A 70,286-nucleotide genomic window follows, 5' to 3' on the forward strand; every position below is an offset into this window, starting at 1 on the left:
GAATGCTAAATAATTTGATGGACAGCAGGCAAACTGACATTGTTAGAAAATTAAATGAGGAAATGTATCGCGGTAGATTCGAGGACTTAGTAGATGAGGGTTGATTTTTTAGGTATAATTAATACTTTACTTTTTGGAAGTCTCATGTTTACACGGTGTGTACTGAGCGTACCCAGCCACCATGACTTCCCTCAGCTCTTCCTAGGGACCATCCCCCTCCCAGGTTCACAGTCCCTTTTAAAGTTGCTGTTACAACACCCCAGCTTTAGGATTCCCAAAGGAGGGGGCCTCTTCTCCGTTAGCAGCTGCTCCTCTCCGTTAGCAGCCGTGCCCGCCTTTTCCTCCCTGTGGCCTGGGACTCATGACTGTCAGCGTCCACTGCTGCTCTTTGCTTGAGACATGAGCCTCAGCCATTCCATGCCCCTTGACCCACCCAGCCCTGAGTGCAAAGCAGGCCCTGCCTTTTGTTAATTAGGTGACATTTATTCAAAACTTGTTGATTTCCAGTGGAAATGGATGTGGTCATGAGCTGGGACAGTGATGTATGGAGAGAACACCACCAGGTTCTCTGGAATCAGTATAATCAGAGGATTTGCATAAAAAAGCTACCCATGAACACTCTCATGTCATAGGCCTACTGAATAACAAACTCTAGAGGAGGCCTTAGAAGTCTGTCTTTCTTAAAGTCATTTATCACTATTACTACTGCCGTGTGTGTGTGTGTGTGTCTGTGTGTGTGTGAGTGAGTGTGTGACTGTGGTGTGTGTGTGTCTGTGTGTCTGTGTGTGTGGTGTGTGTGAGTGTGTGTGTATCTATGTGTGTGTCTGTGAGTGTGTGAGTGTGAGTGAGTGTGTCTGTGTGTGTGAGTGAGTGTGTGTCTGTGTGTGTGGTGTGTGTGAGTGTGTGTGTCTATGTGTGTGTCTGTGAGTGTGTGAGTGAGTGTGTGAGTGTGAGTGAGTGAGTGTGTGTGAGTGAGTGTGTCTGTGTGTGTGAGTGAGTGAGTGTGTGTGCCACAGCATGGGTATGGAGGTCAGAGGATAACTTTGTGAAGTTTATTCTCCCCTATCACCTTCTAGTGGGATCCAGGGAATGAACTTGGGTTGCAAGGTTTTTGTAGCAAGCACCTTTACCCACTGAGCCATCTTACTAGTCCCAGACAACTAGTTTAACAAGTCCTTCGGGTAGTGTTAATGGACGCTAGACTTGGCAATGGCTGCTGGTCTCTAGAAGGTAATGGTTCTCAGCCAGGTAAAGCAGAGCCTCTCAAGTAGAGCCTAGGCCCCAGCATTGCCTTGTGAAGGTCCCAGACATAATGGCCTTAGATGTTCCCCTGTGCCATCGTGACTGAGACTCCTTGCCACAGGGCACTTAGCTTGTCACATAGACTTTGACACAATCATGTCACCTGGTTTTTAAGGAACATGGGTCAAACTGTTTTGTGTTTATTTGTTATACACCCTTGACCTGGTAGAAAAGTCTTGCTCTTTGATTCACATGGTAAATGTTACCTGTTATCTCCAAACTCTAAAGAGCCCATGAAGCTGTGTACCTCTTTTCTAGTATTTAAAGCCCCAGAATGCATGAATTTATCCTTGACTTCGAAGTTTCTACCTTAGATATCTGCCCAATGGAGGCCAGGCCGCTGCACTAAAAGAACTTACAGAGTTAGGGAGAGCCTGTGTTCCATCTTCTCTTTCGTCTTCTGCTACTCACTGTGCTATCGAGTTCCTAAGAACGTTTGCTACTCTCCCTTCTCCTAGTCTTATTGGAATGTTATTATTTACAAGACAAACCAGTGTCCTGTGTGGTAGAAAGTCTGTTAACTCCAGATACTAAGGGGTTAGCTCAGATCCGTGAAGAGTGGCCATGGTGAGTGACGTGCTTGTCATCCTGCGATGCTGCAGGTGTGAGAGACACCAGCACTGGTTGGATCCATCAGTCTGTTCAGATGTTTACTGCCCAGCACACAGCTCTTTGCGCTGAGCTTTGCCTCGGCCTCTGCTTCCCAGGAGTAAACAGAGGTGGTGGCTGCAGGAGCACTAGACTGATCTGAGGAGTGTCTGTCCCACCCTGCATTGTGGTCAGGCAACCTAGCCTGGCTTGGCTTAGAGCTACAGGGCTTTCCACCTCTTCATCAAAGAGAGGATGACTCCTAGGGAAGTCTGCTCTTGCACTGCAAATGGCACCCTGGGATCAGAAATTCCCAGAAGGCACTCTGCAGCAATAATGGTCCTCTGGTCCTTCGCAGTCCCCTCCCACAGCCTTCTGCTCTCTTGCTGTGGTGAAGGAGGTAAATGCTACCGCTGCTAATGTGGTCTGTGCTTACCCCCATCCCAATCCACCCCCGCCTACGCTGAAGCCCTTCTCGCTGGCTGGGAACCCTGTGTGACACATGCCTACAGTGTGGTGTGTTCTGGGAAGGAAACCTTTCCTTTAGTCCCTGTCTCCACTCTCCAGCAGTTAGAGAGGATGCCTGCAAAGAGAAAGCACAAAGGCACTCACCCCGGGCTTTGCCACTTTCTAGAACTGTCTTTCAGCAAAGGAAAATTCACTTATTTCCCCTGAGCCAAAATTACAGTACAAGAGCTTCGTGTGGGGCTGGAGAGATGACTCACTGGTTAAGAGCATTTGTTGTTCTTGAGAGGACTCCGTTTTGGTGCCCAGCACCCACATGGAGCCCTACAACCATCTACACCTCTGGTTCCAAATGATCTGATACTTTAAAATTTTGTAATGACTTACTTTTTGTTTTTATTTCACAGGTACTGGTATTTTCTCTGCACTCAAACCTGTATGAGGGTGTCATTTCCCCTGGGGTAACAGTCAGCTATAAACCAGTGTTGCTGGGAATTGAACCCGGGTCCTCTGAGAGAGCAGGCAGTGCTCTCAGTCTCAGCCCCTGAGCCATCGTGGGCACCGGGCATACACATGGTGCATGCATGCATGCATGCCCTCATATCCATAGAAAAGATTCTGTACGTGTGAACGGGACAGGCAAGGGAGATAAGCCAGTGGATGAGAAAGAATGACTTCCATGCACCTGTATCCTGTAGGTCAGGGTCAAGACCGTGGACACAATGCTGTGGCTTCGCTTCAGTGGCTTAAGGGCCACATCGCCTCATCACCTCCCACGTGCTCATCTGGCTCTTTTTTTCATAATTAATAAACTTTATGTTTTGAGGAGTTCATAATAGTTTAACAGAAAGTAAGGTCTAGACATCAAATTCCACGCGTGACAGACACCCCCGTCCTCAACAACCCTTACCAGGATGGCGCCTTAGTTACACTTACGCTGACACAATTGCCCAAGGCTACAGTTCATATTAGGTGTAGTCTACATAAGTTTAGACACCTCATCATGCACAACAGTTTTCCTGCCCGCAAGCCCCTGTAACCCACCTATCCATCCTTCCCTAACCATAGACTTTGAGCTCTTTGCTTCAAAGTTTTGCCTTTTCTAGAATATCCTACTGTTATGAGTAGGTTTTTCCTTACCAGCTAGCTCAGTCTGTAGAGCATGGGACTCTTAATCCCAGGGTCCTGGGTTCAAGCCCCACATTGGGCGCCATAGGTTTTTCCTGCTGGCCTGGACCCACCGGTCCCACAGCCACACCAGCCCCAATTAACACACAGAGACTCTGTATTAGATATAATTTTGTTGGCCAGGTACTAGTTTCTTATTGGCTAGCTCTGTCTTAATTATAACCCATTTCTGTTAATCTAAGTATTTCCACATGGTCTTCTCTTAGCGGAGAGTAGGGCTGGCATCTGCTCTCTCCCATCTCTCCATGCTGACTCCTCCCTACTCCTTCCTCGAATCCTCCCTGTCTCCTAGTCCCGCCCACCTTCCTTTCCTATTGGCCAACAGTGGCTTTATTCATTAACCAGTATGAGAAACATATTTACATAATTGCATCTCCCATCAGAGCTGTGCCAGCCCTAATTAACACACAGAGACTCTGTATTTGATATTATGCTGTTGGCCAGTTACTTGTTTCTTATCGGCTAGCTCTGTCTTAAGTATTAACCCATTTCTATGTATTTCCATGTGGTCTTACCGAGCGCGGAGGAATGGCGATTCTGTTCTCTCTCCACTCTCCATCTTGACTCCTCCTTCCTACTTCCTCTTTCCTCCTTGTCTCCTAGTCCCGCCCATCTTCCTTTCCTATTGGCCAACAGTGCTTTATTCATTAACCAGTATGAGAAACATATATACATAATGGCATCTCCCATCAGAGCTTACTCCATGTCTCGCGGATTGGTAGTTCATTGCATTTTCTTATTGAATACTATCATTGTGTGGATATGCCACTGTCTGTGTGTTCATATTACTGAAGGATATCCTGGCTGCTTCTGAGTTTGGGAAACTGTAAATGAATGTAAATGCTACAAACATCCATATGTAGCATTTTGTGCAGAAGAAAGCTTATAGCTTATTTGTCTAAATAACAAGGAGTTAAATTGCTGGGGTACATGAAAAAGGTATGGTTATCCTTGTTAAAACAAAATCTACCCAACAATCTTCCCTGCATGACTTTTTTCCAATGGTCTGACCACATATTTGTTTATACAAATGGTCATACCGGCTGGAGAGATGGCTCAGCCATTAAAGACTAGGCTCACGACCAAAATACAAATAGTCATACAAGCTTATTTGCAAATTCCTTTCCCTGTCGAACTTGGCGTGGTTGTGATCCTAGCAGAGCAAGGTCAGGATTACATAAGCACACAGGAGCCAAATCCCTTGCCTTTCTTCAGAACATATTCCACGGATTTATTGAGTAATCTTCCAGGGAACCTGCTCCACCCTCTGGCTCTCTGCTTCTTTCTTTGGGCACTGTGAGATGCTGGTCATAGGGCACCTGAGCTGGAGCTGACACACAGGTTTAGGACAGGGCATACAATTTGACCTAGTAAATGTTGGCCGCTGTTATTATTATGCATAAACAAGCTTGTAACATTAAAAAATCGTGGCTGGATCTGTGCCTGTAAAAGTAATGTTCATGCCTTGAGACTTCTCTAGGATTTATTTAAAAATGTTCAGCTTCGTCTGCCAGTACACTGAATTATTTATTGTGATCAACCATGATGCTAGCTAACGATTTTGGTATATTTAAGCTGCTATTTCCAGATATTTTGAGATAATTGCACTACAATATTTATTTTGTTGGAATGCAGCCAGATATGGATTTAAAAGTTTTTCCTCCCAATGTTTCTTTATTACATATCTCTGCTTTAAATAGAAACCCAAAAGTAGTTGCCAGGAATTGGCTCCAGGGACAGGTGGGAAGGAAACGGTATGGGCTGCCGGCCCGCGGTCTGGACGGGTGGTAAGGAGGGGAGAGATGCAGCTTGTTGCCTGCCGTGGTCGGGGGGGGGGGTCCCCCACTCCGCCTAACCGCTGACCCTCTTGCTGATCCTCACTGCCGCAGAGGCTCCGGGGTGATGCCTTGCAGTGGCCCTCGCTAACCCTCAGCGAGTGGTCCCTGCTATGGGGAGAAGTGACTGGGAGAGGTGCAGCAGTGCACGGCTGGCTGAGAAGGCGGGTTACACGGAATGAGGGATGAGTGGGGGGGGGGGAGGAAGCCCATTTAGGGTTAGGAGAAAGTGAGAAGGGCTAGGATCTTCACATAGACTTTGAAGCGCATAGCAGGTACTTGTGATACAGAAGGAACTTGGCCCCCAGGTAGCCATATGTCCCTTCTGTAAATGGAAGGGGGGAGGGGAACCAACTTCCAAGTTCCTGAGGGAGGAACACTGACTGGCTTTAGCTAACTACCAGAAATCTTCCTGCAGTCCAGGTTGAACTCATTTCTGGATATTTGTACTGTTTTTTTTTTTGTTTGTTTGTTTTGTTTTTTTGAGTTTGGGGAGTTGGAGTTTCCTTTGGACTTAATAGTATGTTTGTACATAATTACTCGGAGTCTTCTGCTCCACATCTAGCCCTGTAAACCTCAGAAAGCATCTTTCTTTGTAGGTACCAATATTTCATGCCTGAATAATCCATTCACTCATTTGTTCATCCATCCATCCATCCATCCATCCATCCATCCATCCATCCATCATCCAACAAATGTTCATAACCTGCTGGGTACCAGGCGATGTTCGTAGAATCCAGCACACAATGGTGATATGGACAATTCTAACTCTCTTGGAGCTTATGATCTCACTGTGAAGAGTGGCACATGAAGACACCAAAGCAGAGTCAGGTTTGAGAACGAGAGGGTCTGCTGTCTGTAGGATGCCTTTTTGGACGTCGTCTTCAATTGAGCCACACAGGCATGGGAGTGAGCATCTTTATGGAGAGACAAGTATAAATGGCTAGCGGTAGGAGCATGTGCTAGAGATGAGGCTAGAGGCTGGGGGTGGGGTGAGGGTAGTCAGGAGTGTGGCTCACACCAGGGCCTCATCTGGGTCCACAGAACACACTGAGTGTTTGGAATGGATGCTGTTGACTGAGTGGGGTGGAGGGGGTGGTGGCGAACTTGGGAGATGCGGGGCCTCAGAAGCACTTGGAAGTAGCAGGCAGCCTGGAATCAGGAGTGGGTGCTGTGTGCCTTGCCGAGTCACTGGATGTCTCTGGCTGGGCACTTCATATGTGTGCCACATTTACCAAGCTGACACCATTTCAGTGACTTATCAAAAACCCAAATTAGCGCCACACAGTCTTAGGGAGCTCATACTTGAATGATGAAGGGTATGAAGCTAGAGTGAGAGGAAAGAGACATCGGTCTGGAGGAGACTGCCGGGTGGGCCTGATGAGAGACCTGTGTAAGGGTGGATAGACCATACTTCTGGCGTGTGTGGGTATGCATGGGAAAGCCTGGCTCCAGACAAGGATACTCAGGAAAGCTCTAGAGTGAAGGCTTTGCGAAGATTTCAGGGTCCATCTTTGTGGACGTCAAGGGTTACTGCATTTTTTCCCCCACCTGAGAAAACTCTTAAATGCAAGTGCCCTCGCCTGGCTCTTGGGGCGACATCATCTGGACTAATCTTACAAATAACTCGTGACCCTATTGCAATGGTTCTGAACCTTTGGGTCATGACCCCTTTGGGGGGTCAAATGACCCTTTCACAGGGATTGCCTGAGACCACCAGCAAACACTACGATTCACAGTACCCAAATCACAGTTATGAAGTAGCAATGAAACTATTTTATGGTTGGGAGTCACCACACATGAAGAATTTAAGGGTTTTTAAAGGGCTGCAGTATTAAGAAGGTTGAGAACCACTGCCCTATTGTAGTCAAAGTTTACCTCATTTCTTAAACATGATTACTATCTTTCTCACTTTTTAAAAAAAGCATTGTGCAGACCCAGTGAATATGGTTGCTAGAAGGAGCAACTGGGATAATAACGATACAAATGAAAACAAGGCCAGAATCATAAGGAAGAGCTAAGTTAATGTGTCACATGAATTATCATTTAAAACAAGACACTGGGGGAGGGGGGCTGAAGAGATGGCTCAGAGCCCTGGCCACTCTCCCAGAGGCCACAGCACCTACCTGAGGTGGTTCAAGCCATCTGTAAATGCAGTCCCAGGGTCCCTGCCATCCCCTTCTTGCCTCTGTGGGAACCCGGCATGTACAGAGTACACAGGCATGTAAGCAAAACATGCAGACACGTTTTTAAAAGCACACCATGGTTTTGATCAGGAGATTTAAGTAACATGAGTTATAATAAACTGTGTTTCATGTTTCTATACCAAACTCCCCATGTCGTTAGCCATTCCTCTTATGCTGACCATTGCGGCTGGGACTAAGGTGGAGTGTAGAGTCCCATAGATGGAGAGACAGGCAGACAGACAGACGGAACCATAGCTTTACCACACTACAGCAAGTCCTAAGACGCCACTGCGACGTCTGGAGTGTCCCCATGCTGCTGGCTTTAGGCCCCTAAAGAAATGTGTGGTGGTGCACAGTTTTAATCCTAGCACTCTAGAGGCAGATGGATCTCTGTGAGTTCAAAGCCAGGCTGGTGTACACAATGGTTCTAGGCCATGTAAGACTACACGGTGAAATGTCTCAAAAAAACAAACCCGGAGGAATAGCACACAGGAATTATTTGTATTGTTGTTGCAATTCTTTTTAAGTTTAAATATTCCAGAATAAAATTTAAAACAAAAGAAAAATATTTGGAAGGGAGGAAGTGAGGAAGTGAGGGAGGAAGGAGAAGAGAAAGGGAGGAAGTGAGGGAGGAAATCATCTGCTAATTGCTTTCACCAAGATCTGGACCATGCTAGTACCCTGATGGGGGACTTCCTAGCCTCCAGAACCAAAACGTCGGTCTTTATGGTTTTGGCTGTCAAGATAGTAATCCGTTGTGACTGAGGCTTCAGCCGACACACCCAGCAAAGTGCTCATGTAAAGTTATACAGGGCGCTCGTGGCGAAGGTAAGACTGACGAGCGGACACGGGTCTACACGATGAGTGTCTGCAGTACCAAGGACCTTGGCTGTGGCTTTGTGTTCATTGCTCATTCCCTCTTCCACGAGCTCGGTCTGAATGTCAGTACAGCAATGCCAGCGGAGACCTCAGCTCCGGAGAGACGGGCACTGTGCCCCCGAGCATGCACGTGCTATTTCAGCGTCTTCTCTGCGCTTATGGCCGGGACTGTGCGTGCCGTCTTCCTCTTCTGTAAACTGGGAATGAGCTGCATCATTCGTGGCAACGAGGGCCCTGTGGAGGTTAAGGAAGTTAATACAAGTGTCTTGTAGCGGTGCAGACACAGAATGCTTGGTAGCAGAGTTCAGAGGTGCAGAGGCGTTTGGAATGGGAGCTCTCCAGCGCCACAGATGGCTGAATCCATTCACGAGGTCACAGCTTAGCGGGCTACTGGCCCCGGGCCTACGTGGCTTTGAAGGGTGCATCTGGGCTCCAGTCCCCTCTAGTCCAGGCCTCCTTATGCCCTCACCCACCTCCTGCTGTGACAACCGTTCCAGAGGGGATGTGGACAAATCTGTTCTTCCACCCAGGCCCAGCCTCAGCCAACGGGGTTATGGAGCTTACTCACAGGAGGGTGGGTGACTCTCAAAGAGTTCTGTCACCCAAGAGGTCCACCTCAGGATAGATGATGAACACATGGGAGCTCTCTCATGGTGGCCCCTTTCCAGTTAGCACACTATTATTATTACGATGATGATTATTGTTGTTATTGAGGCAGGGTCTCACTATGTAGCTCCTGTAGACCTGTAACTCTCAGAGATCCACTTACCTCTGCCTCCAACTGGTAGGATTAAAGGTGTGCTCCATCATGCCCCATGGTTTATTTTTACTGGTAATTCCTATTCTCCCTATTTATTTGTGTGTGTGTGTGTGTGTGTGTGTGTGTGTGTGTGTGTAAGAGAGAGAGAGAGATGAGGACATCAGACAATAGCTATGGAGAGTCTGTTCTCTTCTTCCACTAAGGGTTCTACCAACTGAACTCTGGTAGGCTTTGATGGCCATTGATTTTACCCTCTGGACCATCTTGCCAGCCCTGACAGTGCCATTTTGTTATTTGAAGACATAGAGGATGCAGGAAAACTTAATACATCACTTCCTACTGACAAACTTGGCAAGACAACGGCAAGATGGAGGCTGAAGGTTCGTCACTTAAAGTCTGGGCAGGGATCCTGATGACCTCCCTTTCAATGGGCTGATTCCTCGCTGTGCCAAGGGCCAAGCTTGGTGCCTTGAGCACACAGATGCTCTGGAACTGCACCTTCTCCCTAAGTCCCTCCAAGCTTTGTGTAAATGCAGCCGTTCGTGGTCTTGTGCGTCTCTGAGTCAGGGGCAAGGTCCAGTTCGAGAGTTCCTGCCCTAGTGAGTGCTGGATCTGCCATTAAGGGTGGAGGCTCCATCCTGGTTCCATTGACATTGCCTTTCAACCTCGCTGGTGTCTCTGGTTTGTTGCTTCAACCGCAAATATTTTAATTGGCTGGAGTACAGAACTTTAAAACCTCCCTGAGTGCCACTAACTTGTAAATTCCTGGTCAAGGCTAAGATCCTCTCTCTGAGGAGTGGGGTACATGGGAGTTCCGTTTCTTCTTTGAGAGTCTAGTTTGGTTTGCTGGTTGTGAAGCTCCCAAAATGAAGGAATGCAAGAGAGTCCAGAGGGCCCACTCTTGTCCCCACCCACACCGGTCCAGCCCACAGGTCACGTGACAAGGGGCTTGGGCTTCTTGGCTCCCTCTTGTTGCTGTTTATAGCATTGCCCTCTCGCGCTCTCTCTCTAACTCTCTCTTGCTCTCTCTCCTCTCTCTCTCTAGCTCTGTCTGTCTCTCTTGACTCCTCTCTCATTCAGTGTGTTGTTGAACTTGGTTGTGCGTTAACGGAAGTCGGTACTTCCTCATCTAAGGGTCTTCCCTTACTTCTGTCCCTGTCCCCTGTCAGAGCCTGCAGAGGGGCCATCAGACAGGTGTTATGAGGGAATAATGGTCATGCAGTTGCCATTTTCCGAATTTTAGGAGAAGCTAGACACATGGAAGTTTATGGAAAAATATCTGGGTTTTTTCGATGTTGGAGACTAATTAAAAACATCTTAAATGCTTTCAGAGGCTAGAGTTAGCCCATTGACCTCTGAGATGTGCTGGGTGTTTTATACATAGTCCCTTCCAATTGGAAAATCCCCCAAGAGCCCCAGCAACTAAGCTAAGTGATTTTGCTCTGCTTGGAATGGCAGAAACGGCAAGATTCCTGGATCTTTCTGAGCTGTGTGGCCGAAAGCTTTTTTGGTCACTTATTTTGGCCTGCGGTTGCTAGCTTGGTAGATCCTTGACCAAAACACACCTTGGCAAGCCAAGCTCCAAGCATGTGTGTCTGACTCTGTACCCCATGAGCAGTCAGTCCCCTGAGTGCCTCTCTCCCTGGCATGTAGCCAGACTTTGCAGCTGTATAGAATGTATCCGTTTCCCTGGAGTCACAAAGCAGAGTGAAGTTACACTGTTCTGTCTTCTGCCTTCCTTCCCTCCCTGACGTGTCACCTAGGGTCCTGGCACTGGACAAAGCTGCTTGTTTTCGGCTCCCATGTATTTGCAAGTGACCAAATGTTTCTCTCTCAATACTCTCTTTGTACACAGTGATGTGGCTGGCATTTCTGGCTAATAATAGATCGGTAACAGATACCCTCGTTGTTGGGTACCGGGTACATGCAGCACAAACTAAAAACCCAAGACAAAGGGTTCAAATGCCTGGCAACTTTAACAACAGCTCGTACTGCTGGGAACAGACCTCATGCTGTACCGGGCAAGTGAGGGGACAGATTCCTGTAAGACTGTGGAACTGAGCTCATAGTGTGGATGTCATGAGGTGGAGCTCATGGGAGAAGGGACCAGGAATATACATAACCAGTCATCTAGAAGTTCATATGAGCACAAGCTATAGTGCACAGGTCTGTGGTGGAAATGTCAATATCCAGTCATCCCTGGACCCAGGAGAATCAGGTAGCAAGGCTAGATTCTTCTCTGGGCTCACCTGGCGGCCCTCCCTCCTCATAGTTTTCGTTTTCCTCAACAAGACCTTCTGGAATGTGTTAGTGGAGTTTGCAGGCTATGAGCCTGTAGGTTCTAAGCATGCACACCTAGGACTTGCTTTTCTCCTGCCTTACCCTCACTATGCCTCTATTTCCCTCTGCGAGGCAATTTTAAGTGCTTCTTAACATCCAACATTCCTCTCTGGAAACTGTACTTGTGTAGTGTAGGAGTGATCACTGAGGAGGAGAATGTCTGCCTGCATCTGTGACCTCCCACATAGAGCCGCTTGCAGATGGCGCTCTTGTGAACACTCCTGCCCACGGGACCCAGGTACCAGCACAGTGCGGCCCAATATGTGGATTTTGGCTCTTTGCTCTGGGGATTGTATTGAAAAGGGTCTATACTTCCCTACTAAAGTTGGCCTCCAGCCCTTATTGCTCTTGGCTGACTTTCCTGAGTGCTGGAATCATAAGTGCACCCCACACCCAGTTCAACGATTCTATCTTTACAATTCATTTGTTTATGTGTGCAGGTGTTTAGACTGCATATCTGTCCACGCTCCATGAGTTTGCAGCATGGTATGCTTGGAGACCAGAAAAGAGTATCAGAATCCCGAGGACCAGAGTTACAGATGGTTGGGATTGGCCATGTGGGTCCTGGGATTTGAACCCAGGTCCTCTGAAAGAACAGCCAGTGCCCTTAACTGTTGAATCATCTCTCCAGCCCCATCAATGGTTCTGTCTTGATTTGGGATTGAGTAGTCAGTATAAATCCTCCAGTTAGACACCTTATAAGCTGAGTTTAGTGTTTCTAAAATTAAATGAAAGCCCCAGACAACCACCTTAGAGACTCCATGCTTTATTTATGTGTCCACAATGATTAGCACCTGGCCTGGCCTGGAATGAATGAATTTTTCCTATGTTTCCACCAGTGTTTGCAGGGGAAAATCTCTATTTCATTTGCCCGGAGTGGGGTGGGAGGGTGCTCAGGAAGAAAACCAGCCTCTTTCTCCTCTGAGCAGAACCATGACTGGATGATCCTAAAGGCCTTCAGGTAGAAGAATGAAATGAAGATGTATCCCAATCTGGTAACAGGCCTGTGGGTCTTTCTGCTGCATTACTCAAAGCTTCTGTTGTGTACTGTATTAGGAGCAGCAGGCAAGGTCATTGGAGCCATTCCTGGCAGCAGGAGACATCTCTACTGAGGGTTTTCCTACAGGGTTTACTTGCTCAATTCATTGCATGCTCCAAACTTCAGGGGCACGAAATGTTATTTGATTTTTACACATGTGAGTGCATGTGCATATATTTGAAGGTCTCATGGAGCCTGAAACAACCTGAAGTGCACTCCGGGGATATAATCTACTTTGAGATCCACGCTCTCCCTGGCCAGGTGTCCCTGGTTAAGTTAGACTGACTGACCAGTAAGTCCCCAGATCCTCTTGTCTTGTCCTCCTGTGACACTGTGATGGATTCTGGAATTGAACTCGTCCTCCATCTTGTTTGGACCTTGCCTGGGTCTTCCTGTTTGTGAGGCAGGCAATTTTCTGCTCCCCAGCAATAATACTATTTTCTTTTAAAAGCTGTCAGTTCAACATCCCTGAAGTGCTCAGCCATTGACTGAGAAACATTGGTTTCTTTTATGGTAGCCTCATGGGGGAGGTGGTCAGAAAGGGGGCAGCTGTGGGCACGTGCATGCACCCCTCTGATAAGATCTAAAGCTGTCTAATACTATTAGTTTTCTACTTTTTTCGTGTGATAAAATATAGCCTTTTATTGTGGTTAAATAAGGATTAGGATAAACAAATAGGCCGAATAGATGTTTATTCAGGGAGAAATAACTTACAACCTAGACAGATGAACACCAGGAAATTTTACCCGATGCTCTCCTGTCCGAGTCCCGCCAAGAAGAGGGCTTTTCCTGGCTCTTCCTCCAACCTCCTTCCACAGGTCACTTCCGCCCATGGCTCCACCCCCCAATGGGTGTGGTCAGTGCCACAGAAGGACTATCTCACTATACACACTATGGCCTATGGGCTGAAGATGAAAGATTACAAAAAAACTTCAGGTGACTGACAAAGGCAAGATGTCTCTATCATTTCTAGAGTTTATATACTATCCTTCTGTGGTCTTTGAAGGAGTTAAAGACAAATAGTTATGGTTATAGTTTTCCTTAGTTAGGATTAATGATAAGTTACTTAGACTTTAGACACACAAAGATAGGATAAATGATAAAATAGTTTCTTAAATCTTGCTAAATGTTAATGGACTAAATATGTTAACTGTGATTCTTATTTGATAACTGTTGTGTGATATAATTTGCTATGTTAAGGTTAAAACCCTTCCTTTTATTTAGACAGAAAAGAGGAGGTGATGGGAGATGTCATTCTGTATATGTTTCTCATACTGGTTAATGAATAAAGCACTGTTGGCCAATAGGAAAGGAAGATAGGAGGGACGAGGAGACAAGGAGGAAATAGGAAGTAGGAAGTAAGGAGTCAAGATGGAGAGTCTGGAGAAAATAGAATGCCCGCCGGCTCCCCGGTAAGAGAAATACATAGATCAACAAAAATGGGTTAATAATTAAGACAGAGCTAGCCGATAAGAAACTAGTAACTGGCCAACAGAATTATATAAAATACAGAGTCTCTGTGTGTTAATTGGGGCTGATGCGGAGGCGGGACAAGACCAGGCGGCGGGCGGAAAAACCATACTCGTTACAGCCTTTACTATACAAGAGGGAGGTATTCGTTTGTGTGAAACAGATATCAATAACTTTTTCATCTCTGTACTCATCGAATACTGCCCGGTACTACTTTCAAACATTACTCAAAGTTGAACTTTATCAGCTCAGCCTACAGATGGGCAGTGTTCTGTTCCCGTCCTGTTGGTTAAGCATTACAGTGTTCAGCTAGCTCTGACTCCCACCTGTGGGGCGATCCCACAAGCTTCTAGATTTGTCATTATGAAGAAGAGAAGGAATGGTTCCTAACCCCAAAGAGAACTCCTCCTTGGCTCCTGAGCAGCTTCCAACCCAAATTAGCTTAACTTCCTCATTGTGTGTTAGTTCTCTCTAGTGCTAGAGACTCTTCAGAGAGGAGAGCCAAAGGCACAGCCGCAGGGGCCTAGAGATGACAGACTTTCTAATGGCAGCCGTGTTCTGACATGTCTCGATTACACTGGCTTCCACCGTTGCTACTGTCTGCCTAAACTGTCAGCTGTCTCACTATGATGACAGAATTTCTTTCCTGCCTGGTCCCATGACCATTTCATCCCCCATAAACACGCAAAGGCTTGTATTAATTATAAAGTGCTTGGCCTATGGCTCAGGCTTCTTATTGGCTAGCTCCCTCTTAATTATTAACCCATATCCACTCACCTATGTATTTCCCCATGGTCTGGGGCTCACTGGTGATGCCTGGTCCCTTTTCTTCCTCAGCAGCTACATGGCGTCTCTTTGGCGACCCTCATGGGATCTTCTCTGCCTTCCTTTACCTAGTCTGGTAGCCACACCCATACTTCCTGCCTGGCTACTGGCCAATCAGCATTTTATTAAACCAGTAAGAGAAACAGGTATTCACAGCATACAGAAAGAAGGACATTCCCCATCGCATACCTTGCCCTTCCTGCCTCAGGCAGAAGCATCTGCAGCATTGCTGACTTCTGCTTTCTCTTCTGGGAGCCCGCCTGGCTGCAAACGGTGCTAGAGTTTAGCAGGGAGCTTGGGAACAAAATGAGGTTCCACTTCCTCTGAATACCCAGCAGCTAGTGCAGCCACTGGCCCATGGTGGGCATTTAAGACACTTCGCTGGCTGCTTTTTCCATGGGAAACAACAATGTAGTGGGTGACCCTGTGCAGCAGGAGAAAGGTGTCCTAGGACGGGGGTGGGAGGGGCAGCCACTGCCTTAGGGGCCGTGGTGTCGGTCAAGGCCATGGGGCTCCTGGAGGTAAAACAAGGAGTGGATCTTTGTCACCAAGCTGGGCTGCCTGGTCAAGGTCATGAAAATCAAGTCCCTGGAGACCTGCTTGTTCCCCTACCCACTAAGGAATCTGAGATTGTGGCTTTTTCCTGGGCACATCCCAAGAGGATGAGATTCTAAAGATCGTGTCCATGCAGAAGCAGCAGACCAGGTTCAAAGCTTTTGACACATTGGCAACTACAATGGTTATGTTGATCTTCGTGTTAAGTGGTCCAAGTAGCCTCTGCCATCATCTTGGCCAAGCTTTCCATTGTGCCTGTGTGGGTAGGGTACTGGGGGAACAAGATTGGCAAGCCCCACACTGTTCCATGCAAAGTGGCAGGCCACTGTGGCTCTGTGTTGGTGGCCTCATCTCTGCCCCCAGAGGCACTGGAGTCATCGCTACCACGATGCCCAAGGAGATACTGATGATGGCCAAGGAGATACTGATGATGGCCTGCATTGATGACTGCTACACATCAGCCAGGGGCTGCACTGCCGCCCTGGGCAACTCTGCCAAAGCCTCCTTTGACGCCATCCTACAGCTACCTGACCCCTGACCTCTTATCAGGAATTCTCTGACCATCTTATGAAAACCCTCAGGGAGCCTCTGTTCAGAGGACCCAGGCTCTAGCTGCAGCCACCACGTGAAGGTTTTTATAAAAGAAAAATAAAGTGAATTAAGTCTGTTGAGAGAGAGAGAGATTTTCTGAGGCTGGGGTCCCAGATGCATCTCCCAGCATCCCACGGGCTCACAATTGTCTATGACTCTAGTTCCAGGGGATCCAGCAGCCTCTGGTGGCCTCCGCTGGCCCTAGGCACACGTGGTTCCAGACCACAGGCAGAGAAACACTCACACACATAAAATAAGTCAGAAAGGGGGCATTCTGAGAGGAAACGAGCTGGAGCGATAAAGCGAAATGAAGTGTCTTAGAGAAAAGCCCCCCCCCCCCTTCCTTTCTTCCCTGCATTGGAATTTGACTTTGAAACACCCCGTCTAAGGGTGAGGGCGGTTATGACACAGGCGGAGGAGGGAATGCTGGCCTTCACAGGGACAATCGGAAGGGCTTTAACCTCAAGTTGGGTGTGTGTGGGTGGGGTAGGTCTGAGACTGCTGGGAAGCTGAGCGGCTTGGGGGTGTGAGGTAGGTAGGGCAGAGGGTAGAGGAAAAGCAAGCGAAGGGGAGAGAGCAGCACTTCCTGATGCAGAGGCTCAAGGTTGAGTGGAGCTGGAGAAACTGAACAGCTCTGAGGGCGTGGCGCAAGGAGGGCGTGGTGGGAGAGGAGGGAGAGGAGGCCTAGGAAAGAGGGCCCTGTGATGGATCAGCAGTGAGCGTGGTTAATCGCAAGGCGCAGGAAGAGTGATTGGAGCAGAGTGATGGGAGTCCTAGTTTGGTGGGAAGTCACCCCATCTGCAGTGGAATAGAAGGAGCTGGAGCGATGAGGGTCTGGTGCATTTAGTGTGGTGCTGGGTGCGACCGTCACTGTGTCGGGACAACGTGGGGTAGAACCCGAACCGCAGAAACATACAGCGATGCCATTGTATTTTACCTCACCGCTGTCTCTTGCTCAGGCCGCAGCTGGACAGGTGCTGTGTGGCAGGGGGGAGAGGAACTCAGGCCCAAGCTGCACCCTCTGTGAACAGCATCAGCAGGAAGAAAGAGACTCGGGGGTGACCAAGGCGCAGACAGACGGACGGATGAGCGTTCCTGGATGCTGCTAAGACTGGCGTCACCTGGAATAATCACGCAGCAAATATCTGAATCAGCTCTAGGCCTCCCTACCCTGGAATTTTTTTTTTTTTTCAGGATCTCAGAGCAGGGACATTTGTAATTTTCAAAAGCAAATTCAAAACTATAATTTTTATTGTTGAAAGGTGAACATGTAAAAAAAAATCACAAAGTAAAACAAAACAAGAATCCAAAGCAGTGTCTCATACTGTGAGCAAACAGCAAGAGAGTGGATGAGATTACCTGTGGGGCGTGCAGATGTCGTTTATATCTGACAGCCACTCATAGGAGACTGAGATGAAACTCAAAGTTACAGTGAGGGTAAGGGGTGTGTGTGTGTGTGTGTGTGTGTGTGTGTGTGTGCGCTCGCGCGCGCACTTCAAACTCTCTTTGGCCTGAACTCACCAACTAGGCAAGCCTAACCTTCCAGCCCAAAGGACCCGCCTTCCTCTGCCTCCCAGCATGGAATTACAGTCGGTGTCTCTGTGCCCTGCTTTCTGACTCAGGTTCTGTGCATCAAACTCAAACAGCCTCTCATGTTCGTATCTGACCCCAACCCTCCTTTGCATGGCAATCACCGTGACCACTAAAGGCTCTCCCTAGCCTGCTCCTGCTTACATTCTTTCTGACCACTCCGGTACACCGGTCTCTGCTCTGAAATATGATCGAAGGACCCCAGTTTTCAGCCATTTTTTTCGTTTGATTTTTCTTTTTTGAGATTGGTCTTGCTTTGTAGCCCAGGCTGGTCTCAAATTCTTAATTCTCCTGGCCCCGGGATTATAAACCCGAGTCACCTTGTTTGGCTCATTAACCTAATTTATCATATTCTTTCCAAACGGCGGGTTATAATATATTCCATTAGTGGCTCTGAGAAAACCTTTAAGTTGGCTACCACTTGTCGCTTTGTATAAAGTTTAATTAATTTTGAGACAGGGTCTCAAGCCGACGCTGCCTTTGGACTCCTGGTACCCCTCTCCTCTCCGTGCACACACAGCTCGTTTATACAGTGCTGGCGAGGCTCTCGGGGCTTCTCACATGCTAGGGAGTACTCCTCTCACGAACCTGGGCTGCTCTGCACACCGGCAGCCTTCTCAAGGTCTCCCACAAGCCTTTCCCTTCTGGGGAAAGTCGCCCAGCTTGGGTTGCTTCCTCCTGCTCCCAGGTCAGATGCCATCTTCTCAGGCTCTTGTTTCTTATCACTATACCAGGTCCAGGTGGGGGTGTGCAGGGACTTACAAGCAGGAGGAGGGATAAAGCGTGCTGGCGGCCCCTTTCCCTTCTGAGTTTCAGTTCGATGTCTAACCCAAGCACCTAGGAAACCACAGCAGCGCTATGCGGTCAGCCTAGGAGCCTCCTTTAACGGGGTTTGTTTATTTATTTATTTATTTATTTATTTATTTATTTGATGTAGGGTCTTACGGAGCCCTGTTGAACTTTGAATTACAGGTCCTCCCTGCCTCTACCACCATGACTGCCATTAAGCCGGGGTGTTTTTTGTTTTTTGTTTTTTGTTTTTGTTTGCTTGTTTTGTTTTCTGGACAGGGCTTCTTTGTGTAACAGCACTGGCTGTCCTGGAACTCGCTCTGTAGACCAGGCTGGCGTCGAACTCACAGAGATCCTCCTGCCTCTGCCACTGGAGTGCTGGGATTAGATGCGTTTCCACCACCTCCCAGGGACTGACGCGGAAGGGCAGGCACAGGCTCCGGAGAGCTTTGCTGTGCGGGCATCTCCCGCCTCTGTGCATCCCCGAGGGCCCTGGTGCCAGCAAGCCTGGCACAGCCCTGGGGACCGTCCCTTGGACTAGGGCAGAAGCGCGGGGGGTGGGGCGGCCCTCGGCCGCAAGGCGGTGGCAGGTGAGCAGTCTCCACTCCGCAGAAAGCCGGCCCGAGCCCCGCAGCCATCTTCGGGGCGGAGGCGGAGAAGGGGCGCGGCCTTGGCCGGGAGCCGCCCCGCCCGAGCGGCGCAGCGCGGACTTCCCTGCTCCTGCGGCGCCCGGCCGCGCAGAGGCCGCCATGGGCTGTGCGCGCTGGCTCGCGCTGGGCGGCCTCCTGGCCCTGGCGGGGCTGCTGCAGGCCCGGCTGCTGCCCCCGCACCAAGCGGGCTTCGGTGAGTGCGACCGCTTCTTCTACGCGGGGACCCCGCCCGCCGGGCTGGCGACCGAGGCGCACGTGAGGATCTGTCAGCGCTTCGCGGGCGCCGAGCGCTTTGCCACCCTGTACAGCCCGGGCCACCGCATCCCCGTGTTCTCCGCGTTTCGCGCCTCTCGCCCGGCGCTCGTTAGTGCGGAGCAGCGCGGGCTTCTGGAGCCGCAGGTAGGCAGGGTTCGGCCAGGGCCGGTGGGCGAATGGGTGTGGGAGACGGGACGGGACGGGAGGGGACGGAGGGACCCGAGGTTCAGATCCACTCCCCATCCCCCAGTTGCAGCCTGCCTTGCCCTGGGTGGGAGTCGCCACTTAAGCCGCTGCAAGGGCGGGAGGTCCCCTGGGGAGCTGGCCCTCCCTCCTTGCGGGCGCAGACGTCTGCAGCGTCTGGTTGGTTTCCTGGGTAGTAGGGACCTGGACTGGGAGACTGAGATCCACAGGAAGCACAAGCTTTCCAGGCCGATGCTTGTCCCATCTGCAGGCATTCATTGGGGGCGATGGGCAGGTTCATCCCACTTTACAGGATCAGGAGCTTGCAGACCCCCCCCCCCCCCAAGCTGGTGAGATGAGCTGGTCTTGAGGCTAGAACTGAGAATGTGGGCAGACTTGGAGAAGCTCAGTGGGGTAGTCCCCACGCAGGAAGGACAAACCAGTTCTTCCTGACTCCATATCTATAGATTATCAGACCCTTGGCAATCACGTCACCTTTCACAGTGCTGGGTCTGTCTGGTGGCAGGACTCACTCAGGCTTCTATGGGCCCTGCAGAACCTGCTGACTGGCTCTCCTGTGCCAGATCTCCTGCGACACCGACACCGTGCCCTGCCTCTCTTTGACCTCTCCCCAGCCTCCCAGCGCTGCGTGTCCACCCACGGCCTTTGGTTCCTGCTGGCCACCGTCACAAAAGTTCAGGGTCTCAGGTGGTTCCACCTGAGTGTGTGGGCTGTAACCTCTATCATATTTCAGGCTATCAGATCTTGGCCAGGCAGGTTCCCAGGCAGTCTGCGCCAATATTACCTCTTACATCCTTCCTTCCAGCAGCTTGTTAATCCGCAGGACCTGTGAAGCCAGGCCAGTGAGAAGTTACTGTCTTTGTGAATGTAGGGAAGACAGATGCCGATCTGAAATTACTTTCCCCCAGTGTGCCTCTAGAACCTAAGTTCTTTATGTGCCCTGGGTCTGGGAAGAGAGCAGCAACCTAGTCCATTCTTACCAAGGAGCCCATTAGCATCTGGAGGGACAAACCTACACAGGGTGACGTCATGAGAATTCTTAATACACCCTGATCGCACCCGCTGCCTGTCTGTGTGCATTGAAATCCTGCTTCCTCTAGACTAACTGTTGGCCCGTGAGGACTACAGGGTGGTAATAACATAGGATGCTTGGGGGTTAAGTGACTTCTGTGTGTTCAGTTCTCCGGAGGCACAGGGCAGTAAGTACTAGCTTCTCTTGTGCTGTTCACAGAACACATAATTTAACCAAGGTCAGCAGAGGCCTCTTAGACTTAATCCGTTGGTAAGGTGATACGGGAAGCTTTAGGGTCTGGCTGGCATTTGTGCTGAGCCTGGAAGGGTTAGGTGGGGTTCAGGAAGGAGAGGAAGAGGGAGGAAGAAGAGATTGCAGCTTGTCTTTGTATAGGGTGGGCGTGGCAGATTCTTGAACCCATCCTTGGGAATGATTGGGGCAGGTAAGCCAATACTGTATTATAAACTGTGGAACCCAAGGGCTCAGAATAAAGGGAGCCGTGGGAGGGAGGAGCAGGGGAAGGGGCCACCAGGGGAGACAGAGAGAGCCACGAACCTGCTATTAAGGGAGTCAGAGAGGACAGGGTTTGACGGGGAGGCTGTAGAGACCCTGAGTGGATTGATGTGGTGAGGCTATGGAGAAATAGAGGGGTAGAGCCGAGGGAATAGAATGGAAGCTGGAGCTGAGATGTCCTAGCTTCTGGAAGGTGCTGGAGTACTGGATTATGGCTCAGTGTTTGCCTGGCATGCACGTGGCTGTATGTTTTATCCCCAACACTGCATAAAATGGGGCTCATGCATCCAGTTCCAGTTCTAGCATTCAGATCAGAAGTTCAAGGGCATCCTCAGGCTGTATAGTGAGTTCCAGGCCAGCCTGGGCCACATGAGAATGTCTTAGATCAAGCAGCAAGCAAGCAAGCAAAGCCATTCATTCCTCTCCCCCAATGCTGTTGGAGAGTCGCCAAGGCTGAGAACTGAGGCCACTTTTCCCTGCAGTACCCTGCCTTGAAGTCAGCAAGGGGACCAAAGAACCCTGAAGGGAAGGAAAGGGGAGGGAGGGGACAGACGTGCAGGTGCCTTTGGAAACAACAGCAGGCTGTCCGCCTCTGTCCAAGACCTGCAGCTCAGCCAACGTCCGCCCGTCCGCCGCAAGTCCCGCTCTGGCCTCAGTGTGTACTTCTAGCTGCTTCCAAGAAGTTTCTGTGGCCAAGTCCTTTTGTACCCATAGCACCTTATGAGGTCAGCATGACCAAGATGTCCAGGAGGCAGGAGGCAGGCAATTCAGCACTGCCTATGACAATGAGTCAGGCAGGGTGGCACCAGCCCAGCTGGGCAGCCGGGCAGCTCTCTCACAGCCTGGCCCCTGAAAGAGGCCTCTGAATGGAAGATGCAGAAATGTCGTCGTTGGTGCCTAAAACCTTGGAGGCGGTGTACGTGTACTCAACACCCCGCGAACAAAGTTCAAGCAGCAGGCTGGGCACCTCCTTTCACAAGAGCCTTTGGGGGTTGGATCTTAGTTCCTGGCTAAGTTGTATCCCTTCTGTCACCACACCCCGCAGGAATGGAATGTTGCCCGGCCTGCATTACCTGTGGTCCCCTGGAATGCCTTCCTCACAGCTCCCACCGACCGACCTTGACCTTTCGCCTTCCCCCACTCTACCCTTACACCTTTGCCTGAGTATCTTTTTCCAGAGAACTCCGTACGGGACAGCCCTCCTCCTGAGTAAGGACCACACTCTTAGGCTCTCCTGTACTAGGCTCTCTCCTCATTCTCCACAGGGTCTTGCTGTGTAGCTCAGGCTGCCCTCATGCTCACTAGCCCCTGCCTGCACCTCTGTCCTATGGGGATTGCAGGCTTTGCTCACCGTGGCTGATTATTCTTTTCCTCCTCCCCCTCCTTCTGAGACAGGGTTTCCTTGTGTAGTCTTGGCTGTCCTGGAACTCACTCTGTAACCAGGCTGGCCTCTAACTCAGGGAAACCTCCTGCCTCTGCCTCCTGAGTACTGGAGTAAAGGCATGCACCGTCATGCCAGCTTTGATTTCTTCATTTTTGCACTTACTGCCGTGTTTTGTAATCGTCTAACCCTATTGTCTGTCTGTCTCCCCTGCTTGAGCCCTCGGATTCTGGCTGAGGATGTAGGACATAGGTTACTCACTTTTGCAGATGCAGAGTTTAGCACACAGAAAGGAGTTAACTAATAATGGATCAAATAACTGTGAGCCAGAGGATGGCGTGAGTGTGGCGTGGCGTGAGTGACTCTGTGTGGGTGCTTTTGGTGGGGTGTTTCCCTGGTCAGAAACTTGTCCTTATTGCTGGCAAGCAGCCCCTGCTGTCAACACATGTACAGGTAGAGCTCAGAGTCTTTCTCTGTGGCCTCCCATCCAGCACGAGCTCTCCTACTAGCTCAGAGCCTTGGGGCCTTGGTTTCCATCTGTGCCCACAGGCCCCAGAATCCCCAGCCCTACATCCTGGTGATAGAAAGCTTTGAGATACAGAAAGAGCAATGTAGAGAAAGGCCTGCCGGAGAAAGACTCACCTTTCAACCTAACGTGGACGGATGGTGAGAGACGGGGACATGACTTCCCATGACTACCCTGTCTGGGGACATTCCACCCGAGACTCCAGAACCTGAGAGCAGTGTTGGATTCAAGGAACAGGGTTGTCCAAATCTTCAGTGGCAAACGGAATAATTTTATATATGATACCAATGATTTCCAAAGTATACTCATGCCCAAATCATGCATGAAAGGCCTTATTTTATAAAGATGAACATTAAAGGGAATGGCCTTTCAGCCAGTGATGGCACTGGATATCCACTGAGCTTAGAAGATACGTTAAGATAGATTCATCGCCATCTCCTCATTGTTGACACTAGGAAATTGGTTCAGAGAGGTTAACTGGTGTCTGAGGTCACACAGCTTGGATCTCAACACAGGACGCATTGCTTCTAGTCTAGAGTTCTTTCCATGTGCTTGGGGATTGTCGTGTCTCCTTCGTGTGAGAATCTGCATTTCTCCTCTTTCCCACTGCCACAGGCGAGTGGAAACACGCACATGCAGAAATACTGTCGAGCTTCAGTGGCTCTGCAGTGCTGGGGCTGTTCCCAGATGACCTGGCGACGTTATATTTCATATTTCAGTGAATGCACACGAAGTTTCCCCCTTAGAACACCGACTCCTCAGTCTCTAGTTTCTGATGGTTGCTTCCTCCCTACACACCCAGGAGCAGTTGGCCACATATTTTACTGTCACCTCAGCCCCCTCTTCACTGCACCAGAGAACAGGTGTGTAGAAGCCACCACACTGAAGGCTCTATGTACAGCTTAGTTTAGATTCCAGGCCTGCTGTGTGACCTGGTGTCTGAAGCAATAGTGGCGTCCATTGTAAAGTGGGATTGTGAAAATAAACAAACCAGTATAGTAGGCATGCAGTGTAGTTGGGACTATAGAAAAATGTAGCTAGGATTAATGTGTATACTTTGTCACTATTTAAAGGGTGCCCAGTAATCACAAATGCACACGCTATGTAGGTGCCTTTTGCACAACCACATAGATCCCTCAACGTGAATGTTCTCAAATACTCTACATCCCACATTCATATCTATTGATGTTTAGTAAGGATCAGGAGAGACTAATAGGCCGAATAGATGTTTATTCAGGGAGAAAAAACTTACAACATAGTCAGATGAACACCAGCAGGTTCCTGGTCCCCAGGATGCTTCCGGATGTCCTCCTGTCCCGTGCTGCAAGCAAGAGAGCTCTCTGAGCCCCCTCCTCAGCCTTAGTCCCCCCCCCCATCACATCCCACCCTGTCTCCACCCCCAGTGGGCGTGGTCTATGCCACAGGTGCAGACAAGGTGAATATCACTACACATGTCAGTACTCAGCATGTGTGTAGGGAGAGTCTGAAGGAGTGAAAAATCAGATGGATATATGCATGTGTGTATGGATGGGTGCATGGTGCTTGGATGTGCACACAGATAGCTGCGTGCATGAGGATGGATATGTACATGGTAGATAGATGGGTACATGATGGATGCTTGGCGGATGGGTGCATTGATATAAGGGTGCATGATGGACAGATGAATGCATGGATAGACGATGGATGCACCGTGGATGGATGTGTGCATGCGTGAATGGAATAGACTGATAGAAAACCAGCAACAACAGACAGGTATCAGAGACACCTCCACCCTTTCCGGTGCCGAGCAACCAAGAAGTGTTGTGTCACAAACAGTGAGGGAGGCCACATGAGGACCTGGGTGAGGCTGAAGTGCAGGACTAGGGGGAGGCTGCCTTGCCAATCACTTACAGCTTCCTCAGAGTGCAGGAGCCTTTTCCTTCCCTGGGCCTTCCATCATCTGTGGATCCAGCATTCCCATTAAGCTTCAGGTCATCATGCTAAGGGCTTGCCCTCCACCAGGAGCACATCTACCTAGTGCTAAGTCTTCGTACTAGATCTGGCAAAGGTCTTCACTATTGAAGTTTTTTTAATCATGTAATGACTCTAGACCAGGTGACCCGTGCTTTATAGTTTAGAAAGCTCATGATCAAAGCTGCTAATTAACTTATCCGAGGACACTCAGGTGGCAGATTGCGGTGCCCAGGCTGCTGTACCCTCTTTGGTGCTGAGAACCCAACTTTCTCGCTCCAATCTTCTCTGAGGGAGGGCCTGAGCTTGACCCGTGGTCCTCACATGGTGGGAGGAGAAAACGGTCCCAAAGACTTGCCCTCTGACCCCCTCCACACATGCCCCTGGCACACACACGCCCACCCCATGGATATTTGTTTTCTTTTTAAGAGAGAGAGAAATCCTGGAGTTGAGTGTCTGGGAAGATGAGAAAGGTCTGGGAGGAGCTTGGGAAGGGGAAAAGTGTGAACAGCATGTATTGTATCAAAGTGTTTCAATGAAAACGTTGAACGTTTCTCCAGAGTCCAGCCATCTGAGTAGATCCGCTGTCTCACTGGACAGAACCATGGCTTTGTCACAAACACGTGGCTCTCAAAATCACGGCTTCATGTTGCTGGCGGCTCAGCTTTTGGCTCCTGGTGATCAGATGGAGCATTCCTTAAGACATGAGCATGTTAATCCCTGGGCTTCTAGCTCCTCACTGCAGGCATCTGGCCTGCGGACCTGAAAAGGCATCCACACCCCTGCCAGCACTAACAGTAAAGCGGGGGCAGTAGGCTCTTGTAGGGCTCGCTCTGTGAGAAGTGCCACTCAAGGGGAACCAGGATTTCCCATACTTGAGGTGCAATGCCTATCTGTGTGCCATCACCTTCCTTTTAATTCCACAAAGCCCAGCATGGGTGAGGGCAGTAATTGATTCTGTGTCTATCTGCTCACAGAAGAACCGTGTGTGGGAGGCCCATTCACCCATCCTGTTGTGTTTTCATTCACTCTACCAGACAGAAGTGTAGCTCACCCCAAAGGAAAGCATTATTTAAAAATATAAATCAAACATTATGTTTTAGTTAACTTATACTTTCATTTCAGATTCTCCTGAGCTGTGATTGCCCTTCTGTTAGCAGAGACACACAACACTTTCCCCAAACCCAATGATCTTTACTCCAGAATTCACTGAGCCAATGGGTATTCATTGAGCCTGTTATTGCTGAGATCCCATCGGCGAACCATATAGACAATATTACCTTCTGTCTTAGGGCCTGGTATCTGACAGAGGAAACAGATGACAAGCAAAATGGTACATGAAAAAAAATGTTGCACGGCAGTAATTTTAAGTGTTGAGGAGAAAAATAAATTAATATACGATATCAAGAAAAGTGGGGTTGGAAAGATTTTCCTTGCAATGATGTCACTGAGAAAGTCACTTTTGAGTACAATCCTGATGGAAGGGAAGAAGCCATTGACCAGTTATCTAGGGCAAGAACATTCCAGGCAAAAGGAATTGTAAGGGCAAAGGCCCCTGGTATGCGCAGGCTTTGTTCGAGAAGGAAACAAGAGGTCAGCATGGCTGTGTGGAGCATAGCTGAAAATGAGTTTAGAAGAGGGGAGGGGTGTGGCCCACGCAGGCAGGTGCTGCTGGGCTTTGGGGAAGAATGGACTTCCCACAGTGGGAAATGGGAAGTCCCCCGCAGGGCTCTGAGCAGAGGCTGACAGCACGGTGCACTGCACATGCAATAGAATGGTTTTGGTGCTGTCGTGCATGCGAACAGGAGCGTGGGTGGGCCGAAGGCAGAACTGGAGACTAGATAGAACCGGAGACTAGATAGAAGTGTGTAACCCAGCAGAAACAGCGATGGCTTGTGACATGGCTGTGTGGTTCTCAGTGCATTCTGAAGAAAGGACTAAGGATCTCTGGGTAAGAGGATGGGCGGAGTTGTGATTAAGAGGACTTTTGGTCCTGGAAGAGCCGGTTTGGGAGCATGTCAGGAGCTGGTGTTGGTTGAGAGAGCAAGGATGCTGTGGTGGCTACTGGACCTGGGGAAATGAGTAGCACTGGGTGGATATCTTCTGGAAGTCTGCACAGGGTGTACCTACATTTGGTGATGCTGTTCATCACACCAAAAGAGTTGTTACAGCGTTCCCTGTCTGCTGCTGTAGCAAAATGCTTTGCCGAAAACCATACATGAGGAAGAGTTTATTTGGTTTATAATTCCAGGTCACATGTGTCATTACAGGGAAGTCGCGGTGTCCAGAGCTTGAAGAAGCTGTCACATCACACACAGTAAAGAACAGAGAGCGGTGAATTAATGCACGTGTTCCCTGCTCGGCTTATCTTCTCGACTCTTATGAGTACTGAGTCTCCCTGCCCAGGGAATGGTGCCACCCACAGTGGGTGTGTCTTCTTGCCTTAACATAGAAAGATAATCTTCCACATACAATTTCCAGAGACGCGTCTCCCAAGAAGTTCTGTATGTTGTCAGTTTTACAGTTAACACTAACCATCACAAGAGGGTAGATCTCATGCCAGGCTCTCCTATTCCACACACGCGCTTGCAATCCAGCAAGAAACACTGACACAAAGAAACCTTGGAAGGTGCTAGATTGTTCGATATGCCTGCCACCTTGGCCTGTTGGCTCTGGGGTGTTCACTTGCACCCAAACTCCTCAAGATTGTATACAGTACACGTTTGCTTCTCGATGTGTTGGTCATTCCTCAATAAATTCTCTCTCTCTCTCTCTCTCTCTCTCTCTCTCTCTCTCTCTCTCTCTCTGTGTGTGTGTGTGTGTGTGTGTGTGTGTGTGTGTGTGTGTGTGTGCGTGCGTGTGTTTGGGGCTTAGTTCTGAACATTACAAATGTGTGACACCTTCAAGGTGTCATGCTGCATTGTCTCTATCCCTGCAGGAAGCCTAGCTCTCCAGGGAACTACAGCCACAGGAGCCTAGCACAACCTGAAACTTACTGAGTCAGTAACGGAGGGAGCCCACCTCAGGGACTAGATGAGGTGGTACAGGGCAGAGCTAACTTACAGGTCAAGCCACGCATGCGCATCAGACAAGGGCATGGCTTTCGGTGATGTTTCCTTCTTCTGCATAAACATTCTGGCTTTGTGCTTGGTGGGTTCAAGGCTGGTGGCTTCGTCTGGAAAGTGAGAGTCACTCTTGATGCTGGTGTTATCCTTTTCCGTAAGGCCTTGGTCCTGTTGATCGGTCTGGGCTTTGTGATAAGGTTGGGTGCTTAAGGAGGGGGGAAAACCACAAGGAAGAGGAGAGGAGACACCAGCCAAGGGGCCATGGGTCACGTTAACCATGCCCACTGTCTCAGACAACAGTTTCAAGTTATCAGCGTGTCTCCAGGACTCAGAGGCTAAGACAGCAAGAGGCAGACACAGTATGAAGGCAGAGATGCCAGACCTTTAGTCGGTCACACATCAGATGCCTTCAGGTGCCACAGTCAGTTCTGTAGTAAAGCAGGGTTCCCATTCCTGTTAGGTAGCCCAGGCAGCTGCCATACACACATCTCCGTCTGAAACAACTTAAAGCAGAAGTTTGTTTTTATTATATTTTGTTATATTGTGTAAAATATTTCTATTTATGATGTTTTGTGCACAATATCCTTACCATATTCTATGTATGTATACCTTTACTTATGTTCAAGACATTTTGTATATTGATACAATTTAGGATATTTTTATCATGCTGCACTATTTGGTTCTACCTCTGGTCTAGACATTTCTACTCTACCTCTGTTTTAGAGATTTACGTGTGTGTGTGTGTGTGTGTGTGTGTGTGTGTGTGTGCACGTGCATAGTTATATTGTTTAAGTATTTGTCCCTACTTTACTCAGGGAAGTTTCAACCAGTTTTATAGCTAGGTTTCTGAGTATTACAGATTATCTTCACCCATGTTTCCTTTACCTATGAGATTAGTCAGATATAGATGCTTAATCTTCAGTCATTTCAAAGGCCTGCAGAACATGGCATTTACATGTTTTAGTATTAGTACTCCATTGACATGAGACACTGTTGCTCCTGACAGCACCATGCACTTTCCTAAAAATATGTTGGACACTGTTGTTGCTCCTGCTGGATTCCACAATCGCCTCAGCTAATGGTCTCTTGGGCAAAAACTACCCCCACCTTGACCACTGATTTGGACATGCAGTCCTATGTGCTTGCAGGAGACAAACATAAAAGACTGCTGAACCTTGCCAAGTCAGGGTAAGACAGCCATTCTACCTCCCTGCTGTTGTTGTGGTCTGTCAAGTTCTCTTGGCCTCAGCCCAAACTGGCTGTACCAACGTTGCTGTGAGACCTTGGGTGACTGTTCAGGTGGCTTGCTGTTTCTGTCCTTGCTGCATCTTTTGGAAGTTGCCCATCCGTACTTCCTGTCTACTCTAGTATTGTTATTTTCCTTCTCAGGTCTTTAATGAGGTTAAAGATTAGACCAACACAAATATTATTCTCTCTTCCTGGTTAGATATATTAGGTACTAGACTTAAGTTTTCCAGCTTAGGACAACTCTATTGTAAACTCTGTTATGCCTCCACCCTAGGACTAGATATGTAGGTCGTTTTGTTCTCGATTTTCCTTTTCTTAGAGCACACTTGTTGTTCACTATTTTGTAAATAGTTTTGTATCAAGCCTAAATCTTTTCTTTAGACTAAAAGGGGAATTGTAGCGAGATACTCACTATGTCCACACCTGTGGCACAGACCACGCCCACTGGGGGATGGGGACAGGGGCGGATGTTACCTGGGGTAACTAGGTTCAGGGAAGGGGCCCCGGAGCACTATCTTGCTTGCTGGACAGAGACAGAGAGCATCCAGAGGCATCTTAGGACCAGGACCTTGCTGGCATTCATCTGTCTCTGTTGTAAGTTATTTCTCCCTGAATAAACATCTATTCAGCCTATCTGTTTTTCCTGATCCTTATTATTCTATGATAAGTGAGCTGCTTCTACCAGCAAGGCCCACATTCTAAGTGTCAAGAGCTTTGGAAAATAATGTTCTCCATTGGGGGAAAACGTGGTTCATTACATGAGCCTGTAGGGATATTTCCAGTGCAAACCAAAGTTTGTGATTAGTCTTTTTGCTGTCAATTATCAACTAAGAGCACACAATGAAAGAGGAGTCATTGGGCTTTTAGGAACCATTTCCTCTTGTCTTCATTATTTGGGGGGCTGAATTAACTTAGCCGGAAAGGAATCCTGGTCAGTGAATACTCTGACTTTGTACCCTAATCTGGGGTTTTATGATGAAGATGTCAAGTGCATGCTTTGAACAGGTAGGCAGGTTGAGGGTTACATTTTTGAGAGGGCATTGGGGACTCCAGGAACCGTGTTTGACATTATCTTACATTCATAATAAAGGGAAGGAATGGATCCAAATGCAATTGCTGACTGAATGGACTGGTATGCATGACTGAACAGGACCCTTAAGGAAATGGCCTGTTTGTTTCATTTCTGTTGCCCTGATAAAAAGCAGTTTAGGGGAGAAAGGTTAATTTCAGCTCACCATTTCAGTTCACAGTTTATCACTGTACAGAAGTTAAGGTAGAAACTTCAGACAGGTAGCCATAGTTCATCCATGGCCAAGAGCAGAATGGATACATTTATGCTTGTTTGCTTGGTTGCATGTCCTCCATTTTTATACAGCTCAAACAACCCAGCTTAGTGAATGATGCCACCCACAATGGGCTTGGTCTTTGCACATTAATTAACTTAATTAAAACAATGATTCGCAGTTCCACCCAAAGCAGACAATTCCCCATACCCTTTCCTGGTGGTTCTAGATTGTCACTTAACCCTCACCATTGCAACCATCGTGTGTGTTCTTGAACGGCTTGAGTCTTGTGTCAAGGCAAGTGGGAACATGGCAAGGGAAGCTGAGGTTATGGTCCACCAGCCCGTTGTGTCCCAATCCTTGGGTGTCTCTGTTGGGTCCGCTGTCATAGACGCCTCCTAGGATCAGGCATACCTATTTCAGTGATGAGGACGGTTTGAGACAGCTGGTGGCCTTTCTTTCTGCACCTGAGTCACACCAGCTTCACTTTGTGACCTTTGCCATGTCAATGCTGAGGTTCGTGCTCCCCCGCTTTGAAAGTTGCAACTCAACTTCCTGGTGTCTAATGTTAGCCTGTCCTTCCTGGCCTCACTGTGGTCCTTCTGTGCACTACCCTGAAGCTAGAGAAATTCTCAGAACATTCGCCTCCCTTCTTCAGGGCGCCACGTTTCTCTTTGATAAATGCACGGCTCCTTATCACACCCCACAGAGCTGCTTTGCCCATCACTGCTTCCCTCCCGCTGTATCTGGGCTCACACGCCTTGCTCTGCCTTCAGTGTCGGGGCTGGGGCTTCGTTCTGATTCTTACTTCAATGGCCATCACTTACCCCACCACAAAACTTTGGTACACACTGCAACCTATGTATATTGCTTTTGGCTTTCTGAAATATTCCCTAACTAGGCCAATGGCCCACATGTCTTAATTAGGGTTTCTATCGCTGTGATAAAACATCATGACCAAGACAGCTTGTCAAAGAAAGAGTTTAATTTGGCTCATGGTTCCAGAAAGCTAGAGTTCGTGATAGTGGGTTGAAGGCTTGAGGAAAGGTGGCTGGAGAAGCCGCTGAGAGCTCACATCTTGATCCACAAGAAGGAGACAGAGAGAGACAGAGTGAGAGAGACAGAGAGACAGAGAGAGAGAGAGAACACACCGGGAATGTCATGTTGAAACTGCAGAAGGCCAAGTGACACATTTCCTCCAACAAGACCACAACTCCTAATCCTTCCTAAACAGTTCCTCTAGCTGGGGAACAAGCATTCAAACAGAGGTGCCTATGGGGACCACTCTCATTCAGACCACTCCATAACAATAATGTCACGTCCACACCTGTATTTGCCAGCATGTCATAGCCATACAGCGATTTCTGTGACTGAGCACCACATGACTCAACCCCAAGTCCCATTGAGGCAGGGCTGTGGTTGCTCCTCATTGCCTAACACTGGGGCTAGCAACCTTTTCCCATGATGGGCCAAATGATAAATAGCTTAGGTGGTGTGCGTCAGATGTCTCTGCTGCAATTATTCAACTATTTTTATTTTAACAAGACAGCCACAGGTGATACAGGAAAACCCTATTTATGAAAACCTGTAGGCTGGGATTGGCTCATGGGATTTATATTGCGGGTGTTTGAAAGCTGTGCCATCTTAACCCTGTATGGTCCAGCAGCTGTAGGTAGAGCTGAGAATAACTTCAGGGAATCCTTTTGCTGTAGCGGCCACTGTAGCTGTTCCTTCAAATATATACAAAAGTAACATACACTCATGACCAAATTTTATTTTGAGATTCAAAGTATATAAAAAAATGAATCCCATTACTCAAAGATAGCCAAACTTCCCAGATTGTGCATGTGTAGATGTGTGTATGTAACAGTCCAGAAATCACACTTAAAGATGCATGTACCATTTCAGACTCCTTGTTTTAGTAACCAAGTTTCTAAGATGCCTCTCAAACCCAAGGAAGAGAGCATGTGGAACCTTCCAGTGGGTGAGTTTGTAGAGAGCATTGCAAAAGAGACTGCCATGGGGAAAGAACTCAAGACAACTGGGTTTGTAGCCTGACAGGGCTCTGCAAGCTGGAGAGGCCTGAGAAGAATCGGGCTCTCTTAGGTTCCCAGGAGGTTGAATGGGGACCTCAGTGAGAGCAGGGCCAGCCAAGAGCAGTCCCCAGAGGGCTGGCTCGCCCTGGTGCCAGCCTCCCGTTGGGGCTTCCTTTTCAACACTTGCTGCCAGCTTGGCATTGGCGTGTTCTATTTTAATTTCCCCTTGGGCTACTTCCCCCTCCCGCTGAGTCGGTTGATGGGAAGGTGGTCTGTGCGTCCCTGCATGTCATTTGCTTCTGGGTGTGCCCAGCCGGGAGGGGTGTTGGGAGCCAAAGCAGGAAGGTGTGTGTGTGTGTGTGGCCTGGGAGGCCAGAGGAAGGTGATTCACCGGGAGGAAGACCAGCAGGCCCTCCTCAGTGCCAGGCAGACATCACTCAGTGCCGGAAACGGAGACCTCTCCACTTCTAGGTCTAAAAACAGCAGAAGAGACCACATTTGCGTCCTTCTAATTCCTGCACAGCTGCTTCTGTTCTCAAGGGGATGGGGGGTTGTAGATGCTCAGTGGGGAGATAGGCTTATTTCTTTCCGGGTGGGTCAGTGCTTTGTTTTTTCTGAAAGCTGGAAGGCTTCCTGTCTCTCCAGTGTCCTAAAACTGCTGAGTGGCTCACAGGAGCTCTGCTGTTGCTGTTGCTGTTGTAAGGCAGCTCCTTGTTGTTGATGGTGAGAGGTTTTGAAGGACACTTAATTCCAGTGTGTGGCCACAGTGGGCCTTTCTGCTCTGACAGCTCTGCTAGGAGCATCTGATTGGTCCAGCTCAAAGTTCTTACCCTTCCTGGTAAAGAAGGACTTCTCCCACCCCGTGGGGATGGGCAGTGTGTGTGTGTGTGTGTGTGTGTGTGTGTGTGTGCGCGTGCGTTATATGAGTGTGTATGTATGTTATGTGTATGTGTGTATGTATGTTATGTGTATGTGTGTGTATGTATGTTATGTGTATGTGTGTGTATGTATGTTATGTGTATGTGTGTATGTATGTTATGTGTATGTGTGTGTATGTATGTTATTTGTATGTGTGTGTATGTATGTTATGTGTATGTGTGTATGTATGTTATGTGTATGTGTGTATGTATGTTATTTGTATGTGTGTATGTTATGTGTGTGTATGTATGTATGTTGTGTGTGTGTGTGTACACGCACGCGTGCACGTGGCACACATGTACACACATCATTCTCACTCTGCAGAAGCAAGTTGAGAACATATACCATTCAGCCTATTCTATTTTTATATCTTGTGGAACAATAAAACAAATGCATAGGAAGGCTCAGCCTGCAGTTAAACTGATGCTCACTGTCTCCCAACAGACTGACCCGTCCCCATGAGTGCTTATCTAGTTGTGCCTTCAAATTCTCCAGGGGAAGGAAACTCCACCCTGGCCGAGGCAACCTTTGCCAAGTTTAATAACTGCTTCCATGACTCTTCATCGCTGTTGCTTTTTCCTTGTGGAGGTTCGAGGCAGCAGTAAAGAGAACAGTCTGCCATCTCTCCACCGTCTTTGGCACATATGATGAAACATGGATGTGTCCTATGGACAGGCTGTTGTGCCAGGTGTGGACCAGAGACAGCTGGGCACTGGCCTGGACTTTTCAGTTCGGCAGGACAGACAGATGCAGCAACTGATGTCAATGTAAAAACCATGGCGCTCTCTCTCTCTCTCTGTCTCTCTCTCTCTGTCTGTCTCTGTCTCTCTGTCTCTCTGTCTCTGTCTCTCTGTCTCTGTCTCTCTGTCTCTCTCTCTTTCTCTGTCTCCCTGCACCGCCCCCCCCAGCTTTTTATGGTTTTTCGAGACAGGGTTTCTCTATGTAGCTCTGGTTGTCCTGGAACTCACTCTGTAGACCTGGCTGGCTTTGATCTGCCTGCCTCTGCTGGAACTAAAGGCACACATCATGCCTGACTCACAGTTCTCATCTTAAAGGGAATCAGAGGTAGTTTATTCTGGAGCCATTTTGAGTGACCGTGGTCTAAGAACACAATTTTAGGTTACTCTAATTCCATGTTCCATTGTGGAAAGAGTCTCATGAGGTTTTTACAGCTCCACAGAACGAAAGGAGTCATAAACCAAAGCAAGTTTAAAATAATGGCTGGGCCCACCAGAGCGGCAGCCACATTGAGAAAGCTTCTTTACAGACAGGATGCTATCTGATGACATTTTAGCTCTTTGATTGGGGAAACTAGTGTTCTGGTATTATAATAGCTTCTAAGAGGTTTTATTTATTATCATGAGATGTTGGTTCAGATACAGAGTAGGACAAGGAATAGCTGTTTCAGAAGGTAACACCAGCACAGGGTAAAGCCTCTGAACCTTTAAGAAACAATTCATTCTTCTCACAGAACAGAAACCCTCATTTCTTCATCAGCCCCTGCAGATGCAGAAACTCTTTCCAGGAGGTTGTTTGTTTGTTTGTTTTCAAAGCCAGACTTCTTTTCATCCGCAGTAAACGAAAGCTTTACTACGCAGCCTCGTATCGCGTGCACCGGTCTCTGCTGCCACCATCTTCAGGCCATGCTTGCCGTTCCCACTGAGACTTGTGCAGCCTTTCTCCCCCAGGGCGTGCCCTGCAAGGCTGAAGACCTGAGCTCTCCCTCCGCTCTGCCCAGAATGTTGTGTGGTGCCCATGCCGACTACCACGTCCCTTAGCAGCCCCTGATCCTCCCTGCCTCTGAGAGCTTTCCCTCGCTCGACCTGGGATGGCACCCTCCCTCCCCCCCCCCCCCCCGTGTGCTCCTGATGCCCATCCTCTCCATTCATTTTGTCCCCTCAGTACCATGTGATCTCCTGCACAGATGGATAATTCATTGTGATGTAGAGTAACCCAAAGCCCAACGCCCAGGAGCCAATGCTCAGCTCCCCTCTCTGACTAAATTCATGGCTTTCAAATACCCTGGTGTACATGTGTGTGCACATACCTGTGTGGATGGGGCATAGGAATGTGCACGTGTGTGTGTGTGTGTGTGTACATGTGTGTGATGTGAATGTATACACATGCATGCGTGTGTGCTGTCCGTGGTCTTTGAAGCTGATCCTAGTAACACATTAAAAGCTGTCACTCTCCCTCCGAGCCCTCTGCACGGCGGCCTCCTGTTCATTTGGGGACAGTCTGTCACCTGCTCCTTACTTTAAGGGCTGCTGTTGTTCCTTTACCTCTTGGTACAGTCCCTTGACTGGAATTAGCTGGGCTGCCTGGCTCCTCACAGGCTTGTACCTGCTTCAAGTCTGAGCTCTGCAAAGGCAGCCCGGGGCCTGTCTGTAGGACGAGCAGAGAAAGCATGAGTGGAGGGCTCGGAGCTCCGTTGAGAGCTCTGCCTTGTGCTCACACTATGGACCAGTAGCTCCCCCTTCCCTTACACCCTCACTCAGCGACCCCTTTGGCTGAGTCCGCCTGACTCTGGCCCCGTAGCATCTAGGCTATATAAACTCCATGCCCCCTGCTCGTTGCTCTCTGGTTGTTCTGGATGAGGCCCTAGCGTCCTAACCCCCCTCGTCCTGGGGCAACCCACCTTTGCCTGCCTTCAGGGGACCCTACATCCTTCTTGCCGTTACTTACGGACGCTCCAGATTAAAGCCAGGGTGTCGATAGCCCCTCCCCTGTACTCTGCCTTTCAGCCACTGTTTCATCCCTGAGCCCTCACAGCCCATCTCCAGGCACTGTGGCTGGCAGTGTCCCCAATCCTCCCCCTCCCCCAGTGTGGACACTTGGTGAGGTGACGGGTCTCCTCACAGCCCTGTCTCTGCCTTCCAAGAGAATCAGCCCTCCTGTTTCACAGAGATGACAGCGGGGCTCTCAGAATTTCCTTCCTTTCCTGAGGGATTGGAGCCGCCCCTGGCGCGCCGTCAGGAGCACTGGGACTGGGTAAGGCGGGCGTGGTCCTTGGCGTCCACATTCCGGACGAATGACTTTGTACCTGCCACTCTCGGGCTTTCAGTCTTCTCATGGTGCCTACCTGGGGATGCTGAGGGGGGGTGGACGGCAGCTGAGGGGGGATGGACGGCAGCTGAGGGGGAGGGGTGGACGGCAGCGGTCATGTTCCCCAGATTCTTCTGCTTTCCATCTCCCCCTTCTAATTAAGCTTTGTACTTTTTTCTCCTCAGAATTCAGTTCCCAGGCTGCTTGCTTCTGCCCTTACGTCTTTGTGAGGAGAGAGTGCTAAGCCTTTGCTGACCTTTGGTTTCACTGATCTGTAGTCATCTTGTGTGTCCCTGGAGTCTCACTTTATATTTTGTTTCTGCTAAAAAGAAAGAAAATAATCTTCCTGCATTCATGCCTTTCCTTCTTGATCGCTCTTTTTCTCTCCCCTCATATCGAGCATCTGTTACAAATTGTGCTGTTCTGTTTTCTCTGGACTCTCCGAACATTGCAAGCATCTGCATCTCCTCTCCTTAAATAGATCTGACCTCCCTGCTGGGAGCGCTATTTGGAGACCTAGAAAGTAGAGAGTGGGAACTTTGGCTCTGGGGCGGGACTTCCCAAGGTCACACCCTAATCCAGCACATACCAACTGCCTCTCTCCCACACCTCAGATCTTTCCATCAAAAGATGATAAAAGTAACCCATAGCTGTGAGTTTAGATGAGGGACTTACTGATTCACTACATGTGAAACTCTTAGAATAGCCTAGAACACTTGTAGGTCAGTAAACAGTGGCTATCATCATGGCCACTTGCAATATCCCTTCTACAGTGGCTCACGCACAATACGATACTAAGTATTGTTTAACAGACAAATGTCGCCCTTCCCTTAATCCTTTTTAGTAATCTACCCTTAGGTTTTCTAACATGGATATCATCACAAAATTGTCATACCTTTTAATTTTAAAACAAAAAAAGATATGCCATAGATTTGGATAGCTTTTATTATTATCTGTTAAAAAAATATAAGTTTTTTGAGGGAAACTTTCTTTTCTCGGTACTCAATTTGAAAAGGAACTTATTATAAGGTTATGAGGCAGGAGACTAGTAAAATGGAGACAGCGTCTTCTAAAACCTACTTGTGGCTCCTGGGGGAAAACATTCCATTAATACAGGCACTGCATCAAATTACGTCAGCAGTCCACAGGGGTAAAGTCAGTTGGGAGGCAGAGAGCCAGAGATGTTATGTTCCCTCCCTACAGAGATGCCCCTGGGAAGCAGAACAACCCTGGGGTGAGCTAGGGGTGTGCGTAACCTGGAGACTGGACTTCATCTGCAATTGCTTCTTATGTCACAGGTATAGCTTTGTCTTCGGGGACCTGCCTTGTCACGAATTTACAGCAGTTGCACTCAGCAAGCAGGCCATTAAACTGTCTGCAGGGTGTGGAAAATACATCTGCCCTTTAGGTGGCTACAGGTCAGAGAATATGTTAGCAATATATTAACAATGCTTGCATCTGTCTGAATTGTTTTTAGTTCTGAATAATAGATCATGCAAAAGAATTAGTGGAAAAACAGAATCATGTGTTTAATTAAAAACTTCCCAGAGTGACTTCCCAGGGAAATGTCTGGGAGTCCCCATACCCGTTGGTGATCGGGTTAGTTCAGTCATCTGAGAGGAGAAGCCTCTTAGGTTGGCCCCGGTGTCTGCGGGGGCTGTCTTAATTATTAGTTGACACCGGAGGCCCAGCCCACTGCGGGCAGCACCGTCTCTCCCAGAGCTGGAGCTAGCAGCAGCCTTCCTCCCTGGTTTCCGCCTCAGGCTCCTGCCTTAAATTGCTGCCCTGGCTTCTCCCCCAGCCGTAGGCTGAGACTTGGCAGTGGTTGATAAAATAAGCCCCTCGTTACCCTAAGTTGCTTCAGGTTTGTGACAGCAGCAGAAAGCAAGCCAGAGCTGTGGGTTTTCCAACTGTGCAGCTCTTGGCCCTCTCAGCGTGGGTGCTCAGACATACTCGACTCCAGACGGAGGAGAGATTTAGGCAGATACTTCTCACTCCTTTGTGAGATAGGGTCTCTCTGTGTAGCCCTGGCTGTCCTGGAACTAACTCTGTAGATCAGGCTGGCCTCGAACTCAGAGAGATCTGCCTGCCTCTGCCTCCCTCTGCCTCCCGAGTGCTGGGATCAAAGGTGTGCGCCACCACACCCAGCTCGGATACATTTGGGGATGATGCAAGTCCAGCAAAACAGGAAGAGAGCCATTCAGACCTGAGCACCTAAGGAATTGTCCCACTGCGGCCACATGTAAACAGTGGGTAAAATGTGTAATTTTTTAAAAATTTAAATTCATATTTGAGCAAAAAAAAAAAAAAAAGTTCTTGGGTGTCAAAAATACGTGAAAGGTGTTGGAAGGGATGCCCAGGTACCGTTGACACTGGGCTTTAACATGCCTGGGACATGGAAGGGGGGCGGCAGGAGGGCGGAGCTGGCCCCTGCAGGGGGAGAGGCCAGAGCTTCCTCCTCAGCCACAGCTTGGTTTTCTCCGTGAGAAACCCTGGACTGAGGAAATCCTTCCAAAGCTAGTCCAGGGTCCCAGAAGTCCTGTCAAAGGCAATTAGTGTTGATTGCACAACTCACCACAACCCCCCCCCCCCCACTCCTCAGCGGATGCTACGCACCACGGGAAAGCCCATTGGCAAAGCAGGGGCTGCGGGAGCAACCCCGTGTCGAGCGCTTACCCTGTAAGCTCTAGGACCTAAATTCCACCCCAGCACACACTAAACAAGCAAACCAAAACACCCGAGCGAAGCCCAGCGTCCTGGAGGGAACTTTCAAGCAAGCGCGTGGAAGAGAGCTAAAAAGCGCATGGAAGAGAGGGGTGAAACAAATTTCTAGGGAAATAAAGTGAAATGAAAAGAAAACTCTGAGCTAGATATAGCCCAAAGAAAGCCACTGGATTGGACGCTAGCTCTGCACCAGATGGAGAGGGGGGCGTATAATGTGGAAAGGAGGCCGGCAGGGAGGAAGGACAAATGGGCTCGGGCTGATGTCCAGCTGGGATCCCCGTGAAGACCTCCACATTGGAAAGTCTTTGTCTTTTTTTTTTTTTTTTTTTTTCCCATCAGTTTAATACTGGATGAGATAAAACTTGGGAGATTTCTCTAGAATTTTCTGTTTTAATTTTGGCTAGTAGCATCCACATTAATATGGATATAGTAGTGTATTGTTCTGAGGCTTCCTGTCAGACAAACAGAGCCCACAGTGGCGAGCACTCTGGCCCACCAGGCGGGAAGGGCAATGTTCGGCTCTCTTCCACTAGTCACTGCTGACCGGACAGAGTGGGGGCAGCCCTTCTGTAGCCTTGTCTCAGTGAGACCTGCCTCTTCAGTATTAAAGTGGGAAATCAGAAGCCTTAGTGGACCAACAGCGACTGAGAAGGATTTATTTTGGGTCCATGCCGTTGGGGAAGGTGAGGCACAGTAGGGTCTCAGCTGTGGAGGGAGAATTTGCTGGGGGTGGGTCAGGGTGCAGAGATGAGACAGGAAATGAGATGACTATAAAATCCCATGGCACACCGCAGCCACCCACGTCCTCCACTGAGGCATTACACCCCCAGGTCCCAACAGTGGCACCAGGTGGGAACTAAGTGTTCACGCATGTGAGCTGGTGGGAGATGCTTCACATTCAAACCACATCAGATAACAGGCAGAGGTACAGTCCTACATTAACGGGGCCACAGGTGGCTAGGGAGGCCGAGAATGGTCGTATGTGAGCTGTGGTCATGACGTGAAGTATGTGACAGGTCAAATGTGGCCACGGGGTCCCATACTCCTGGGGTGTGATGAGTCTCAAACGCACAGAGCACAAACAGTCCTCTTGGGACTGTTTGTCTTCCCCGCAGTGCCAGGGTATAACGCAATTCCCAGATCCTTGAGGGGTCTCCATTCCAGCTGCCCCTGAGTTCCCATCCTTTCCTCCACTGGGAACAGGCTTCTCGGGAAGGTGAGGTGCCCTGAGGTTTATCTGGGTTACCTTGGTAACTCAGGATCCTTTACTGTTTAGCATGACTGTGGTGCTGGAGTGGAGGAGGCTGCTGGTTATGATTGTGTCACCTTAGTACAGGAAGTCTGCTTTGCATGGACGCTTGATGCTCTGTGCCAGCTCCATGGGTGCACAGAGCAAAAGGGTCAGCCAGGTGCAGCGCGGACACAACAGACCACAGTGAGCCAGCCCCCCTGGCCACTTTCTGCAGGAAACAGCCGGATGGAAGCTGCCCTAGCCCTTGCTCCCTGCCTACGCTGATGAATGCTTGCACCTCTTTGCTTGGCCAAGGAGGGAGAGGTGTGAAGCATCCTTTGCCTTGTCTCAGCATCCAGGACCCCAAACACTTCAGGCTCAGGTGTTCACCTCTCTGCGGTCTGAAAATGCCTCCCGTATTCTGTGACACGCAGAAAGGGGGACTGTGGGTAGCGTGACAGAGATACGGACGCAGCTATGTCCATTAAGAACAGAGTCTAGGAGATTGTGTGGCTTACTGGTTGAGGATGGGCTTTACCGAATGAGAGGGCCGATCTCAGTTCATAGCCTCGTCTTGCCATTGACGATGAGCCGATGGAAAACATACCTCATCTATCTGTAGTTTAGTTTCCCCTTCTGTAAACTATAGTTCAAAACATACTTCTCTCCAGCACTCTCCAGTCAGCATTGGGGCAGAGTGGCCATGCTTTTCTGCTTCTGGGCAAAGCATTATATTCTATTTGGCCATTGAGCCACAAACCAACATATGGAGTCCAGCAGCGTCCACTCGGTGTCTGCTGTGGAGCCCTGTGACTGTGGCAGCTGGGCGGCCAGCTTGCAGTTCCGAGTGAGTCAGAGCAGTCCTGGTTTCTTCCCAGGGCCAGGGTGCGTGTGTCCTTTACTCTCTTTGTTCTTCACCCTCCTCTGCCGCTCCTGTCCCTCTTTGGCCATCATTGTCATCGCCTAAGGACCCCGCTACTCTGGCCACGTCCTCGGCCTGCAGTCCATCCCTGGGGGCAGCCCTCATTGAAGACACTTTATAGCACACAGTGACCAGAGGCCATGTCCAGACCTCCCCCAGAGCCAAAGACCCTCCCCCAGCGTCAGGGCATCTGACGCCCTCTTCTGGATTCGCAGTGCACCAGGCATGCACACGGTGCGCATAGATACATACAGACAAAAACCCACACACACAAAATAAAAATACATGAATATTAAAAAAATCATAATTTTGCTTAAAAGCCCCAAACTACCCACTCTAACAAACATTCAAGACACTTTAGAACGAAACATATATAATCAGCACTGGTTCCTTGATTCCCGGACAGTTGAAAGGTCCTTCTATTTCCGGTCCCTGTATCTCCCTTACCCACAAACCAAAACAAATCTCTCCTTGCTGACAGCCTAATATTGTAGCTAACTCCCTAAATCATCCTCAAACCTCTAGTACAACCAAGGCCAGAGGGTTTTGTTGCCTTCCCAATGGGATCAAGCTGTGTTGGCCTGACTCTGCTGAGGCCTTTCACAGGGTAGGCCTTCAGACGTGAGTGCACAGGACAGGTGATGCTGAGGGTCAAGTAGGCTGGAGACGTGCCCCTCCATCCATCTTCCCCTAGCCTAAGAAGCAATGCCTCTAGATGCTCCCCACAGGCCATCCCTGGTAGGAGGAAGATGAGGAGCTCATTCATTTTGCAAGGACTCTGTCTCCACTTTCTTACAGGTGAAATATATACCCCAGGAAACGATAGCTTCACTGCCCAATCAGGAGATCAAGACACAGCAGAGCCAGGATCTCTGGGGCTGGCTGCAGGGCCACATGCTTTAAGATGCTTTGCCGTGCTTATCCACTAGGGTGCTTTGTCTGCCCTGACGCTGGGGGAGGGCCTTTGCCTCTGGGGGAGGTCTGGACATGGCCTCTGGTCACTGTGTGCTATAAAGTGTCTTCAATGCAGCCCCCCACCCCCAGGGATGGACTGCAGGCCGAGGACGTGGCCAGAGTAGCGGGGTCCTTAGGCGATGACAATGATGGCCAAAGAGGGACAGGAGCGGCAGAGGAGGGTGAAGAACAAAGAGAGTAAAGGACACACGCACCCTGGCCCTGGGAAGAAACCAGGACTGCTCTGACTCACTCGGAACTGCAAGCTGGCCGCCCAGCTGCCACAGTCACAGGGCTCCACAGCAGACACCGAGTGGACGCTGCTGGACTCCATATGTTGGTTTGTGGCTCAATGGCCAAATAGAATATAATGCTTTGCCCAGAAGCAGAAAGCATGGCCACTCTGCCCCAATGCTGACTGGAGAGTGCTGGGGAGAAGTATGCGTGTGTGGGTGCTTGTGTGTGCACGTGTGTGTGCTTGTGTTTGCACGTGTGTGTGTGCTTGTGTTTGCACGTGTGTGTGCATGCGTGTGTGGGTTTGTGTGTGTGCGTGGGTGCAAGTGTGTGTGCATGGATGCGTGTGTGTGCATGGGTGCGTGTGTGTGGGTGCGTGTGTGCGTGCGTGGGTGCATGTGTGCATGCATGCGTGCATGCATGGGTGCGTGTGGGTGCGTGTGGGTGTGTGTGCGTGCGTGTGTGGGTTTGTGTGTGTGTGCGTGGGTGTGTGCGTGGGTGCATGTGTGCATGGATGTGTGTGTGCGCATGTGTGTGTGCATGGATGCGTGTGTGCGCATAGGTGTGTGCATGGGTGCGTGTGTGCGTGCGTGGGTGCATGTGTGCATGCATGCGTGCATGCATGGGTGCGTGTGGGTGTGTGTGGGTGTGTGTGCGTGTGTGCATGGGTGTATGTGTGGGTGCGTGTGCGTGCGTGTGTGTGCGTGTGTGCGTGGGTACATGTGTGGGTGCGTGTGGGTGCGTGTATGTGTACGCGTGTGTGTGTGCGCTCACGTGCACGTGTGTGTGTGTGTGTGTGTGTGTGTGTAAGAACCTTGTGGTGAGACTCAAGGGTTGGGCATGGTGGGGGTGGGATCCCCCTGGAGCTTTGGCATGTGGGTCAGGTACTGAGAGCAGGAACGCATCTCAGCCTTGCCTCTCTTTCAGATTGATGACCCCAGCAGCAACCTTGAGGAGGTAATTGAAGAGACTGACGCCCTTACCTCCGTGCACAATCTAGGAAGCAAGCAGGCCTTGAATGCAGACTACATTGATTCTAACTATGAAATTGGACAGCTGTACCCATTCCTCCTTAGTACTGACCCTCAGGCGCCCACATTTCCACTCACAAATTCAGTTCCAATGACCCAGTCTTTCCGGGAACGATGGCACATGAATCTCAACAGCCTCATGGAGCGAGCCTTGATCCCGCACTGTGGCGATGGCAAAGACCTATATATCATCACAGGCGCTGTTCCCTCAGACCACAGACTTAAGGACAAAGTGACTGTCCCAGAATTTGTGTGGCTGGCAGCCTGCTGTGACGTCCTTGGTGGAGGGTGGGCCATGGGCTTCACCAAGCATGCCCAGGACAGTGGCATCATAGAAGATGTCATGGTGAGGGACCTTGAGCAGCTGCTTCCTCATAAGCCTCAGCTGTTCCGGGACAACTGTGGAGAGACAGAGCAAGACACGGAGAAGATGAAGAAGATTCTGGAAGTGGTCAACCAAGTCCAAGAGGAGGAGCGGTCTCTGCTGTCTCAAGAGAGCATGAGTCCCCTTGCCAGTACCCAAAGCCAGAGGTCTGCCCCGCCGTCCCCAGAAGCACCAGAGGGAGGAGGCAGCTTTCTGGGGAAAGTCCTTGGTTTCCTTTTAACCCCATTTATCAAACTTTTCCAGTTAATTTATTACCTTGTGATAGCAGTCTTAAGGAGTATAGTCCATCTCCTTTGGTTTGTTGCCAAGCAGGTGATAAATGGCATCGAGTGTGGTCTATACCGTCTAGGAGCAGCCACTGTGTCATACTTCGTAGCCATTGGACAAGAGTTGGTGGGCATTCCCTGGAAAGTGCTCAAGGTCGTGGCCAAAGTTATCAGGGCCCTTCTCCGGATCCTCTGCTGCCTGCTGAAGACTATCTGTCGAGCTCTGAGCATCCCTCTCCGAGTCCTTGTGGATATTACCATGTTCCCTGTGTATACCGTGGGGGCCATTCCCATTGTGTGCAAGGACATCGCTGTGGGCCTGGGGGGCACTGTCTCCCTGCTCTTGGACACCGCTTTTGGCACCATGGGTGGCCTGTTTCAGGTTGTTTTTAGTGTCTTCAAGCGGATTGGCTACAAGGTTACTTTTGACAATTCTGGGGAGTTATAGGACTCAAAACCCTAGCGGTGTCCATTGGTGAATTTCATTACTTTTCCATAGAGAGTGAGCATATTCTGTTTTTATAGTGGGTATCTGTTCTTGGTCAGCTACTGTGTTATGTTTGTCTATGGGGTGGGTTGTCTTTTTCTGCAATGGAGTTCGGCACACTTTAGACTTGATCTAAGCAAAATGTTGAGGTGGGTCCCGTGTCCACCACGCACCTGTGATTGCGCACGCAAGCGTCCATGCACTGTGTCTGACTCAGAGTGAAACCCCGGGGCTCACCTAGGCTTGTTATGACAACTAAAGGGAGGAGGGAGAGGGTGACATTAAAGGTTATAAGGAATGGAGAATGGGTCTTGTGCCTCCCATTCCTCTTAGAGGATTCAGGCAGACGATCTGGACACTGTCGTCAGGTCTCTTAGCGTCTCTTACCATTTCTTTGTCTTCCTCTCCCATCCAACCGGCTGTGGTGTTGTGTGCTGGTGAGTGCTCTGGTGAAATCCCTGCCTCTGGAGGCAGCGTCTGCCTCAACTTTGACCTTTGCCTGGTCTCAATGGTTTGTTTGATTTTTATTTTCTCCCAAAGTTGAGTCCTGATGAGTCACAATGAGCATTTTATGCCAAATATGGTATACTAAAATTTGAATGCAACCCTGATTAGGGTAAGTCAGGCCCCCCTCTCCCCCCGGGTGTAGAGAGTGGAAAAGAGACAGTGTTAAGGAGCACTGTATGTTCCAGGGCGTTCTTAGGGAGGCTTGGACCAACTTACATTAAATATCTGGCTGACAACTTTAAACAAAGATTTGCATGTGAATCTAATATGAAACTTCATATTTTGCAACATCGACTGCATCAAGTGAGTACTCCAAACCACGAGGCACTCTGGCTTCTCTCCCGAATGAATGTTATAACTATCTAGGTAACAGACAGCGTGAAAAATATTCTAGCCATCTTGGGAAGAAATAGATGTATGTACATATTTAAGAATCATTATCTCTTAGGACGTTATTTTTATAGGATATTTGAGGCTAAAAAAAAAAGTGTAAGTCCTTCATTAATGCAAGTTACATTTGAGAGCTTAGTCCCAATTTTGATCAATCACTTGTCATTTTAAATCTCGCACTAAACATTGTAACAAAGGGAACCGACCATCCCCACAGTGGAAATGATTGTCTAGCACTTTTTCCTGAGTGTTCTGAAGAGTGGCTGTGAAGAAGAGGGCGTAGTGTGGACTTAACTTGGGTATGTACCAGTTCCTGGGAGTCAGCTGTAAAGACTAGGGGTCTACAAAGGATGGGGCACATCAGCTGTCCCAAGGGAGCTGGCACGTGAGAATCTGAGTGCAGCAGTAAAAGTTTGCAGAAGGCGATCTGAACTGCACCAGAGAGCGAGCAGCCTGCAAACTTCCATGTGGCCATGATCTGAGCCTGGAGCGCGGACCAGCCCTCGCTTGGTTCATCAAGACTCGTAGCAGGGTTTGCCAGGACTTTTTCTCTGTGTCAATGGGAGTGTGAGGGCTTCTGTTGGCACTGATGGGCCAGAAAAGGGACCCAGAAGTCACCACAGAAGCAGTCAGGCCAAGCCTTTGTGTGTGTAGGTCCCAGAGGCACAAGGAGGCTGTGAACTTGACCCTGCGGGACAAACTACGACACCCATCACACTGGGCGTGCCTCCCTGCGTGCGAGTACGCTTTTATCACTTATAAAAGACAGGTCCTGTGTCATCCACTGGGTTTGACTCGGTTGATGACATGCCAGCTCCCCATGTGAAACTGCATCTCTTGTGACCCTCTTTTCCTTTCGGTGAATATTTTATGCCGAGAGGCCCTAGCAGGGCGCCCATGGCACCGAACCCCTTTACGGGAACCACTTGGAAATCCTCCCTCCCTGTATTCAGATGTCTGGTTATTTATTTTGTGTGGCTTTTTGTTTTTAAATATGGGAAGGAATAATAAGACAAAAATATATCCCTTCAATGTAGAGTTTCTGGTTGAACCAGCTGCATTTGTCTTTGACGTCCTACCAGAGCTCTGGGCTGCTGGCCCCTTCCCAGCAGTTACTTGAGGCTCTGAGGGGAGGGAGTTTAGGAACCTGAGCCCTGTCTTCAGCTCGGAGACTTTGCTGTGGCGTCATCCCTTCCTCGGGCCCTTGGGGACATTGGCCAACTCTGTCATTCAAAAGCTGGTGTTCTAGTTGGTGACAGCCATGTCCTCTGGCTTTGTGCCTTTCCCGCACAATCGAAGGAGGGAATGGAGGGAACTGAAGCGGAGCATCCTTGGCTTCAGGCGTCCACCTGTGCAGCAAGCGTGTTGAGATGGAGCGTTCCACCTACAGGGAGTTTCCAGCGTGCTGGGGAAACGCTGGTGCAGTCTATGCTCGGATGTCTGGGTGTTTGCTTCCTGAGAACAGCCAGACACCCTGCAAGGCTAGGGAATGAAGGGCACTGTGACAGAGGGTTCGGCTGCTTCGAACTTTGTACAATGCTGTGTGCCTTGTAGATGCTCAATAAAGTCGCTGTTGACAACTCTGATCCTGTAAGGTTCATGGGGGGCATTTGAACCCCGGGAGTGAGGTTTGGGGCTCTTTGACGACTCTTTTCTTCATCTTCCTCTGTGAGGCTGGAGAATAGACCTAGATAATGCTGGGAGAGCCCGGCTACTGAGTTACACGCCACACTTGCTTCTCTGTGTTTCTGTGTGTATGAACACGTGTGCATGTGTGGAGAGCAGAGGTTGAGGCCAGGTGCCTTCCCCCTGGCTCTTACCTGGGTTTTTTGTTTGTTTGTTTGTTTGCTTGTTTGCTTGCTTGCTTGCTTTTTTTTATGAGTCAGGGTCTCTCACTGAGCCTGGAGCTTACCAGCCTTGGGGATCTGTTTGTCCCTGCCTCCCTATCTCTGATGTTACAGATGTGTGGAGCACTGGGGATCTGAACTCAAGTCCTCAGGCTTAGTTAGCAAGAACTATGCCACCTTCCCAGGCTCTTTATTTTCTTCTTGATTCCTATCAACTCACACAATTTTCAGTTTGCTTATGTCCACTAAAACCTGTGTGTGAGAAATTAGAAGTCTGGATGAGCGAAGCAGGTCTGAGGACTGCTGTCTACATCCTTCATTAGTGTGCACCAAAGGCCTGTTTGCTCCATAGATTCCAAATTATAGAAGATTATAGAAACGCTCCTGTTTGTTTATTCATCAGGAAGCTCACACGGTTCAGGAAAGGCAGCCTGTGGAGGGAGCGATGGTCCGCTGTGGCCTGTGGTGAGGCGCCCCTTTAGAGCGAAAGGTAGAACGTCATGTGTGTCATGGGTTGGGTGCCCTGCCTATTACACATCACATATCACGTGAGTCCTCAGAGTTCTCCAAGGTCATCATTTGCTGTCTGAAGGACAATGCAAACCACCTGTGCCGGCGTGGGGTTTTGATGTGAGATGCTCCTGGCTGGGGGAGGTCAGTATTGCTTTCACGCATAAGTTACTAACCTTTACTTCTCATGTGAAAGACGCGGCTAAGTGAGTTTTCCCGGGGCCTCGTGACCGAAAACACTTTAGATAAGCCAGAGAGCGGACATCTAGTGTCTATTACTACGCACCCTGCTGGGCAGGTGTTAGCTGCTGTTGTTGGCACACTTTCTGGGTGAGCTTGACTGTGCCATGAAGACCATGAGGTTTCTAGATGAAAACTGAAAGGGCAGGAGTCATGAATGAAAGGGAAGGAGGCCAGAGTGTCCCGCTGGTGTCCGAGAATCAGGAAGACCGGCAGGGGTCTATGCAGAGAAAACAGAAGCCTCTTTAGGAAGGGACACACAAGGCTTTCTGGCCCCTGACTCATGGGGCCCAGCACTTTATGACAGATGTGGCTTCCCCAGACTTTTACTTAGGTGTGAGGGAAACAGACAGATGGCAACGTCTTAGCTGCCCTCACCGTCAACAGCCACTATGGGGTCATCAGCCTGTTGGATAAGGCAGGAATTCATTCACAGAAGGCTACTGGGCCTGGGGAATGATAGGGTAGCCTTTTTGGATGTCCATAGCGGACGTCAGATTGTCGGGCTTGGGGGCAAGCATCTATATCCCTCTGAGCACCTCTCTGGCCCTGAGTCTCTGTTCACAGCACCCAGTGCATTTTGCCTCCGCAGTAGAATATCTACACACCTAAGACCCATTTGCTTTTGTGGGCTAGTCAGCTGAAACCCTGGGATCTCATATGAGTCATTTAACAGTAAGAGCTCCGTGGAAAACAAGTACCAGAGTGTGAAAAGCCACAGGTGACACTAGGCTGGAGAAGGTGCCTCGTGTCTGGCAGTTGGCAAACCCCGGCCCGGATGGTTCCCAGCACCAGACAGTGTCTCCTGTTGGCACTGCTGGAGGCTGCAAGCCAGAGCCTGCTCTCCTGAATGTATCTGCAAATTGTGACGCTCAGGTGTCCGTGATGTTTGCCCACACCCAGAACGAAGCAGGGCGGTGGCACACTGGCCCCAGAGGCTGGGTTTTCCAGTGAGTAACCACCGTGTGTAGGGATTGCTGCTGCTGTCTGTAAACAAGGAGCGAATGTTAAGTGGCAAGGCCACGCTATCATCTTCTGTTTCCTCCTTCACGATTTGCAGAATATAGGAGTTACTGCAGCAGTTAACCTTCTTCCCAGGTAACACCCCAACAGCCTGCAGCATTTGGGGAAATCTCACCACTTGGCTCTTCCTGTAGGTTACAAAAGCAAACAGTCTGAGGAGAGCTGAAGCAATGTGTGCAGGCTATCGGTGACCTTACGGAATCTTTCCCCACACAACCATGTCCAGGTGGAGGTAAGAGGTGATCTGGCATACGTTACTGAGATTTGGGAGGAGCCCACCTAAGGCCAACATCCCATGAACCCAGAACCTTCTTGACCCAAGGAGAGCCCTTGATTATGAGTGTTGGGAACACATTGAGAGGCCTTCTAAGACCAGGTAATTGCTCTCTAAATGTGAGTGAGTGTAAGAACATTCCATGGTGGCTGGGTGGTGGCGCACACCTTTAATCCCAGCACTTGGGAGGCAGAGGCAGGTGGGTCTCTGTGAGTTCTGGGACAGACAGGGCTACACAGAGAAACTCTGTCTCAGAAAACAAAAACAAACCAAATCAAAACTTCCAAGGCAGGTAGAGCTGAGGGACAGGAGGTCGGCAGATGTCTCCCACTCACAGCCTGTGGTGCTGGTGTCCTGCTGCACAGCTGGCCTGCGGTCGGGGGAGGTGTTCCTTGACATGTGATGGTTGCTGATGTCTGTGGCTTTTCACGGCTAGCTAGCGTGATCCTCTGAAAGCAGCCTTGGCGGCCACACCCCCACCCCACTGGCCCTGTGCTTCCAAGTGCATGTACCGTTGTACTGCTGAGAACTGGCTCCCCACACACTGTGCTGTATTCCAATTGTGAACACAAGACACACAGACCAGATGCACAGACAGGGCCGGCAGGAAGGGAACTGAAAAGCCACAGCGAGGCACATGCTGTGCAGGACAGATGAAATCTGGGCAATGTGATCTGATCTACAGATCGCGATCCATGCTTTAACCCTCGCATGTCCCTTTCCTAGTCTGTTCCAACTGCTCTCCCTGTCCCCATCTGGCTTCCCCTGCTGACCTGCCTGTGACGTGGTGAACACACTAAGCAGATTCCCAGCCTCCTGGAGGATGTTTTACTGTGGCAAAATGGAAAGGCATGATTACGAGGCGTTTCAGCTCTCTGTGTGATGAGAGGAGATAATGAGCTTCGGTGCTGACTGACGCTGTGTTGGCCACTTATGCCTCACTATTTAAAAGGAGGGAATATCACCAGCTTAGCCTCTTCTGTGTTCAGTATGAAACTTTCTCCCATCGGCCCCATTTCTTCTGGGATCTCACTGGAGCCCACATCTGGTCTCTCGGGTCTGGAGAAAACTGTGTCAAAATCAACACACAACCCGCACAGCCATGCTCGCGCTTGCTCACACCCTCCTCTGAGTGAGGGCTCAGTTCCAGCAATGTCTGTCTTGGGCCCGGAAGCCATACTGGGTGAGAATTGCGCTGTGATCTCTGAAGATAACGAAATGCAGTCTCTACACAGGGGCTCACTATTTCCACACGTAGACAATTCCATAAGGTCACTGATAAGAGGAATGGCAGCCACGGGTGCCCGAGCACTGGTCAGTAAAGTGTCTCAGTGGGACTTTGCTATTACAAAGGAGGGCACGGGACTTGTGTCTCCCTTAGAGAGGCCAGGGCCGCACAGGAAGTTGATGGCCTGGTCTTGATGGACCAATCTCACCCCAGTACTCACACTTAAAGCCCCCAAGCCTTCTCTTGTGTGTCTAACCCCAGATAAGGAAGCCACGATGGATGGACGGCGGTTGGCCTTGGTGAACCCCGAGTTTACTGGAGTTAACTTGCAGGGATGTGGGTGAGGGGAAAGACCCTGAACAATATCATTCCAAAGATAAGCTATCAGACCCTGGACAAAAACTGCAAAATCTGGTCCTTGGGTTATGAGACGATGGTGTAGAGAGAGATCTGGAGATGCATTGCAGGGCCGCCATGGCTTCCAAGCGGTCCATTAGAAACCGGTCCGCTATTGTTTGTGCTGGGGCTGGGAAGACTGACCCCCTGGCCAGGCTGTGAGAGTCCCCCCAACCATCACCTTCAAGGGGCTGAGGTGAGCGTGAGCCACACTGTAAGAGGCCCTCACTTCTGCCTTAAGAAGGAGGGGCCACTGGCAGACACGACACGAGGGGTCTACTCTCATATGGCTTTCCCCTTTGGCTAGCGCCTTCCTGAACTCCCTGTCCTGAGCCTCCTGGCCAACTCTGTTGCTCCTGCACCTGCGTAGTCCTGGTTTCTAGAATTGACCTTAACTGGAATCTACTTCCACCCTCTGAGGACTACTCTCTACGCTCCCATTCATACACACGCTCAGCTTTTCACTCTCCGACCATTGTCCCAGACTACAGAAGCCCCTATCTCCTGGGGTTTGACCTACAGCTTCTAGAATTGTCTGCACCCTATCCTTCCTGCCCCAAAGCACACACGGATTCCCATCCATCTCCCCAAGAGTTCCAGGCAGTTGTAAGGCACCCACTCACCTCTAAACCTTTAGACCCCCTCCACACACACACATTACAAAGGAAATGCTCTACACTTTCCCTACAAGGCTTTCTTTATGATCCTAACTTTCGTGTTCTTTTCTGCCTAGGAAAGGTTTGGTGATAATATAAAGGGCAGCGCTCTCTCTGAAGATAAACAGATCGAGTCTCCCTCCCAATACAAACACATTGTTAATTACAAAAACTGCGGTGAGCTGGTTAAGAGAGCGGCTCTATTTTGTGCAAACTGTAACTGCACATTCCTAGAGATGCTAACAAAACACTAGCAAAACTTATCAACAGCGAGGGTAGAGGAGAAGACATCTGATTTGTGATTAGAGAGCATATCGACTACACAAGGAAGCAAGCTTTCTGCCCCTGTGTGGATTGGTGCTCCTCCCAAACCTGAGAATGATTCTAGACCATTCCCGGAGGTGATGAAGGGCTTTGCTCAAACCGAAAAAAACCATACACTAAATCAAACCAAACCACACGTTTAAAATAAAAGGTTCTAATCTACTCTGAAGAGATGGCTCAGCCCTTAAGCAACCCTGCTGTTCCTGGGGATGTGGGTTAGAATTCCCGCAGCTACAGCAGCAGCTCAGCTGGCTGTGACATCAGTTCCAGGGATCTGGCGCCCCCTTCTGGCCTCCGCGAGCATTGCACACATATGGTGCTTTTATATCTATGTACTAAAAACATACAGACATGTAAAATAAAACAAGAAATCTTCAACCCCCGTTATTGTACACACCTCCTGAGAGACGTTTTTTAAGAGTCCATAAAACTCAGTTGTCTGTGGAGAAGGTATAGCCCCGCAACCCTAACAGCTGTTGCTGGTCTGGCTTCCGTGACCCCGGCATGAACTCGTGAGGGTTTTGTAATAACTGGCTTCACCTGCTTCTGAGATTCCCCAGCCTGGTAAAAAAAACCTGGCGTCAGCGGGAGACCTAAGGAGGCTGCTGTTGATTTTCACTGGTGGTGTTTTTGAAACAGACTTGACCCCAAGGAATCCCTGGCATTTTTCTGAACTTTGTACAATAGGGTAATTTTTCTTTTGCTTCTTGGGTTTGTCTTGTTTTGGTTGTTCTGGGAGCTAGGGGCCTAATGCTGAGTCAACAAGACCTGAGCGGTACTCCAGAAGACCCCTGCTGCCCTCCCTCCTGCCCTTCATCTCCCTCCGTCTGTCCCTCCCTCCCTCGGCAAGGCCAGCAGGGACAGGGACAGGTGTGAGAAGCCAGCTTCAGGGATGGAAGCCAAGGCACCCAGGAGCTGTCACTCAGAGCACAAGGCCGATTAAAGAGGACACAGCTGCAGCTCCCGAGCTCAGGTGAGCCATGAGCCCTGAGCTGCTGGAAGGTGAACTCACTCACTCCCATCCTCCCTGTCTTCTTTGTGGTCCTCTCTCATGGTGCATTCGAAACCACGAGGAAACTGCCCACATGTTTGCCTCTGACATTGCCACTGGCCGCCCTTCCTGGAGTAGACAGGGCTTAAAAATGTTACTGGATTGTGAAAATGTTCAATAAGGCATCTGTCACTGAGTGTAGGGAAGGTACTCCAGAACTCTGAACATTTAGAAAGTCTGTGACTCCAAAGAAAGCTTGCCTGGGACAGGCGCCCAGTAAGTGTGGACCAGGTCTTACTGGTATCCAGGACTTGAACCTTGTAAGCAGACCGTATTTTAAAGGGTTGGGAATCGCCAACTGAGCACCTTGTTAATCCATTTGTATGAATTATCTCATTTAATGTTCATTATACCCCCAGGAGGTAGCATGGGCTTGCAGAGTAATAAAACTTCTCTATGCCTCAGTGACATAATTGCGCTTCTTTCTTGTCTCTTTCTGGGCTCAGTAGGGCTATTCTTTGGGGGGATCTTACAGAATTGCAGTCAGGTGGTGCCTGGGGCTGTACTCACGTGAAGGCCAAAGTGTTAGGATGCTCGGGAAGGCTGGCAGCTGGCACCAGCCGCCCACTGCCGCCATAGTACCCCCACACAGCAGCTCTGAGAGCATCACTCTCTCACAGCTTGGTGCCTGGGTGACCAGAGAAAACATTCTCAAAGACCCAGCCAAGGTGGCTATCCCAGAAGAATCCTCTACACAGTACAACGCACACCAGCCCCGCCCAGACGTTGGGCGTCTCTATGGATGGCTGAGTGGACGATGGGTCTTTTCTGAGGAGCAGCTGGGAAGGAAGAGATTCATGGAACTGGATTGGCCACAGGCAGTCACTAATAATGTGAGGCAAGGAGACTTGAGGATGAGTTGTTATCCAGGTTTGACGATGTGTTTGCCAGCTAACTGCAGAGACCTCCTGTCTCTTCTGATGCCTGGAGCTTTATATAGGGTGGAACTCTCAAACCCTAGAAACAAAGAAGACATTCTCACCAACATGAGAGAAATGTATATGGAAATATTTTGTGAAGTAGAAATCTGAACTGGAGTAGGATTTGTTTTGTGTTACAGAGATGCTGGGAGCTCCTCTTGCCCAGCGCTGTGGATGTTTGCACAGAATACAGACATGCATCCTACAGAAGTCTTTACCTCTTGGTGGCAAGTGGAATTTAGAAAGATTAAAAACTTGCCCTGAATCACAAAGCCAGCATTGAGTGCAGGCCCCTCCTGCTTTATGGGGGTGGGGGTGGGGCTTCCTGAGAACCAGTGAGAAGTGAGAAATGAATTAACAGAAGATAGTAGGAGGAAGTTCCTGCGTGCTTGGGGTCAGGGGTAGGGAACCAACCAACCAAAAAAAACTGGAAAAACAAAACAGCATTCTCAAGGCCAAAGCTTTGAAAATTGGAAGCCCCAGGCAGCTGTGAAGATGAGCCACAGTCATAGAGAACTTAGCAGACCCTTGGCTCTGAAGCCCTTCTTGTCTCGGCAATGTCGGAAGTGGTGAACACCAACCCATTTCCCAGTACAGGAAACAAGGCAAATGGCTGCTGGGTAAATAATGCAGCCAGTCAAGGCGCCACATCCTAGCGCCTAGTTGTAGGTAATGTGTCTGGGCGGCCAGTCGTGGCCCAAGACATGTGGAGACCAGTTTCGTGGCCCCGGCTCCCAGACAGTACTCAAGGGTAAGGCCAGGCCTCCTAACTCCCACAGAACACCAAAGCCGTGAACTGGATTCACTTACAGTACTGAATAAATTTTTCTCAGGGGCTCCAAATTGCAGCCATATTCCTAAGTAGAAGCTCTAACCCAGTGGTGAGCGCAGTCCCCTCAGACCACTGGGAAATAGATATTTACATCACGATTCCTAACCGAAGCTAACTTACAGTTATGAAGTAGCAATGAAAATGATTTGGGGGGGGGGGGTTGTCACCATAGCATGAGGAACTGTGTTAAATGGTCAACCTTAGGGAGGTTGAGAGCCACTGCTCTTGATTGTAAACAATCCAGGGTCATGCCCTTGACAGAGGGTTCTGGTGGCAGACTGTGAACAAACAAGCCGGTCTCCATGGAGCCATCTCCAACGGGCAGCGTGCAAAGTGGAAGGTGTAAAGGGGTCCGGCAGACTTTGCCATACCCCGCCCGTCAGGCTGTGGCTTCCCTTCCTAAGCCGGGGGAACCGGAAGAAGCCAATAGAAGCCAGTGTGGAGCAGCTGAAGTCAGTGGGGAAGCAGAAAAGATGAAATCGAGGTTTTGTGGGTGAGGGGAAAAATACGAAAGAGAAGAGAGTTGAAGGGAGGGAAGGAAGGAGGGAGGGAAGGAGGGGGGGACATATTTATCAGGAAAGGGTGACAACAAATTCCAAAGTGTTGCCAGAACACATGTCCCTCCCTCTGCACGCAGCCTCCCTTGACTCCTCTGTCCCTTGGTCCCCCCAGTCTACCTTCTGTGCCCTCTGAGTAACCTCTGACCCTAAGGCTGACCACTGTCACTGGGAGTCATGCCCTGGGCTGGGTGCTTCTTGGCCTCTTCTACAAGGAGTTGAAAAGTTGGGCACACAGATCTGTGGGAGGAGCAAGGTGGTTTTACGTGGGTGAAGTCTGGCGTGGCCGTGGACTGATGGGGAGTGGGAAGATGCCATTTACTGTGGTCAAGGAACGCCGTCAGGACTTTTGGAGGGCTGGGATGGAGAGGGAAAGGTGTCTTAGTGTCATTACTCCTCAACTCTGGGTGTGGGGGAAGGTGCGTGCATCTATATCTGTCTATATTTCTATAGTTGAACTAGAAATTGTCTACATATCTGCTTCATCATCTGTGTCTAGATGGCTGCACACCTGTTTCACAATTAGCTGTATTTATCTACACCTTTGTCATCCCTAGTTAATTTCTCCAAGCCAGACAGCCCTGTGTTTGTGACTCCTCTATCATTTACTCACAGCAGACTTTGCACAAAGTCTAGAGCCTGCCCGGGGGCCACTGTCAGCAAGGAGTCAAAAGCTGGCAGGTACCCACAGGGCAGGCGAAGCCCCGCCCCGTCCCAACTTCCCCTGGTGGGATAATGACAGCCTTTGTTTTCTTTCCAGACAGAAACCTCCCAGAAGAGCTGGGCTTGCACTTTCTTTGCCTAGGAGAGAGAGGAGCCCAGGGTGTGGAGGATGAAGGCCAGCCAACTGAATGTGGCCACAAAAAGACATTATTTTCCTTTAAGGCAGAGACGGCAAGGCCTGGCTGCCCAAGACAACGGCAGTCCCCAAACAATACCTTTGTCAAATTGGAGCCTGCAGGGGAAAAAAAAAAAAATTGCCACCAACAGTTCCTTTTCCCAGCAGTAAGCGCTGACGTGGTTGGTGGCCTTATACACAGTGGGGATGTGGTGCCTCAGATTCAGGGGTCAGAGACTACAAGGAATGAAGCCCTCGGATGGACCTGCCTGCCTGCAGATGCAAGCTTACTCTGGGTGCAGGACCTGAAATTCAACAGTGTTTGGGTCTAAAAGCCAGCGCTGCAAAATACACACACACAGACTGCATCTGCATACATACATACATCACACATACATAATCTACATACATACATACATCTACATACATACACACATACACATAATACATCTATATACATACATCTACATATATACATCTACATATACACATCACACACACATACATACATCTACATACATACATCACGCATACATCTACTGGGAACCCAGAGACCCTTGAACAGCAGCATCTCTGGGTTCCCGGCTGGTCTTGGTAGAGGAGCATCCCTGCTGGGATATGCACAGTAGACCTGAGCCTCTCTGGTTGTTCCCAGTGCTGGGGAACAGCAGGGACACCCACAGGGCATTGCAGATCTAGGGCAAAGTGTTTGTTCCCAGCTGTGACTGAGTGGCCATGCCTGGCTCCGGAGCATCCTGGGAGGTCAGAGCTATGTGAGTCCCAGTGACCCTTCGCCTCCCCTTTCCAGCTCTGGAGACACACGGCAGGGGTGGGTGTGTGTGGAACGGGCTAAGAAAGGCCAGGGACATAGCTGGCCCAAGACCCATCACTTCTGCCCTTAACTCTTCTTTGCATTGGAGTCTTGGTGAGTAGAGGAAGCTTCTAGATGTGGCCCTGGTTCTTCACACTCTCCTGGGCTCCCAGAATCCCCTGTGGGGAGAGCCAGGGTCACAGGGTACCCTCCTGCACCATCAGGTGCGCGGCTGCCCACCTGGAGGGTCCTCTCCTGGGCCACCTGACTGAGATGAGAAGGCTGGGGGTGGAACTAAGCCGAGGGCCTCTTGCTAATTTGCATCTGGAAAGTGCCGCTGGTGGCCCACGGGTAGGCTCGACAAGCCAGGTGGGGGGGGGGCAGGAGCAGAAACTACTGGAAGGCCGCGCTCTCAGCGGGAGTTAGGTGCAGCGAAGGCTGAGTTTCACCAGGCTCGGGCAGACTGCTAACTTCTTCCCAGGTCGCCAGACAGCCAGTGTCCTCTGAGCAGTGCGACCCCACCGGGCCGCCCGAACCTACGCGGCAGTTCTCAACCCGAGCACAGGGCCTGCATTTCCCAGCTTTGCCTGAAGAGGGCATGCCTACCCCAGGTTTCTGAGTGCCCGTCGGCTCTGGTGAGGTAGTGCTGGGGCATCTTCCAGGGTGATAAGCATCTTCTTGGCATGGCTTCTCTTCCCTGGCCCTCTCTGGTCAGCATGGGCATCCCTCAGTGGTTCTAACGAGCCAGGTTCTTCAATAGGAAGTTTATACACCCGTTTATCTGCGCCTCAGTTTACACATTGTATTGTAAGTGTCACTCCTAACGCTGGCATGAAAAAAACATCAGCGTAAACACAAGGAGAGCAAGTCACGGGCCTTGTGATTGGGTAGTCCACCCTAGACCACTTACTGAGTAGAGACACCGGGGTGGCATAAGTCCAAGCAGTGGAGGCCAAGGGCTGGGGGTGGCATTCTATCACCCTCTGGCCCAAACAGCCAGGCAGGCAGAACAGCGCGGGCATGGCAGGCGGCGTGGGCTGGGCTCACTGTTACACTCGCCAGCAGTGTGTGAGAAATGTGTCCACGGTGGCGGTCCCGGGGACAAGAGCAGTCTCCTGTCTACTTCAGGGCTGCGCTCTGTGTCTAGGGCTAGGTCTTCACCTTTGCCACACAACCCTCGCCTGTCGCCCCGCACATTCATATCCGTCATGGCATCTCTCATATGGAATTCAACTGCCCCTGGGAACCTTCTGGGAGCCACAGTTTTAAATCCTTCTAGTTCTGAATCCTTCCAGTGGTTCCTGGCGTCGCTGTGGCTGGGTGGGAACTCAGACTCATGTCGGTTGTTAACGCAAAGATGGCAGTGGATAAGAGGGAGGGGAAGCGTGTTTGAAGGGAAGATAGGAGCAGAGAAAATATTTCTCCGTCCCAGACATTTACATGTAGATTTAAAACTATAAAATGAATCCTAACTAAAGCGTGCGCGCGCGCACGCACACACGCACGCACACACGCGCGCACACACGCACACACATACACACACGCACACACACGCACACACACTGCCTCCCCACCTCTTCCCACACACATGCCACACCCAACCTGCACACACACAAGTGTAAGGTGTTCGGTTTTTCCGCCTGCTGCTGCTGGTCTTGTCCTGGCCGCCGTGCCAGCCCCAAATAATGCACAGAGACTCTGTATTTGATACAATGCTATTGGCCAGGTACTAGTTTCTTATCGGCTAGCTCTGTCTTAATTATTAACCCATTTCTATGCATTTCCATGTGGTCTTACTGAGAGCGGAGGAATGGCGGTTCTGTTCTCTCCAGACTCTCCATCTTGACTCCTCCTTACTACTTCCTCTCTCCTCCTTGACTCCTAGTCCCTCCTATCCTCCTTTCCTATTGGCCAACAGTGCTTTATTCATTAACCAGTATGAGAAACATACAGAATGACATCTCCCATCACACAGGTGTCAGCACCGCTTTCGCAGTGGAAGCTGGACTCAGCCAGGTCACTTGTCTATACCAGCTGACTGCGCCCAGCCATCTTCCTCCTATGCTAATGCCCCTGCCAAGCGGGACAACCATGTCCTCCATGCCTGTTCCCTTTCATGGCCAAAGGGCACGCGCCGTCTAGGGCAGCTCCAGTGGTCATCGAGTCTTCTCCCTAGCAGACTAAAAGAAGGCAGTCCCACCGGGACTTGACCATGTCCCATGCCCTCTGGTCTCTCCCCAGTGACACTTACTTAGGGACAGTGACCCGTCTTGCACACTTTCAGATGCCACAGTAAGGATTGTTGTGAAACCGTACTTAGTGCATATTTACCCTGGGTCTGAGAGCTGCCGACCGGGGTCACCCACTCCCAACACATCCTGGCCACACCTGCCCCTCCCTACTCTACTGCCAAGCAGTTTCCAAGTCCGAACTTTCGGCCCAAGTTGTTTATGCATTGGCTTAACGGATGCTTCATGTAGAGCTGATCAGAGCCCAACCTTGAAAGACGGTCCTTTTAAAGGCTTCGTTCCTGTTGGGCACACATTTCAAAGCCAGACACAGAGCTTTGAAAAGAATTCCACTTCGGCAAGGTCTGTCTTCTGGTTCCGAGTAGGGAAAACGCCCAAGGAACACTGCTGGACTCAGAGATTGTTTTTATAGGTTAGAATCCTGGGAAAAAGAAAATTAGACATTAAACTAGGCAAAAGAGCCAGGCACTGGCCAGGTAACCTCCACTTTGGCTAACTTTGAAGGCTTTAAATGCGTGCCTTCTCTGATTCGTTGGTCTACCCAGTGGCATTCTGGCTGGTCTGAGCTGGGCAAGGCTGGCTCCCAGTTCTGGGACTGATGTGCAGCCAACTGTGTCTTCAAAGAACCCCCCTGCAAGGCCTCCTCCCAGTGCAGACATTGCTGATGCCTCTGGGAGCTGCGTGGTCAGCCAGGGCCCCTCTGCTAAGCCCAGAGTCGTCTAAATCCTGCCTTTCCCCTCTGTGCATGGTCTCTCTCATTCCACGGGAAGAGAGAGCTGTCTGGAGGAACGCGGCCTCTGGTGATGCCCGGCTCAGAGGGGCATGGGACAAAGCCTGCGTGGGAGTCTCCATCAGACACACTAGAAGTAGTTTTATTGTCCACCAACTTCAAGGGGACCGTATCAGGCCCCTTGGACAGGACTGCAGAGGAGAGACCGGAAGTCGTGGTCAGAAGGGACAGTAGCGTGTGGCGGGGGAAGTGGTTTTCTTTCCGTCAGCCTGTGTCGGTGTCTGGTGGGCAAACACTGGCGCACATGGTGTGCCGGGTGCGAGCAGAGGAGCTGCGGAAAACGTGGAAGTGGCTAAAGCGGCGTCCGGGATGTCACCCAGTGGAGGAGATGTGCGCCAGTGCCATGGCAAGAGCACTCACCTGGTGCCAGAGAGCCTGGCTCGGCACTGATGGGCTGCCTGGCTCTCAGTTTCCCTTTGTGTTGTATTTTGTATTCTAAGATCTCGCTCACTTCAGAGCCCGCTCTCTGAGGTTTTGACCCCTTGGTGCCTGGTGTAGGTGCAGAGAAAGGAGCAGCTCCTCGGATGAGGTGGGGTGCAAGGTAAGGGGACAAGGTGACATCTGCTTTGCGCCCTGAAAGACAAGGGGGGGCTCAGTAGACTTGGGAGGGTCAGGGAAGCTGGGGTGTGGGGCGTGTGGTCAGAGGCTGCCGCTATGCGCATGTGCAGGGTGGCGGAGTGAAGGCCCGTGCTAGGTCTGGGTAGACTGGGAAGGGCCTTAAAACCATGGGGTAATGATTACCTCGCCACCTTGCTTCCCATTGCTTCCATAAAGGCGAAGAAGGAAGGCAAGGCACTTTAAGGAATTAAAAAAACAAACACAATCTACCCAGGGTCACTGAATCGGTTGGAGGAGCTGGAATTTGTGGGGTCCCGACTCTTGGTGACTTCGTGCCCTGTCACATTATGCAAGCCTGCTGCCTTGAAGCTGTGCCACCCATGTACCCAGTTAGATTGGGCTGCCATGCATCAGGCCACACTTCTCAAGGATTAAAGCAATCTGGCATGCTGGTGATATGGATCTTGTCCAGTCAACATCACGGTTTGGTCTAGGGTGTTTCAGACAGCTAACAAACCTGTTGAGGCTGCATCTAGATGGCTTGGACCCTAGTAAGTGTGACCATCTGACTGCCTAGTGCTGTATGCACAAAGATCACCATGGCAACCACTGTTATCTTTGCTCTCGTGTTGGCTCGGCATGGCTGAAAGAGACCCCATATTGGCTGGGTAATTTTCCTTTAAGCAAGGGCTTTGCTCCCTTAGGGGCCCATCATAGATCACTTTGCGAAGGCTCCAGGCCTGGAGAAGAGTTCAGCTGTCAGTAAACAGCAGGCTGAGGATTGTGCTCTCCCTGGGTGAGACCGAGCATGAAAAGGATGGTTGATAAATGATGGTCTGGAAGTGGTGAGCGGTGGCACTCTATTGCTACAGTCCTCATGTCTGCTTGGGTGTCCGGACCCTCAGTCCTACAAACATTGTAGCCCCTTTGCAGGCCTAGGCATCAGAACCCCGGGCTCCTGGAAGTGGCCAGCTTTACGGTGCCCGGCTCTCTGGAGCTCTCCTGGTGAGCAGGCCTGCATGCTCCCCTCCTACCTGGCTCCTCCCAGCCTTTTATCGGCGCTCTGCTCTCTCATCGCCTCTACGGCTCTTCTTCTGACCATCTCTTTGGAATTGTTAGCATCAAGGCTGCCTGACTCTCTGCATCTGCCATCTGGATTCGCTGAAGTGCTGGCCTGGCCAGGACTGCATGGGAGCTGGGTACCTGCTACCCGTGTGGGAGCTGGAATGGCCAGCCGACTGCTCAGGACCTGGGCACCGGTGTTCGCGCCAGGGGGATTGTGGGATCAGGCAAGCAGACAGGGTCTCCAGTGGACAGGCAGGGTGCACAGCAGGAAGGCCACCACCGCAAGGGTTTCAGCCATGGATGTCAGCTAGGCTGTTTGGGAATAGTGATGGGGACTGAAAGCTGGGCAGCAATGGTACCAGCTGCTGAGTCTTCCTCTTTACCGGCCATCAAGTTCACGGCTGCCTCCCAGCCTACCCTGCACAAGAAGGTGTGTGTGGAGACGGAGAGAGGGAGAGAGGGAGAGGAAGAGGAGGGAGAGAGGGGGAAGGGAGAGGGGGAGGGGAGGGAGAGGGGGAGGGGAGGGAGAGGGGGAGGGGAGGGAGAGGGGGAGAGGGAGGGAGTACCCATCCTTCAGGCCTCACACTGTAACACCTACTCAGGTAGCCAAGAGAATGCTTCTCAGGGGCTGGCTGTTTGGACCAATCAACCAATCAACCACAGCCTTGCCTCTCAGCACCCATCAGCCACTGATGCTTGTGGGTTTGGACCAATCCTTAGCACCACTCACCTTTGCCCCTTCACCCCGGGAAGTGTCCCCTCTCCCCCACCTCCTTCCAAGGAGGAAATGGTTCATCTAGGCTTGTGACTGCAGAAAGGTAGACACAAACTGCTTCAGACAGGTCTGGCAGGAGCTGCCTTCAGGAGCCAGGTGATCAGCTGTAAGCTTTGTGATTGTTTGGAGAAGTCATGGAGAGTTCTGGCTACCCGGTGCTGGCATAGGGGTGATTAATCCCACTGACCATTAGACAGCACGGTAGTCCTTTGCTTAAAGCGGCACAGGAAAGGAGCAAGGATCCAGTACCTGCTGATCAGCGTCCGGCTGTCCCTTTCCCAGTACCAGCAGCAGCTTTATTTACAGGGAAATGGGCAGCAGGCGCTCACACCATAAACATAAGAACCATAGACAATAGTCCCAACAGGCTTAACATCTCAGTGCCCAGGGTCTGTGTTGACCTCCATGGCTCCTGTTACCATCGAAGGCCATGTGGGTACGTGAGGTCTGGGCCTCCACTTGGAGCCATGTTTGTGTCCAAAGTCCTACCTGGGTGTCCAGTGCTGCCATCTGGGGCAGTGGTGACATCCAAGCCCGGCTGTTATGGAGGGCCTTGTCTGTGTCCGTGGTCCTACTGCAGCCAGGATCTGTGCTGAAGTCCAAGGCTCATGTTGCCACCTGTGGCCTGGGTAGTGTCTGAGGGGCATGCTGCTATCAAAGCCATGCAGGTCTGAGTGTCCTGTGCTGTCACCTGCAGCCACGGCGTCCAGGCTGAGCTGCTGAGGGCCATGTCTGGGTCTGGGGGTCTGTGTTGATATCTGCGGCCTGTCTTACCATGTGTGATGAAATCAGAGGCACATGCTGAGCCAGCCCCGCCTTTTCTGGCCCCGCCCCTTGCTGGACACTGCAGCAAGAGAACTGTCCCCAACCCTCATGGGAAAGCTGGTCCACTGAACTTGGGAGAGATGGCCCCATCCCTCACAAGGGCATAAGAGAACTGGCTTGGATGGCAAGGACATAAAAGAGGGGGGTGGCTTAGCTGCCATACAGGCTAACCTCCAGGGCCTTGGATGGCCCACTTTAACATCTACCCCATCAGGACCTCATAAAGGGACTGGCCCTGATACAAACAGCATTTCCATGACTTGCGGTGGTCAAGAAATACCCGAGGGGAGTTTTGGTGAGGGTCCAGCGATGGCGGGGTACCAGACACAAGAGGCGTGACTTATTGCAATGAACATTTGTGAGTAAGGCTGGTTGGACAAAAGGGTGTACCGTGTGAGACACTGCAGCTCCCAATGCCACTAAGATAGATGAAGAGGGATTAGAGAGGTGGGAAGGACTTTGTTTGTTTTTTTCTATTTTCTTTTAGGGTTGACACTGCAAGGGTGAAGGGCAGATATGGGGGAATCTGGGAGATAAGCAGAATTTGGATGCATGGTATGAAATTCCAAAAGAACCATTAAAGAAATTATGTTAATAAAAATGCCAGAAAGCAGAGTTCAGAGTCCACATTTGCCAGTGCTAAGTAGCAATTCTTAGATGAGAAAGCCAAGATTTGGCTTTCTCTGTAAAAATCTAAAGCGTCAGGTCTTTGGAATGAGATGTACACAGGACAAAGTGCAGACATACATATAAAGCTGTGTGGAACCCTTCTAAAAGCCTTGGCAGTGTGGGCTATGGGTTAGGGATAACCCGTTTCAGAGGGGCTGGTCTCGGTTGCCTGCCCTTTTCCCCTTGGAGGCTGCATATTATGAAAAAGACTCCACCCCGCAGGGAGGTGGTTTTGTTGACCCCCCCTTCAAGACGGAATATGCAGCAAAGAGGCGTTTTGTCGTAGGACTCTCGTGGGAAAGCCGTCACAGAAGACCCTCCATGCCCCTCCCCATTCTCCCTGTGTTAGGAGCCTCACCACCACTCAACATTACATACGCATCAACTCCCGCCCACCCATGCTTCTTCCCTCTTGACCTCAGTTAATAACACCACTCTCTGAGCTTTCTGAGTATACACTCACGTTCACCTCTGAGCAGGCCATGCCAAGAAACCACCAAAACCATTCACCAAAACAAACAAACAAAGGTTCAGGTAAGTACTACTTCTCTATGTGTGAAAATCAGAATCTCTAGAGATTAGATTCTTCCCAGTGCTCCAAAGTTAGCAGAGTATGGCAAAAAATGGGTTTTGAACAGCTCTGACCCTGTGTTCAGCACCCCTCCCCCATTCTGATGATAATACTGGCAGTAAGATACACTATCAACACTGACTCGCCTTTTCCGAGTAACGTAGTTCTACATTCTGAACAACTTATGCTACAGAAGATCAAGAGGTAAGAAAGCAGGGCTCAAAACCGAGACACTGATCCCCACACCCTCACATAAATATCCCAACGCTCACCTTTCAGTCACCAGGCAGGTGCAAGCTGAGGAGAGAATATTCTTTACTGTGAGTAATGAAAGAAAGAAGGGTAAGTTTTGCCAATTTTATTGAACCAATAAAATTCCTACTAATAACAATGAAATAAATTCTGCAGGTATAAACGTGATACAGTTTAACAAAACCCATTGTTTTGTACCTATAAATAGATTTTCAAAATGTCATAAAAAGTGCAGTTATGAATTGTTAACATGTTAATACACAGTTCCTTTATTTCAGATGTGTTTGTCTTGATTCACTAACAGTTCCTTCTTTATCTGTTCAAATAATATTACCCATCCCTCAAAAAACAAAAACTAGCAACAGCAGAACAAGAAGAGAGTACTTAAACACAAGGGTACTACACACAAGCTGGCCCCTTTGGGTCAGCTTTAGTCAGAACTGTCAAGTCAGCAACATACAGACAAAAACCAAGCCCACTTATACACACAAGCTCTCATGGGTTCTGCCACCTCCACAACTGCCAAAGCGTGCGGAGGGCATTATGGGTAGCCCACCGTAGTCTACGTCTACAGCAGGGTCTGCTCTGCTAGAACAAGGGCGGAGTGGCTGTTGCGAAAGCTTGCTATTTTCAGATTAAAACTAGAAAGAGGATGCTGCCAGTTGACAGTGAACTGCATCAATAGTCTACTGGAGAAAGCCTATCCTAACTTCAAACCGTACAGAGTAAGAGGCGTGCCTGCGTGTGTGAGACGCGTGTGTGTGCGCGTGTGTGTAGCAGTCTTCAAGATCATGCCACCCACCTTCCATGAGTCCAAAGTCATGTGCTTCATAAGGAAAATACAGCAACACAGCACAGGACTGCGCAGGCGAAGGATCACAGCTTCTGATTACATTGAATATAAAGTACCAAGGGACGCAAGGGTAACTCCGTATTAATACTGATGAGTTAAGAACTAGGACAGATGCTTCACAGCATGCTACATACATCACTCAGTGTGAGGAGATGTCTACATGGAAAGTCATGAAGTTGGCATCTGACTCGTGCAATTCAGCTACAGTCTTCGTGGATACATTCATTATGCAGCCACCCTGCACAATCAGGGTTCACAAGGGTTTTCAAGTTCAACTCCTATTTCATAGTTAAAAGCTACATCCAGTTCTTCCATGAGAGGGACGTTCCTTTCAGGTTTGAAGGAGGTTCGCCAGTGGCGAGGTCATGTTTCCAGGGTGGCCTGACAGGGTTCTGGTTTACCTTACGCAGGCTCTGTGTGTACCCATTCAGTTATAAGGAGAAGACGCCAAGTGGCCTGCTGCTTGCTTTCAGGTCCATCTTGTTTTGGGTTAAAAGAGTAAATGCGACAAGAAAGAGATAGGAAAAAGCTAGTGTGTAAAGTATGGACCATTTTCCTTGGTGGACAGGGTACCATTTAACTCAGCTTCTACTCTGGGAAACCCCTGAGATTCGGGAAAGATGTCTCTGCTTTGCAAGGGAAAATCCTTGGCCACTCACCCGATACATTCCCTTCATCCTACCCTTTATCAGACTCAAGAGAGCCAATTAAAGTTTGTAAAGATCAACGAGGAAATCAGATTTCTTCTGGATATAATGTGCACATTTAACTCAGTGGTACCCATGAACAACATTTCACAGAATCTCTTAACATTCTTTCTGTAGAAGCGATACATTCATTTTAACAGGTTACTTGGAATAAGAAATAGACAGGTTTAGCAAAATTTTACATACCAAAGTTACACTTATCATATTTCAATTTTTAATGTTTGGGTACCATAAAGTGGGGTGCTTGTTCTATGGGCTATTTTGTGGCACATGCTGGATTACCTCAAGCGTTTCCACATGCTTTCAGTTCATTCTGTACTTGATAGCTGTGCAGTCCTAATTCAGTTAACGCTAAATGAACACCTCATGATGTAACCCTTTAAGTCCCAGGTCAGGTCGCTGCCTAACTAGGTTCCCTTCTGCACTCTCGGGTCCTTAAATGCATCAATCGGACATTGCCAGTGAAGTGCTCATGCCTGGGGTGGAAACATCTGAAGATGACCAGAGATCTCAGATCTACACTCCCAAGCAGACAGCCACCTCCGTGTGAGCACGTGACTCCTGTTAGGAGCGTGGCTGTGAGGAAGAAGCAACGTTACTGCCTCCTCAGAGACAACATCGTCCTCCTCAGTGACACTATCTGGACACACACGAAGAGCAGCTTGGGGTGCAAGGCTCAAGCCAACACATTTCCTTCTTATCCCACAAAGTAAGCTTTCCTTCCAGTGATACCGGGGGAGGAATGGGATTAGAAGCTCTTGTACTCGGTTTTGTGGGATTTTTATCTATATTGCACAGCAAATAGGCTAATGTGATCCAATCTGATACTCTAAACAAATACATTTTATTAGATGTCCTCCCATGAGAAATGTGTTTTAGGGCCCAAATACCGCCAGTGAAATGGATGACATGACAACATACTGCTCATTTGTCTGCCAGAGATGTCCTGTCCCACTGAAGACTTAGAGGCTCATCTGCACTGTTGGAGGATTCTAACTCTGCATTCAAGCAACCAGAACTATTACTACTAGTATTACCATCTAATAGGGACCAAGTTATGCCAGAAATTCAATCACTTTGAATCCTTGCTAAATGTTAAATTCTGCATGGTAGAAATAGTTCAATTTCTGTATCATGTATAAATATAAAGGTTCCTACTTTGATAGAAGGCAAATGTTTTACGGTTTATTTAAAATATGGAGTGGTATTATTGAACAACAGAGAATGGACACATGAGGAGGCTAGGTGCTCTGAATTTATAGGCTCTTTGGGGGATGAGGTAGAGGAGAGCAAGATATTTTGGCAGCTGGGAAGAGGGCATGAACAGCAGGGGGTGGGCAGGGCACATCGGGTGCTGTGGTGTACAGGGCGAGGTGTCCGAGGCAAAACTATAGATGGATGGTGGAGAGGTCAGAAGGGGTCTGGGAAAGCCGTCTTTTTTTTTAACGATGGGGGAGACATACTCAGAAGAAGACACCCTGGATGCTCGGCAGGAGGCTGGTGATATTCGACCGAAGGCAGGCATTAAGACCCAGGCAGGCTTGGGGAGTGTAGGGTGTGAGTGCAGGCGGAGGCACTTGGAGGAAGAGAAAGGCAGGAAAGGGTGGACGAAGGCTGGTGGGTGCATGAGAGTCTTAGCTGCGTTCCGGGCGCTACTGGAAGCCTCCTCCTCCTCACGGGCCCAGCCTTGTCTCAGTCCCACTCCAGACCCGGCGCACACCAGCAGCCTTCCTCCCCTCAGCCTTCCCTCAGCTGGTATGGATGATGGGGCAGTGGGGTCAGCTGCAGATGTGTGGGTTAGCACTGGACCGACAGGGTACACTCATGGTGTGGCAGCTGCGTGGGAACAGTGCGTGGTGACGGCCGGCTACAGCTGGTCCCAACTGCACGGGCACGTGGCTCACACTGCCCCCTCCGAGGAATGCCCTTCCGGTTGCTGGTGAGGTACCACTAAGAATGCTTACACACTGCCTATGTGGGCCATCTCGCATGCTTTTTTATTTCATGCAAAACGGTCCGTTTCACAAAGAATGCCAGCGGTGATTTAGAATTGTCCTCGAGTACAGCACTAAGTAAGATCCTTGCGTGCCTGTGGCAGCACGTACCCTTTCAATGGACACCGCATCCGTTCCTTGTCCTCGTCTCACAGTTTAAAAGAGCCTTGCATTCAGACCCGCGTGCACTTGCTGTTGGAAGTCATGACTATTTTAAGTAGTAGTCAATCTATAACTCTGTGCTGGTAAATTTACTTTGGTGAGGCATAAAATTCTACAATTTTGGATTAGCAAAACCTTCTGAGGATGGGGAGGAAGAACTTCCCTGGATGATATCCATTAGCTTTTAGAATTATGTAGAATCTTTAATAGACACAACACAAACAAAATAGGGCTCTGGTTCAAATTTTACACGACCTTTATATAAATCTTACTTGAGTTTTCTCTTTTAAAAATAGCCCTGTACAGCTGCGCTATTCCTGGGTTTAAAACTGGTTCAAAAGGCCAAGGCTACACCCTGGGCTCCACGTTAGCTACCCCTGACTTACAGAGAGCCCTACGGGGGCGATTACTCCTGGGATGAGACAAGGTCCTTATTTTAAAAGCAGTCCACCTCAAAGCCCTTTCCCATCAGTGTGGCCTGAGTCTGCCTGAGGAAGCCGCTTCTGGGGCGGTGCCTGGGCCCTCTGGTCACTCCCACTTTCATGGTTAAGGGTACTTGCATCTCTCTTTAAGTTTTTGAGACAGGTGTCACTATGTAGCTCAGGCTAGCCTTGAACTCACTATGTAGCCCAGGCTGGCCTCAAAACCATCATCCCCTGGCCTCAGGCTTCTATGTATTGGGATCACATGTATTGGTGCCACCATGCCTGGCTTCCATAATGTTTCTGATAGCGGTCTGAGAAATTAAGAATTGGCACAGATGCTGGCAAATGTGAAATTCCAAATTGTTCCTGTATGTCCATTGGGATTATCAGGCTGATCTTAACACAAGAAGCAAGGAGTTGAGGGCTTCCCACACACTCGCACGCTTGCTTCCGTTTGGCACAACGTGAGCCCCGGGTGCAGCTCAGCTTACCACAGGCTCTGATATTACACCGACTGAGTCAGATAGCTCCTTTGAAAAATATCACATTTCAGTATAAAAAGCTACACTATAAATTACTATATTGTAAATTCAATACTCTGAAAAGAAATGCCACCCTGGAAAACCACATCAGAATTTCAAGTTTGTTCTGTATAAAGTGGGTTGACAGGCAACTCTTAGAGCATCATTCACACCGGGAATGCTGGGTACATGCTGTAGCATGAAGCTGGAACCACCTTCACAAAGCAAGTTTCTGACGCTGGTTTGCGGAGGCTCATAAATACATTGCTGTGTTTTTACTCACGGTTCCAAGTCAACTTGTTTTTTTTCTGATTATTAATTAGTCTGTTGAACTAAAAGGAAGTTTCGTGAGGAGAGATATCTATTAAAGGCACTAATATTTCCACAGTCCAATCTCTACTACTTACATTTAAGGGGCAACACAAAACCAAAATCAAAAAGCGAGTGCTTTACTTAGGCCTTTCCTTCCCTTTTGGCCTAAGGCTTATTCGGGGATCTGTGAGAATTCCTCCTCTTAGTCAGTTCAGTTCACCTGAACAAAAACATGGGGTTACCAAATGAAACCGTTTTCTAACACTTAAAAATGCAATGATAAATTACATCCTCAATGTGGAAGCCTCAAAACTGGGGAAAGCAAATGGACATTTATGCCACCACCTGTGTTTTCCATCCCTGTAAATACTTCCCTTGTAGTTCACACATCTAGAGAAGAGGATGAACGCAGTGGACACAGCAAGCAGAACA

At 49.6% G+C, this 70,286-nt stretch overlaps 1 protein-coding gene across 1 annotated transcript; it reads left to right on the forward strand.

Moving 5' to 3' along the window:
- Nucleotides 1-19,045: 19,045 nt before the first annotated feature.
- Endod1 (endonuclease domain containing 1) lies at nt 19,046-47,213 on the forward strand. Its single transcript, XM_051198955.1, has 2 exons — nt 19,046-19,451; nt 43,481-47,213. Exons 1-2 carry the CDS (start codon nt 19,152-19,154, stop codon nt 44,681-44,683), a joined length of 1,503 nt encoding a protein of 500 aa, XP_051054912.1. The 5' UTR covers nt 19,046-19,151; the 3' UTR covers nt 44,684-47,213.
- Nucleotides 47,214-70,286: the final 23,073 nt, after the last annotated feature.

Source organism: Phodopus roborovskii, unplaced genomic scaffold (genome assembly GCF_943737965.1).
Source record: "Phodopus roborovskii unplaced genomic scaffold, PHOROB, whole genome shotgun sequence".
Classification (NCBI taxonomy): Eukaryota; Metazoa; Chordata; class Mammalia; order Rodentia; family Cricetidae; genus Phodopus; species Phodopus roborovskii.

Excerpts from the sequence above, each read along its gene's own strand:
- Endod1 (XM_051198955.1), top strand. The coding sequence starts at position 19,152 with ATGGGCTGTGCGCGCTGGCTCGCGCTGGGCGGCCTCCTGGCCCTGGCG. Across the intron at positions 19,452-43,480 it reads GCGGGCTTCTGGAGCCGCAG|ATTGATGACCCCAGCAGCAA; the intron begins GTAGGCAGGGTT and ends CCTCTCTTTCAG.